Raw genomic sequence first — 55,666 nt, 5'->3', positions numbered from 1 at the left:
AAGTATCAGTCGACTTTTTGTTATGCTCGTGAAAAATACAAACCTGTTAAAGTTGTCCTTCATCTTGCCCCCGTTATTCCCTTACTTATGCTCAAAGAAAATCGTTCATTTAAGCAGTTCAAATAATGCTGATATTTTCAAAAGATAAATAGTAGGAAAAGATCGAAAGTATTGGCCCCCATGGTACCATTTAAGAATGATTTTTAAGACATCATATGGGTTTTGCTCATACTAGTAATGCCATAGGCACCCTTACGTGTACTTTTAGAAGGGGCTGAGAAACTTTTTTTCTTTCAAACTTTTACCTTTACGAAGAAAGAAAACTTTCTTCTGATTAATAATTGATAAAAGGTAAGTTAGATTCGTGAGGATTTTCAGTATTGAATTGGAATTCAGACAGACTTATCCCTTTTAACGGAATTCGTAGTTTTGTTTTCCTTAGGAGAGGCGGAAACTTATTATCAAAATACATTGTTACAATGGGGTCGTTTCCGAAATTTTAAAAGAATTTTTTTTCTGAAAGAGCATGCTTAGAAACATAGGATCTGACCACTTTTTAAATAATTTGACAAAGTTTAATATTTAAAAAAATATACTTTAATCGGTGAGCAGATTCAATTTCATTTTTTACGCTTCTGCACGTGACGTCACAAATGATGAAATGCCATTCACTGAAGCCATTAGTTCAGAGCGCAATATTTAATTCGCATCTTTACTCACATGTGTTGGCAACGATACGGTTGATAGCAAGCGTACAGCGCAATATTTAATTCGCTTCTGAATTATCACAACGTGGAAACGCGGTAGACAGCAAACGTGAGCATTCAGCGTGCCAGTGGAATACGTGCCAAAGTGCATCACTTGTGACGTCACAAAGACCACGCCAAATTTGAAAAATCGGACATTTAAAAAAATTAATTAAAAATTAAACGTTTTGAAAATAAAAGATTTTTTTCGGTCCATGTTATTTTTTTTATTCATACTATCAACTTCAGTCACTAAAGGTAGTACTTTTGACTGATGGAAACAACCCCACTCTGAAAGAAAATATTAGTACAAATTCGAGTTTAAAAAAATGGAGTAAAAAATGAGTTATTGGGTAATGGCTTATTCTTAAGTAATAAAGCTTTCTTCTGTTAGGATTATGTTGAAAAATTACAGAAAATCTTCTTTAGTCTTATGTATTATGTTGAAATGTTTTGATAATTGTGCTCAAAATGAATTTTAAAACAAGTACAGAATCAAAATCAAGAGGGGGCTCGAGCTGCCTCTGCCCCCCCCCCCCGTATGGATGTTCATGAGTTATGCTACTGAGCAACAAAAATAGGTTTGCGAATGTTTTTAATTCAAAAGTTAGCAATTTGAAGTAGGATTATCATTTGAAGCTCAAGATGACGAAAAGGTAAAGAACAAATCATTTTCCAAAAGTTTCGCCCAGGCAGACGCTTAAAAAGTTTTATTAAAAAGCTCAAAGTACACACAGTAGAGTACAAATAATCAATATGAAATATGGTAAAGTACAAGATCAAGAATCGCAATGAATTAGCATTTAGTTGTTTTTGTACTGTGAGGCAGTCTTTATTACCCTGTAGGTTCGAATGGAGAGCTTTTCGACTCGTTCGATCACACAACAAGCAATCCTGGTTCCTGCGTTGCCAGTCTTCAGACTCTCAGCGTCTCCGCCCTGACCAAGATCGTCTGTGTTTTCATGAATCTACATGAAGAGAAAGATCAGAGGAGGGTACTCTTATTACTTTGTAAACAGTATTTAGCAGTCAAGGGCATAAATGGAAAAAAATACTACGGGACATTAAGCACTTAGGACAAAGGATGTGCACTAATTGCAGTTTTAACAACTTCCATCAAAAATTACATCGTTTTATTAGTAATAATACCAATTTTTCAAAGTCGGGAGTGGGAGGGGTGGAAGAATTGACCCCCTGACCCCTTAAGTGACGGTCCTGCTAGAGTACCTTCCTTGAGCTTTAGAAGCAGCGTTATGATATGGATGCGTCACTTGACAAATCGATTAACTCCATAAAACAAAAAGTCGAGAAAAGTGATGAAGAAGATAGTGTTATCTAATAGGAATGAATGGATCCTCGTGTTACATTTTCTGCCATCGCAGGATCAGAAATGTACTGAACCAAAAATTTAATATAAAGTCACATCCTAAGCATTGATTAAGCACTATTAAAGCAGAAATGAGGATTTTTTTTAAGTGGAGTTAATCGATTTGGCAACTGAGGCATCCATATATTATATAAGACACTACAAGCACGCACAGAAAATAATTAAAGTGAAAGCTTCTCCTGTGCCAAATCAAAAGAAAAAAATCACTAGGAAAAACGAATTACTCTTAAATCAGTTTACGTACCACGAGTGATTTTCCGATAATTGAATACGGACCACGAAGTGAAGCAACTTCATCACTGAAGAGAATGTTCGTTACACCATGCTCGTCACATTCAATGTTTCCCAAGTCTCCAACATGCCTAAAAGAGAAGACTTTCGGTAAGACAACATCAGAACGAATTTTTATGCTTTGTATTATTATTATTATTATTATTATTATTATTTTAAATCATCAAATGATATCTCTATTACCTGGCATTTTCTGACTCAAAACCATTAAGACAAGAGACAGACAAAAACTAAATTCCTGAAAGCCAGGAAAAAGTTTTAGATGCTGGACAAATTATTTTTCAGAATTTATAGGCAAATTCAGTGCAACATGACTTCAGAAAAAATTTTGTTCTGAAAAAACTACTAACCAAGGTAATATTTTTCGTAGTCCAGTGATCTAGCGCCCAGGGGCTTTGTCGAACCCTGATTGTGACATGTTTTTTTTTTTTTTTTAATTTCAAAATTACTAATCTGACATGAAACAGCGTCAAGAGAAAAAAGAACTTTGACTTATATAAGGCTACATGACTTAACTGCGAAATTAAAACTGTCAAATAATTTTGTTCGATGCATCAAGGTTTTATACCCCCCCCCCCCCTCCAAATCGTCAAAAGAAATTGAGTAAACCTGTTTTCACATTTTTTTTTTTTTAAATTTCAGCGAATGTTTTCTTTTTGTTCACATTAACACTATATGCCCAAGCGAATAGGGGTAATGGTTCATGCTCCCCTCCCCCCTGAAACGAGTAATGTTGGATTAAGGTTGCACTTTAAGGACCCATAGATCGAAAAAAATGTTTCAGATCCCCTATTTTTCTCGAATACTACATTTATGACCCTCTCGAAAATCAGGAGCTGGATAAGGTTTCAACTCATATTTTATCAGAGGAGTCTACGAGGGGAGGGGAGATTCATGGCTCAGAATGCGCCAATAAAATTTTTAGGGGGGGGTGATAGTTTTTAGGTTTTTTGTGCTCACTTTGGGTGCTCCATAGAAGATGAGGGGTGCGCCATTGCTCTTGAGATGAGGGAGAGATATACCTGATTTTAGAACTTTTTTCTAAGAAATTCTTTCATCAAATATTAATTTTTTGTGCGCAGCAAAGAAGTCAGTACGAAATACGTTCCATAATTTAATTAAGAGTGGTTTTGCCCCACCTAATCCCTCCCAAATTTAATCTAATGAATACTTACAAAATTTATGCAGAAAGCTTAAGTTTTTCATGCATCTTTGATTATGTAAGCAATTTATGTATTTATGCTTTTTTACTTAAAAACTTAAAACGAAAAATCGGTGAGGACAAGAGAGAACGAGCATTTTGCTATTCAATTTCTTGAATTTTATAGATGTCATGCAAATAGTTCGACACTTATATTTTAGAAATGGCACACAAGACCGTATTGGAAAGAGTTTAAAAGGTTCAAAGCCCCTCCAAAACTTTCCAAAATTATTATAAAGAAATATTCTGAAAAAGTTATTATTATTATTATTTTCAATTTCATTTGAAAATGAAATTATTGTTGCTGAAAAATTGTACAAACTACTACTGTATCTGCTTCTTTTTGGGAAACGTCAGTTGCTCCAGAAGCCCCATGTCTGCAAAATATTCTGCAGCATTTACTTCCTTCAGTTTCTTCCTTATTGACATTTCCACAACTATAAACTGAATGATTTTGTAACTAATAGATCTCCTAAAGTTGACTTACGATGTTTTTTGATTACTAAATTGTCAGAGGAAATTCTGAATTTTAATAAAACACGAAATTATTCATTATTGACATTTTCGTAACTGTCACTCTCATTCATCATTTTCTCAAAAAAAGGAGTCGCGTTGAGTGCAATTTCTTGAATTCTGCAAATTAGATGTGTTTCAATGTGCAGTAAAAATACGTAGATCATCTGCTGAATTTGTGCATGAAGCAGAAACATCTCTCCCTCATTTACATAATCTATTAAAACAAAAAGCAATGAAATGTACGATTGAAACCAATTTTTATTGATGATATTGAATTCATGAAAAATTTCTTTGTTGAAACCCTCCCCGAAACAAAGTCTGGTTACAGCCATGGTGGGGCAGATTTAAAATCCTTGGCTAATGTTTCGAGGATGGAAAATTCAAATGTTTATTAAAATTTTTATCACGTGCAAAAAGTTATAAATGGATTTCCTCTCAGTAAGAAATGAGGGATGTAAAGAAATGACATACTCCTTTTTTTTTTTTCATAGGCGCTCTCATATAAGTTCTGAAGACAGGCAGTCAGATGAGAATGCAAAGAAAAATCTTCGCAAAACAGGTTCTAACGGGGAGAAAAATAGCTAACGCGTTCTGACTTATATAATGTGTGGATTATGAAAACTTTCACGTAGTAAGTGCAGAAAGTACTCATTCGGCAAATAGAAAGATGATGGATTTACGTTCTACGGATTGAAACAGAATCACAAAAACAAAACCCTTACATAAGCTGGTAGGAATACGCAAGACTGAATTTTCGGGTTTGTTATCTAACGATGTCCATTCCAATCTTTACCCTCTCCCCTGTTTTGTGTCAATTATATAAGTATAAGGTGTTCATCATACTTTAAATGAGCCTACAACACATTATGTAAGTTGTGTATGGGAGGAAAACAAAATAGAGTTTGAAAACGATAAGTTTATTAAGGTAAGCGGAACAAGATTCGGATCAAACGCAGGGATACCCCCCCCCCCACCCCGAAATAGAAAGAAATATCCCTTAAAAGACACACGCCGTATGAGTTTCAGAAGAGCAGTCTACTCCATGAGACCCGCTCCCCTTCCAGAAATTTCTGCTGGAATAGAACTTCATCAAAATTGCAACAAAAGTTTTAAATATTGTATTCACACTTCCTCATTCCATGTTCGTTCTTCAGGCAGTTGGACTCAAGACTTAAGAAACTATTATTCGTTTACTGCAGCAAAAAAAAAAGAAAATTACCGAACTTATTTCTCTTTCAATTGACCACGATCATTTTCTTTTTGAATATTTTTTTAAAAATTTCAATACTATTTAACTGTACCTTTATTATTATTATTATTATTATTATTATTTTGGCACTAAGCCTTTTACAGCAGTTAAAAAAGAAATTGAGATTTTTTCTTTCTTTTTGCTATTTTCGTTTTATTTTTATTTATTATTTGATTTATTTATTTAGTTTTCTCATCACATTTACGTAAATATTTTTACTTCTACACACACACACACAGTATATATATATATATATATATATATATATATATACTGTGACACCCACACACACTACACACACACACACAGTATATATATATATATATATATATATATATACTGTGTATTTGATGATAAAGAGTGCTGAAATCCTTTCGACAGGAAGGTGCTTTTTGGATGCCCTGCCCCAGCGACCTGTTCGATTGGCGTGGCATCGGATTTTCGTCTCTGGCAAATGGATACCTAGACATAGACATTGTTGTCGACGAAATGTTTGAAATCATGTGGTATGTAATTTTTTCTTTTCATTTTGCAGGTCAGAGCTGGGGGGTTGGTAATACATGACAGCATATTACTAATATGCATACTATTTACATATATATAATTTATTGCATATATCCAAAAAATAAACATATATAACGTTTGATAATTTTCCTGCCTTCTATATTAAGCCTTATAAGTAGCTACACATATTAGTTCGTTAATTCAAATACATATACTTTTACTTTCTAATCAATTTTGCTGCATGTATGATACTGACCCGCACAGAAACCTTGCAGAATATTTAATATGCCAGCTGCTCCAGCTCTTCGTAAACGTAGCAGCAGTTTAATACCCATGATTTCATCAATTCTTGTTTTCAATGTTCCTAGTTTATTTTTTTAACGTTCCATGTTCATTTTTGTTGTTGTTATTTTTGTTTATCTTTTTGTTACATACACTTTTTTCTGTGCTACCCGTGTATGTGAAACTACACACTTTACTATATATATATATATATATATATATATATATATATATATATATATATATATATATCAAAATTGAATGTTACCCATGTGGGTTGTTTGTAAATGTCCCTACGTCATCCCATAATTTGTTAAATTTAACAGTGTTGAATATGTACAAAGTGATGGCTTATTAAATAACAAAAAAAAAAAAGTTTTAAATGTTCATCATACTATTAAAACTAAACGCAAATCCATTTTTTCTTTCTTTCTTTCTTTGTTTTCTTTTTTTTTTTTTTTTTTTTGAAGAGGTTTTGATACTTTCCAAGTATTATAAATTATTTAATCTCTTCATAAAAGATTACTATCAATTGAACTGATGATGAATAAAATGCGATATCCACTTATGATAGAAGATAACGTGTGACGGAAATCTGTCACGTAGCTTGATGCATTAATTGCAACACTTTGGACCGCTTTGACGAAAAAAAGAAAAGAAACTGCTTTCAAAAATGCAGAAGAAACTGTTAAACCGTGTCTCCAAATATTTGCACGCGATCTTGGCTTATAAAGATATTGTAAGAAAAGCAGAAGAAATTATTGCATCCAGACAGTCAGTTTCAAGGGTACCAGGGATTTCTCACATAAGCTATTTCAACAACTGGAAGGCCTTGTCCATTCTAGATCTTTCTTTTTGAACTAGCACGGACTTTGAATATGTATTCCTATGAAGTATCTTTATAAGAAGAATTAATGATGTCTATAGAGAACTTGGCTGTCTGGAGTCTATTCATGGAAGAACAAAAGGACCAGACATATTTCAAAAAGTTAACTCACGTCTGCAAAATCTAAAACTAGATTACAGCAAGCTCATCAGTATGAGTACTAACGAATGACGACTATCAATGACAAGTTAAGTCAATGGCCAGATCTGTTCTTGAAAAGTGTTTTTAAGCAGTCCAGCATTAAAATAGCACTAAAAGACGAGACTTCGGAAAATATCATAAAAAGTTTTATATGGAATGCGGCAAACTTGTCCTCCTTCATCACAAGATGCGTTTGCTTTTTGAAACACAGGCTCTGAAGAGATTTTGGAAACTAAAAAAATGCTGTTTGTAAATTTTTTGAGCCTGAAAATGAAATGAAGATCCTCGTGAAATAATCAGAATTGTTTGAGAGTAATTGATTTTTGATTTAGCATTTTTACTTGTTATCTTATTAACACATTTAGGGGAGTTACGATATAAAATACTCAAATTCTAAATGATCTAAATGTCAATCCAATCTGAACTGGTATAATCAAGACTTATTTTCTTGCGGAACTCTCGACAATGTTTTGCTGAACTTTGGGTCTAATTCAGAATTAAAATTTTTCCTCAAGAATTAAAAAAACTTTTACAATGATAATTTTGATGTTTTTTTTTTTTTGCTCAATACGTCTCGGAGCTTTAACCCTTCTCACTAAACATACATGATTCATTTTCCTAAAGTCATGTCAGGGGCTTTTTTTTCTTTTTTTAATTAATAAAAATACCACCATAATCATCAGTTTCACTGGGTCTCAATTTATTTTCGTATGATCAAGCATGAATAGTTTTGCCTAACTAATTTGTGAAGGGCTTTAAATCATTGGAAAAAGAAGGAGAACATTAAGTGACTAATTAACTTCAAATTATTAGGAATAAAAATATGTTTCAAAATTGTGCTGAAATGCAACAACAGAAAATATCAGTTAAATTTTATAGTATTTCTCATAAAAATAATTACAGCAATACAATTTTCAAAATCCCCTAGACAAATTGTTGTTGTATTTTTGTGCCAATACTTTCTTTGAATCATATTGTTCACTCTGTTTCATGCCATTTAGATACAGAGGTTCCAAAACTGGGTACTGCAGGATGAGGGGAGGGGTGCCACGAAGTGTTCATGGTGTATGTATATGACAGATAAAGTAGGCTACATGGAGAAAATTCTATTTCTCCCAATAGTGTCGTGAATTGGAAAAGTTTGAGAATCCCTGATTTATAAAATAAAACGAACAATTACAACGAATCTGGGAATATTATTTTTAAAAGTCGAAGTAGTAGCAGTTCTGTGCTAATGAGGCCACTTCAGGTTCTGCAGTCAGCATACAAGCTTAGTCTTACCCTTTCTTCAGATCGTTAATGTAAATTTATTGAACTTCGACTCTGTCACATTTATATTGATGATTAAGAAAAAAAAATCTTGAAATTGCAGGCAGAAAAGCATTTTTTGAGTCATTATTTCCTTACTAGAAAACCGCTCGTCAAGGTATGACGGGTGAAAATTACTTCTACATTTGAATGAAGTCATTGCCAGCTCGATGATATTTTGATAGTTGAAATTTTAACCCAAACTCCAGTTTAATAACCCTAAACTCCAGTGGATAGCTTTCATCTTTGACTATTCTTTCTTCATTCCCCTAAAATGACACAGTCTTACCAGTAAAACAGTTAATTTACCGGATCCAGTTTAGCCTTGCCACAATAAAGCCTTTCCCTGCATGTGTAAAACATTACCAAAACTTACTATCAAATTATCATGCCATGGCGCGAGTTTCATTGTTGAAACTTGCGGGTTACTCGATCATTTGCTATTACATATATGAGGACATGCTTGTTCTGTATCATTGTAACTTTTTTCTCATGAACGGTTTTAGAAAATCTTATTCATCTACTCTTTTATGCGGAGTGTGAAAATATTTTTTAACTCATCATAAATTTAACTGTTAATTGCTTTAACACAAATAAGTGGAGCATTAATTTAAAAAATATACATTAGTTTGTACTATTTTCGTGCGAATGACCCCATACCTTTTTCATGTTTTCAGACGGGTATCTTTTTTTCTTTGGCATTTTTTCGGTTAACTCAAAACAAATGAAATGAAACAGAGAAATTTTTTGAAAGAAATACTTTGACATTATAATGTTTGAAGTGTTCAGGTCGACTAAACTTTAACGCATGGCACCCACCTAAAACCAATACAATATCCGCCTAACAAGAGAAGGATATTCCGTCTGAAGGAAGAGTAATGTTAACTGAACGACTCTAGCTCATTGCTGAACAAATTGAATTTTCAAAATTATCTTGTTCATAAATAAGTTCATCAACAACTCAAATTGCTCTCAAATCTGCTAATGAATGGGTAACAGGAAGTGGAAGTCCACAAATGATAGGGGGGCTTTGAGGGGGAAAGGGGTTTCGGGAAGTTGTGACAGTTTGTGACAAGGAAGATGGTGGATGTAAGAAGTGCGACATCACACGTTTTGTGTTAACAATATGCTTATGAAAAACAGTGTGGCATGTGATAAAGGGTGGGAGAGGTAAACTTGTATACCAATGCAACTTGATTGTACATTGACTTACAACAGCTTTGATCAGATTCTCTTTTGATTCAAGTGGTTAAAATATTGTTCTGATTTTGTTCTCAAAATTATTTCTTCAAAGTTTGCTTTCGAATATTACTGATTTTTCTTTCGTAAATAAAGCGGAATTTGCTAACCGATGTCTGTCCAACGCAACAAGAAATCTTATTTCATGTCTAATTATGAGAACAAAAGAATTGCAACAAGAAAAAAAGAATTGAATTTGTGCAATAAAAAGAAAGAAAAAAAAGTGAGAGGAAGTTGTTAGCAACAATCATAAAAAACTAATTTCATATATTTTTCCTTTTGTTGTTGCTGCCTGTTTTTCGTTCTTATTTTTAAAAATATACGTTTTGAATAGTCAAAATATTATTTTGTGCTTCAAAAAAAATAAATAAACAAATAAATAAATAAAATGAAATATAAATACATAAATGAAATAAAAATATTGAATCTAACTACCCACCCTGTATATCCTAGTCCGAAAAAATTTCATTGTTAAAAATCGGCATAACTTCAGATATCACATGTTCCAATCCAAGGTAATTGGAAATTCGCTATTTAGAAATGTTCGCACAATTGCACTTTTCATCAAAAAGAACCAAAAGTCTTGAACCCAGTATCAAATTATTCCTGTTAAACATGACAGCGTAAAAAAATATCATTCTTTGAGCATTAAAGAAGGTTAAATGAACCAAGCAGATTCAACACGCAAAGCTAGTTTTTTTTCCCATTCGTTTTCTCCGCAATTAATATTCCATAGAAGATGCAAGTTTTGCTTCAATCTTTGTGACCTTGACCACATTCTAACCTTCCTTTCCAATCGTGTCTTCGTTTTTTAACCAACCTTTTAAAGGGAATGGAAATAAAAAATATCAAGGTTATCAATCGCCATTTTGGAATTAGGATTATACAATTGGTTAAAGGAAATTTTGACTGGAAAATTCGAAGCAAGCCGTTCATCCCTATGGGTTGGACTTATTTATTGCAATTTGCGAGAGATTTTTTTTTTGTTTTATTTGTTCGCAACTTATACACAATAAATCATTTGTATTTTTCTATACTTTTTAGGTTTATTCATTTATATAATCACGACTCTTGTAAAAGTAACAAAACAATCGTATTTTGTGGGAGATAAGCCGAACAGACACTAGCAAAAACTGGAAAAAAATCGACAAAAAATAAGCATGCAAGTGATTTTTCCGGATAATTAGAAAATTTCCACGAATTTCAATCTTCGGGTTCATAAAATCTCGTTTTTTTTTCTTTCTTTTAAAAAACTAAAGTAGAAATATGCAGGAACTGAACACACACAATGTATCAAAATTTTTCTCAACAGAAGGGCGACAAACTAAGGGCACCCATATGCAAAATTTTAAGGGGGGGGGCAGATATTTTCTCCATAGAAACCGATTTCAGTACAGATTAGAGTTATTAAAATTTGACATTTTTAATAATTCATTCATGATAGTTGGAGAAAAAATATTTTTACATTTTTGCAAAGAAAAGAGTACTAAAAGCAAGAAAATTCAAATTCAAAGGGGGGATTGAGCCCCCACTCCCCCCCCCCCCTCATATAGGCGCCCTTGGAGAGAACCGCCTTAGGTGGCAGAAGTTGTAGCTACGCCGCTGGGTCTCTAATAACTTTAAGTTTCAATTTGTTAACCCTTTGATGGTATTGAACGTCTTATCACGCCCTAGTGAGCATATGTTTCAAAAGCATTTTACATTAATTTTTCTGCTACTAAATGTTCGTTGCCAAACGGTCAGAGGCGCAAAGCGGTCGCTAGGCATTGATATGAGGTACGGTACTTCATTTACATGGCAAGTTACTTCAAAAAAAAAAAAAAAAAAAAATTATGGGGAAGAATTTCACAAATCTTACTCATGATCCAGGACCGTCAAAGGGACGTGAAGTAAATTTTTACAGAATAGGTCAACTCTCTTCTCTGGGTCATCCTCTATGAGAAAAAGGGGCATTTTGACGTCCAGACGCTGTGTTCGGGGACAACGGAATTGCTTCTTAAAAAGGGGATTGTTTATTCCTTAGTCCCTTCAAAACGGGATGATCGTTATTATGCGCATGACTCACTCTGCTCAGCCAGAATTAATTATTCTGAATAAACAGTTTTTACATCAAACCCGTCATTTCAGCCTCCCCTCCCCCTCGGAGGGGGAAAGGGAGAGGGGCAAAGGAGAAATATATTTCATAAAAATGAAGAATTAAATGCAAAATACTCACAAAAATATACAATTGCTCTATGTTTCTAAAATTCAGCCCTAAGTCGGGGAGGCAAAAAGCCCCACCTGATCCCTTAAATAACGGATCTCTGATCTGCCTTACCTATTTTTCAGTGAAAGTAAACTCCCGATTATCCAAGCAATAGCAGGGGGGCACCCCCTTAACAGTAACCGCGGACCCCCTAAATATCGCAAAGATCCCCCCCCCCCCCAAAAAAAAGAAAGAGTCCCCTAAAAGTGAAAATACTCCACAAAACAAAACCCACCTAAACATTTGAATGACTCAGTCTGCGCCATACCTCCCCCCCCCCCAGGTGGACACCCATGGCTTTGGGATGACACCCGCGATAAGCAAATTCGTGGACAAATTAGGCAAAAGCGATGCTAGTGTCTGCAATAGCTTAAAAATATCAGTGGCACTTCCTTTAAAATAAACTATAGCTAAAATTATAACAATGTAAATAAAAGTGCATGTAAAAGCTAAAAAAGGATCGCTCATTATTACAAACGGATTACATACATACGCAAGTCAATTGTGCAAGCAGATTACCTGCAACAGATTAAGCTAGTTAGCACCAAAAACGTATACGGAAGGGGATAGGTATTTTTCAAGACTGATCTGGTCACTCGTTTACGTACGAAAGTAGTGGAGATCCAAAAATCAGTAATCTAAAGAAGTGAGTAGGGTAGATCTAAAACTCACTTTGGAGACCTCGAAAGGTTTGATGTCATTAAAAGTGATGGGGAAGAAATAAATAGGAATGTCTGGAAATGGATTTTACACTTGTTTAGTTAAATTGTGTGCATTTTATCTACATAATTTTTTCATCACCGATTTTTTTTTTTTTTTTTTTTTTTTTTTGAATGTGTGACAGGCCGTGGAAAATGGAAAATCAGGAGAACATATTACGACTTGCATTTTGAAAACCAAGGGTTCAGGAGGTGGTTATGATCAGAAAAGAAACTTGAAGAAAACCATCCATTTAGTGAAAGAAAACTCAGCGCTAGAATTAATCAGAATATTGGTGGAGATATAACTTTTAAAAGAAATATTATAAATTTTGGAGTCAGCAATCTTAATTCAGCCGCAAACATTGTGTACCAAGCTGTAAAACATCTCAAAGAAACCGAGCTTAGGAGCAGAAATAGATACCGAAGACCTTGAATCGAAAGTAATTTTCCCTTCCGGTTTTTCATTTAGTATCCTTATTGCATTTATATGAGCTTACTTCACCTTGAATAGACAAACATCTCGTTGAGCGCGCCATCTGTTGACATAACTTCAAACTAATAATATTTCATATATAGCATCTTGGCAGATTCGATATGTTTTATACAAAGTGTTTTAATATTTTACAAGCGCATGAATTCACAGGATTCAATTACAGGAGGAAACAGAGCTCATTTACCTCCTATCTAAAGATTGAATGGGTGGATATTGCACACTTAGTACAAATAAGAGTTTCGGTGCTGGCAAAGATTTTCCCGAACCCCGAACTTTATTTTTTGGGATTTTTTATTTCTAACTAGCTGCATTGCCCGGCTTTGCACGGTCTACCTCGAAAATAAAAGTTATGTCAAGCGACGCATGTTCAACAATCAAGCTTTAATTAGAGGAAAAAAAAAATATTACAAAATTTCCAGTCAAAATAATCATTCTCAAAGAAAGAAAACGGCAAATCAAAAGTTCCCGAAAAAATTAAACGCATCCCTCCATAAATACAACTGATAAATTGCCAAATAATAATCATAAGGGAAAATTTTTACCATTTTATTAAGTCACAAACGAGAGAACGCCCCCCTGAACGCTAATTTAAAATGAGATCGCGCAAACGATAATTTTCTGATTTAAAATTTCTGTTCCATTAGGCTTAGCAGTGCTTTTTAATTTTTTCCCGGTGATTTATTCGTATAAGCGGGGTATTCGTTTATACGTTACCCGATTCGGCAAGGCTGAATATTGTAAAAAAAAAAACTTATTGTTCTTTAATTTGAGGATATTGATAAATAGTTTAATTATGCTAATTGGGAATATTGTGCTTCATAATGGGGAGGGGGATCCTTATGCAGTGCTGGTATTATATTGCAGTGTACCGGCAGTGAAACAGCAGCGTACCGGCTAATGGAACACAGACTCTGGTCTAAATACCAGAGAAACGGGATATTTTTTACAGTAAATGCCGGAATATAAAAGTACCGGCCTAATCGAAAACCAGAGAAACCGGAAAAGTCGATATTTTTTATGGTAAATGCCGGAACTGGCAGTACTGGCTTATGGAACACCAACTATGGTTTTTGTACCATTTAAATTAGTTTTTGTTCATTATAGAAATTAGAAGGTATCAATTCCGCAATTGAAAAGTCAATTTTCAACCCTCGACGCTACAAAGAAGGAGTTATGTAAGTTTGAAATGTGTGTCTGTGTGCATCATATAGCTCCTAAACGAATGAACCGATTTTCATAGTGATATAGACTTGATCAAAAGAGTTTTTAGCCGAGTCTCGTTCTTAAGAAACTTATATTAACTTGAGATATAAATTAGAAACTGAATTTGCGTCTTTCGTGGTTTTATTGGTGAGAACGTACTTGTACAATTGAAGCATTGGCGCCTATCAAAACAACGAATTTTTCTACGTGTTTTGAAATTTGTTTGTTTCATTTAAGTTATATACAATAGGAGTTATAACCTTTTTAACCTTTTTTCGTAAATTTTAAATGCAATACGTCTTTATTCATGCGATTGATAACGGTTTCATTGATGAAATATATATCAGGGGTGCCCACCTGGGGGAGGGGGTCATGGCGCAGACTGCTATTGAAATTTTTAGGGGGGGGTTTTGAAGGGTATTCTTCTCTTCTTTAAGAGTTCTCTTGCTTTTTTTGGAGGGGGGGCTCCGCGAAATCTAGAGGGGTGTGCCTTTGCTCTTAGGGGGGGGGGGCACCCCTGTATACATGGAAAGAAAGGTCAATGATTAAAAATTTGAATTTGCTGTCTGTTTCGATTTGAAAACAAATAAAATATTTGTAATTGATTTTAGCAAGAAAAGGATTTTCAATTTTACCTCTTGATTCTAATTTTACTACGATCAGTAAAACTTGGTAGTTGTGATTATTTTCCCCTTTCTCGTGCTGCCCATGTTGTCCAGCAAAAGTGACCAGCGAAATTAATTTTAACATGAGGTTGGCCCTAAGAATGATTTTTTTTAAAATTATTAATTTAATATTGTTTCTTGTTTTCGATTTTGGGGTTTGTATTATTCTTTGTTTTGATTTTTCTAGGCATTCTTCATTACAAGTTCTAATTTCTCTGTTTACTGTTAGTAAAAGTGTTCCTGGATGTGTAATTTCGACGGAAAGAGAAATTCGGGGGAAATGGGACAGCCCTGCATTTATGCCGAAATAGAATAAGAAAAATTTTTTGTAGCTTTTGTAGTAGATGTAGTAGCTTTAGATTCTTGTTGCGACATAAACTGAACAAGCTACAAATAATTTTTCACCGTTTATTTTAGCAAAAATAGAGCGCTGCCCTATTCCTCCCGAAATTTGAGTAATCTTCTTAGTGGTAATTTCTTTTTTAAAAAAATCGTATTCTTGAAGATATTCTCACCATAGATGATTTTTAACGAAATTGTGCATTTACCCTTACACGAGGACCGCCCTTGAGTTGTGTAAAAAAGTATAAGTATCCGTATCCGTGAATCTAGACACTAATGATAATTATCCGTATCGGTGGTTCTACATTTTTAGCTATCCGGCACGCCACTAAAAGACTTGTTTGTGCCCTCTTTTTAGTGAATTACTTTTTATCGCTTAAATTTTTTCATGAAAGTGAGCTAAAAATGAAAGAAAGACATGTGACATATGCATCGGGCGTGCACAGAGGTTAAGAGTTTTATTCTCAATTTCTCTATTTTTAACTGTTTCCACTCATATTTTTGTGTTATTACATCAATTGGCATAAAACAGCAGAATGACTTCTAAACTAAGGTGTTGCATTATAATTACCCCGAATTAAAAAATAATTTAACAAAAAGCCAATTTTAAGATAAAAGTACTAAATTTCTAAATGTTAAAGAAAAAAAACCCTCCTTTTTTTATTTCAGAGTGTTGCAAAATTTGTATATTTGACAATTTTTCATAGATTATTAGTATGAAGAAGAATAGGTTTCAACTACTTCCAATCTGAGCACTAATTTCAAAACTATTGGATGATACAATTATTTGTGTAGAGAGATGCCAACCTATTATGTGAAATAAATAGTAAAAAACTGGTATAACCTCTCCAACTGCATTAGGCCATAGCCTTCTACAGCATTATTGGAAGTCAAATATACAATCATTTTTACTTATTTATTTATTTTATTTTTTCTGCAAAGTCCTATAGGTCACGAAACAAAAAGCACAGCGAAAATAAAAATTGTTTTACTTAGAATAGCGACATTAGTCAAAAGCATAGCACTAATTTTCTAAACCCTCATCCTAGAAGACAACCGTCCGGTCTTTCAGCAAATTTAATACCTACTCAGAGCCAAAACGTTGTCCAACGATCCATAAATTTATGTAAGCAAAAATACTGAAATCAGAAAAAGACGAGTCCGGACAGTGACGGTACTCCTAAGTTTCAACACTATTTCCTCACAGTTTTGCTACTGAAGAAAGTTTTATCGTGGAGTTTACTATTTATTTATTTTTTGAAAAGTAGCGAAGTAACGACTACATTTCAAAAGTAGTGTGTCGCTACATTTTATAAAATGTAGTTATGGTTGTAGTTAAATAAATTTGTAACAAAGTAGTTGTTGTTCGCTACGGAAACAAATGTAATTCTTCCAACCACTGGTTTGGACCTTGGAAGAAAATAGCCCTCGTACTAAAAAAATATGGGGAAAAGTTCCCCTTGGCTCTGAGCCCCATAATTTCAGGGGCACAAAAATAGGGTTAATTTCTTTCTTTCTGCTTTTTTTTTTTTTTTTGAAACTACTAACTACTTTGAAAATGTGCGGATTTTCTAGTGAGAATGCACCAAATTTTACCAGGAACTGGGACTCTTGCTCGGGCCATACAAAATACCTAAATAATTTTTCTTTTTATTCCTTGTTTCATGTTTTAGAAAAATGAATGTCATTGATACACATTACCTGTTCAAGTCCTGGGGTCCAGCGTGGTTAACTACTTTCGGGTTGTAGTGCGGACCCGTTGATTGGCACCCATTGCTCAAGTCTCCTGCAGAATGGACATGGAAGCCATGTCTGTGGCCAGCGGCTGGGGTTTCGTTATCTTCTTGTTGCTCTTGCTGCTGATGTTGGTCGTGCGATCCATGATGGTTACCCACTTCGAATCCTTGGAGACGGACATGAATATTGAGTGGGCCACCCGTTTTCTTGAAAGAGCAAAATAGAGATACAAAAATAAAGATAAATATATAAACTATGGGACATTGCACAATGCTCAATCCATTAGCGCGGGTACGACATTTTTGCGCATATATTTGCAATTGATTCTCGGAATCGTAGACTTTGACCTTAAATTGTGATATATTCGAATGTAAAGAACCATCACGTATCATAATATGAAGTATCAACTTTCTAAAAAAAAAAGCTTTCTTGAAAACAATGATTTGTCTAGTTGCGGGGAGACCGTACGGACACACCCGCAACACGAGCAAAAAATTACTTTTTAAGGGGATCCAGGACATAAAAATCGTCAAAGTTTGCAATTTTTTTTTTAACATTAAAAAAAAAAAAAAAAAAAAAAAAAAAAAATCCGCTTTCCGCATCCATTTTCCTCTTCTTAAAAGGACGTTTGAATCTTGTTTCTATCTTAATTAGAACGAAAGATATATTTAGTTTTGTTGTGTGCATGCATATAACTAAAATTGCATTTAACTTTAAAACTTTAAACGCGTTTTTCTTCATGATGCAATTTGTCCCGATTTCTTGTATTCAAACTCTTATAAGTCAGGACCGATAAAGTTATAAAATTTGGAGCATATCTTTTTCAAACAGTTTACTTTAATTTTTATTCGGCGAATTTAAGAAAAAACGTATACTGCAAAAAGTATGATTTTTACAAAAAAAAGTACCTTCGAACTTACTGAAATTTTTCTTCAAATATTTTTTATTTCTTATTGAATAAATATTTTTAAAATCGCCGAATAAAAATTAAAGCTTAGATATTTGTGCATAATGTTTTGAAAAAAAATTAAAAATTGACCAAGAATATTTTGAGTTATAGCACTTTAAAGCAACCACATTTTATAAAAAAAAAATTAAATAAAAAAATTTTGTTTAATATTTATGTTATGCAAAAAATCAGTAATCCAACGTCAGAAAGCACAAATATTGTTACTTATTGAATAGATAGTGAAACAGTGCAAAAAAAAATAAATTATTTAATAAAATTTTTTCCAAAATGTGTCCTGGATCCCCTTAAATACAAGAAATTTTATTAAAAAATTGATACTTCATATTATGACTCATAATGGCTCCGTAAATAAATAAACCACAATTAAAAGTCAAAGTCTAAAATTCCGAGAGTCAATTGCAAATATATGCGTAAAAATGTCACACCCGAGCAAATGGATTGAGCAATAATGTAATCAGTAAAAAAAGTGGTGTTAAGATACATAGATGCATATTATGGTATTTTTATTTATTTATTTATTTTCTTTTTTATTTGTTTATTTTTTATTTATTTACTTATTTATTTTTTATTTATTTTTTGATAGTGGAAGAAACTAAAATTGCATATAGAAATAGATGTCCAATGGTCAAGCTGTATAGATTTTTTTATGTGTTTTTTACTTGTAAGAAAAATAGTTTACTTCAAATAGAAAGTATACCTAAAAGAAAGCTGTAAAATGCGATAAAAATGTGCAGCAACGAATTTATTATTACTTCATCTCTTATCTAGAACCAAAGGGTTTCTTATTAGTTGATAAAGAATTGATAAAGCGGAAGTTTTTTGCAATTAGGATGATACCGTGTTGCCATGCTGCCCTTAATAAGGTCAATTAATCTAATCACCTCTAGAAAAATCTTTGAAAATTTTTCTTTTATATGATGAATGTTATTTTACAAAACTCTTTTCCAAAACAAGGTGCTGAATACTAAAAAAGTCCTCTCACAAGACCTAGTTCTTTTTTTTTTTTTTTTGTTTAACTTTTTTAAAGAATTGCAGTATTTTTTGCACTGTAACGTAACTCATCGAAGTTGATCACATTCTAAAAGTTCCATTTTTATAATTTTTATTACAGTTTTATACAGCTTTTATTTATGTTTAATACTTATTTATTCGCTTTGTTTTTCGTTTTATGAACGTTGTCTTCTCTAATTTTGCAAGCTTTTTTTATTAATTTTTTTTAAAAGAGCTAGCATGTGATTGATAATTATGCTTTCATTACATTCTTTTCTTGAATATGAGCATAAAAAGAACTTAAAACTTTCGTTATATTCAAAATTGCAGAACCCTTTTATAAATAAGGTAGTGAGAAGCAAAGGGATGCAAGTGGCAAATTTGGAGATAAACAGTACAAATGGTAAGTGAACCTCTCCTCTGTCTTGGGGCAAGAGATTGTACTAGTAGCCCTGGTAGGTGCTGCTGTACAGCATGATTTAGAAAAAAAATTAATGAAAGCCTACTCAGGACGTAATCTTTATACACGTTGTGCTCAAAACTGGAAAATGTCCACTTACATCCCTTGCTTCTCACTGCCTCAAATTTATTTATTTATTTATTTATTTATTTTTTTTTTTTTTGCAAATTTGTGCTGCTTTTATGTTACTGTTTATATTTTAACTTTTCAGCTCAAAAATAATGATTTATTTTTGATTGATAGGTTGCTTTTCGGACTGCTAAATATACGAATTTCAACCTATGTTCATTAACACAAAGAAAGAAAAAAAAGCAAAGTTTTTCTGTAATTTCTGTTTCCTTACTTAAAACTGTCTCTCTGCAGCAAAGTATCACTTAAGGAGTATTATTCTACTGTTTGATAAACTCTACATTTAAAGTAGCATGAAATTCATTCATCTTTACGTGTTTTCTGACGTGGTAGTTTAGGAAAGTTTCTCTGTAATTTCTGTTTCCTTACTAAAATGGTCTCTCTGCAGCAAAGTATCATTTAAGGAGTTTATTCTACTCTTTGGGAAATTCTACATTTAAAGCAGCATGAAATTCATTCGATTTATCTTAACGTGTTTTTCTGACGTCGTAGTTTAGAAAAGTTACTCTGTAATTTCTGTTTCCTTACGAAAGCGGTCTCTCTGCAGCAAAGTATCACTTAATTAGTTTATTCTACTTTTTGGGAAATTCTACATTTAAAGTAGCATGAAATTCATTCAATTTATCTTTACGTGTTTTCTGACGTGGTAGTTTAGGAAAGTTTTTCTGTAATTTCTGTTTCCTTACCAAAACGGTCTCTCTGCAGCAAAGTATCACTTAAGGAGTTTAGTCTACTTTTTGGGAAATTCTACATTTAAAGTAGCATAAGATTAATTCGATTTATCTTTACGTGTTTTCTGACTTCGTAGTTTGGACACGATGTATAGTTTAAAACTCTCGCTTCTTATATCACTAAGCACACTTTGTAATACAGTCAAATTCCGATACAAAAAAATTCAAGGGACATCATTTTTTTTTAATGGGAATTTTGTTTTGATGAATAACAAACAATGAACAGTATGAGACCTGAAATTCGGAATTCCGAAACCCGGAAGACCCAAAATCCGGATTTCACCGATTAAATACTTAAACTATTTTTTTTAACAAAATCCCTCCTTATATATTTTTTGTTTTAAAATTTCAAAATTGTTAACGTTCGGCAATTACTTGTTGAAAACACAGTACTTTCAGTTCAGCTTCTTCTTTTCAAAACGTGTTTTCGATGGCACGAGTTATGCGTAAATAAACGTTTTGCTGTAGTTGTGCAGCAATCTTTTAACATGTACTTTCGGGGTTGAAGATAATTCCTTTTTTCTTCTCATTAATATGCAATACAAAGCTTACTAAACAAAAAAAAATCTTTTTTAGTAAAAATGTGATCTATTTATTTTTTCGATTGCTTAATAGCAAAAAGCAACATCCGTGGCAACGCCGCTGCAAATTATCTCCGACTTTTCTTTTAGTATAATGAAGTACACTTTCATTCAGATTGATCAAAAAGTTAAAAAAAAAATAATAAAAAAAAATAGCGCAAACATTAGCGAAACCAGGAAAAACGTGACAAATACCGCACCACATGACAGGAGAATGTTCACTATTTTTGAGTCAGAATCCAAAATCTGGAAAATTCCGAAATCCGAAACGGTCTCAATCCCGAGCTTTCTGGATTTGCAATTGAAACGAGACTGAACATTTATTTCGTTGAAACGGATATTTCGCTGTATTGATAATCGCTGTAGAGAGGTTTTGCTGTAGTTTTCTTTTTTGCCCAAGTGTAAGAAACGTAAGCTAAGACTGATAAGAGTCTTGCAATCTTGCAAATTCAGAATTTCGTTTTTCTTCAAAGAAATTTAGAGTTGGTAAATGTTAGCCAGAAGCAACTCCTATTTGACAAAAGATTTTTTTATCTAGGCAGGCTCGTCATTTTGAATTTTTCAAGGAAAGAAAAAGGGGACTGGGCAAGGAGTTTTCTCAATGCAATTTTCTTTGGAACGACAAAAACGACGCCCACTTATATGTAAAAACATTAATTTTGAAAAACCAACCAGGGGATTGGGTAAGTGCAATTTAAAAACCTCCCAAAATGACGAACAGGTTTCAAAGCTTAAAAAACATTCGATTATCGGCATAAACAAATGGCTCTAAGTTTTTAACTCTTCACAGTTTCAAGATCAGTAGCAAAATATTTTTCAGCAGTATGACAGAGATTAAAAACAAAAAAATAGTCTGCAAGATAAACCGACATTTAATTATTCTTAAAACCAAATCGGCACCCAGAAATGCTTTAAAATAAGTTGCTAATACAAGTGCAAAATACATACAACTTATAGATTATATCGCAGAAAAAAATGGTACAAATCTGCGTTAGCTGAGATTCAAGATTATTTTTCTAGAAGAAGTTTAGGCCTTTTCTCACCCAACTAAGAATTAGTCTGCAGACTTTCCCAAGAATCTGCATCAACAAACTCGCTGCGTCGCGCTGTTTCTGCTAACAGGGTTTCAAGTTTTAAAAGCTCTACCTCAAGATATGGGCCCGGAGTTCTATTTTCGAGCAATCAGGAAGATAGCTTATTGATCTCACTTCGGGAAAGCCTGAAGCTTACATTTCAAAACCGTGTCGATTTTTGTTGTCTATGTGATTGGCCCCACCATTCACATGACGCTTTTGAATTTCGTTGAATATCAAACTCAAAAATTATCACACATACACAACCTTGATTCTAAGGTTCATCGGTAATTCAGTCATAAATAAAAAAATTTAAAATTCCAACAGGAATTCCAATGATTTTGAAAAATTAATCAACTAACTGAAAAAGAAAAAATCTACGACGCCATTATGTGAATTTTAGTCAGCAATACTCAAAAAAAGAAAAAAAAGTGCAAAATTTTGATCTACTATCAACGCATAGAAGTATTCATATAATAGCTGAATTTATTCTGCCGACATTTTTTTTTTGAAATCACAAATAAAAGAACCATCCTTTTTCAATATACCGACAGCTCGGTTATCACATCCAGATTACAGTTTCGTTCTTGTTGTGGGCTCATTAGTCTGGAAAAGTGAATAACCGAGCAGGAGGCAGTTGTCATCTTATTGAAACAGAGAATGCAACAAACTGGCAGATAAGGTAAATTTATCTTACCAGTGAGAGTCCGCAGCGATGGTATGGTTCAACTTGTAAATTAAAGCTACTTGGGTATTCAGCATAAGCCAGGGCTGAGGCAGAACTACGTGCAATACAGCAACAGCCCAGTTATGTAAAGAGACTGCATTTTGTCCTTTTTGGGGACTCATCACTCTGGAATAGTGAATAACTGAGCTCTGGCTTATTGGCGGTAACGTGTTGCTTAATACAAAAGTTTTTAGGGGTTGAATCGCACACCATAGCTGTGGACTCTCGCTGTTGAAATAAATTTACTTTATCTACCAGTTTGTTGGCACTCTGCTTCAATGAGGTGAAATCTGCCTCCAGCTCAGTTATTCACTATTCTGGACTGATGAGTCCACAACCACAACAAAAACGAAACTGAAGTATCTAGATGTAATAACCGAGCCGTCGGTGTAATACATGTAGTTCCACTTTATCACTGGCTTATGGGCTCTAGCTTACTGCTTAAGAACCATCCTTAACCAAACCTAATTAATTCCCATCTCTTTTGTGAAAAAGTACAACTCACTCGAGCCAAAAAGTCACGCCATATTAACGTAAAAAAACAGCTGAAAGAAGAAATATACAAATGCTTATGTCAATCCATAAACTGGTCAATGAGAATGATTTAATGATCGGAAAAGGTAAACTAAAATTTACGCAAAATTATTGCTTTTAGAAATATAGAGTAATCATTTGGAAGCAGTTCTTCTTTGCAAAAGCTTTAATTTGTCGAAAGAAAACTTAAGTACATATTTATATTTGCTTTTGTTTTGGCTTTAGTTTCTGTTTCGAAAGGAATACATGAGTTCCAAAGCGTTGCATATGATTGCAAGCATGATAGTGGCATCGCTATCGTCTTCATTGACAACAAAATATTTTGTTCATAATATTTTAAGGAAATAATGTATGATCTAAAAGCAAAAATTTATGCATTTCCTTACTTTTCTCCCCCCTCCCTTTTTTGGAAGATTAAAATGAAATATTTATATTTTGACTTTTTAATCTTAATTTACTCTATCTTGTATGCTAATTTGTTTGCTTACTTTTTGCCACAGGGATACTTGTCCCTGCACATTTTGTTGCTTATCTTCAGGAATGGCTCTGTTAGGTTGTACTTTGCATACAGCGATATTGTACAAACTGTATTCAGAATCTGAAAAAAATAAATAAATGAATAATTGTACACTGAAATGCTTATCAAGTTAAACAATATGTATTTGATAGTGATATTGCCGAAACAATGTTTAAGCGTTTGAGCATAGCTACATTTCGAGTTAATGAGTTCATGTATTTTTGGGAATAATATTCATAAAATTCTGGGGATAAGTATTCACAACATTTTGCAATTTTTTAACAAGAGCTGTGTTTAGTTTTAAACTTTGATAACCCTCCACACTCGCTCCCTGAGCAAAATATTTATATCGAGAAGAAAAAAAAATGCATCTGGTATTCTACGACGCCATAGGGCAGGGTTTCACAAACTTTTCCGATTCGCGGCATCCATTGAAGAATTAAAATGTTCTCGAGGCATCCTGCTTACTCTATTATGAATGAATATATTGAAACCGTAGGCACTTTGCGGCATCCCTCGCCTCTCCCCATGGTACCCCATGGTGCCACGGCACCCCTTTTAGGAACTCCTGCGATAGGGGGCTGGAGTAGCCGAAGTGTGAGTGTTTTTCTGATCAAGCTAATGCTCCCATGATTTCCCAAAACTCGCTTTTATTTTTTCATCCAATTTTGAGCAAGGTATATACTAGTGATGTGCCGAATCGTTATAAAGTAGATCCGCGGATCCGGATACGGATCCGGATCATTGGTGTCAAGATCCGCGGATACGGACCTCAAAAATTTTTTTTAAATCCAATTCAACTATCCATGTGTAAAATTTGTTGCGGAAGGTATTCCCCTCAGAATAATGGCAGTTTCTTCAAAAAATTTCTACTGCGGCAAAAATATAATCAAGACTATGATTTACTCCTTAAAGAAATCTTCGTTAAAATTGAGGGAGAGTTGGAAGGAATGGACCAGCGCTGCATTAATGCTTCGATGGAATGTGAAAATTATTTCTAGCTTGCTCGGTAGATGTAAAATACAGGAACAAGAGTGTAAAGCTGCTACTGGACAGGCTAGAAATAATTTTTCGCATTTTATTCCAGCATAAATGCAGCGCTGACTCATTCCACCGAACTTACTCCGATCGACGAAATACAGAGCCGGGAACACTTTTATAAACAGTAAATAAAGATTTTAGTCTCACTTTTTTGGAAGGATGCCGAGAAAAACAAAAATGAAGAATAACAGAAACCCCAAATCAAAAACAAAAACTAATATTAAATCAAAAATTAAAAAACCAAAACATGTCCCAGAAAGCCGACCTCATATTAAGATGAATTTCGCGGGTCAGATTACACATTTGTTAACAAATATGAACTGACAACAGGTAAAAATTTTAATCATTGAGCTTTTTCTACTTATCTTCCGATTTTGAAATCGCTACTAATCACGCGTATAAAGGCTTAGAATTGCATTTAAAATTTACTTAACAATATTATAGCTCCTACTGTATGTAAGTTGGAAGTTTCAAATAAGTATCAAATGCAGAAAACTTCGTTCTTTCAATTAGGGCCAACATTTTTAACGTACGGGTAAATTTTTACTACCTTAATCGTGAAAAGCGTTAAGTCGGTTTTTAATTAATATCTCCGGTAATTAAAGTTCTACAGAAACGAGGCCAAGCTAAGATCACTTTCGATTAAGTCACCTTTTGAACAAAAAATGAACTATCGAAATCGGTTTTTCTGTTTAGGAGCTACGATGCCACAAAAAGACACACTGATACACACTTTTAACACTTATTTCCCCTTCCTTTTTGTAACGGGGGGGGGGGGATAGAAATAGGCTTCTGAAATGATACCTTAAAATTTAAATAGGGGATAAAATCTAATTTAAACGGAATTTAAGAGTCCTTTATTCAAATATTTAAAAATTTTTAGAATAGAAATGATCCGTTTAAAATCCGTCAAAAAAGTAACGGATACGGATACGGATCTTTATTTTCCCTCGGATATCCGCGGATACGGATACGGATATCCGGAACATCACTAGTATATACCTAAATATGGACTAAAATAAATGAATAAATCAATCACATATTATAATTTCAGGGAAACAGGTGGCGTAAGAGAAATTCTTTGTAGGGTTAAGTAGATATCTGAGGTTTAATTTTAGAGATCGTTTTGCAGTGGTTTATTCAACTAAAGAAATGAAATTTGGGAAAAAATAACTGCGTAAAAAACAACTTGAATACAAAATAACACAGGCGTTTAAATGAAAAATAACTTGATGCACTGTGCAAACGGTAGGTGTGGGACCTCAGGGAGAAAATAAAAAATAATTCAATTCTACAATTCAAACTTCAAGTCGGTACTTATTCTCTAAAGGGGTGCCAGTCAACATTCTGCGAGAAATTATGTTACGAGATTTGAAAAAATCGCCGCCCTTTTAACGAAATGTCTATACTCTGAAGCAGGGGTTTCCAACCTTTTTACTTCCTTTATAAAAAAAAAAAAAAAAAAAGTATTGTATTCACGAAAAAAATTTCACTCGAAAATCGAACTTAATTTCCATTTTGCTCACCCCCCGAATGAATCTTGAATTTTTTTTTTCGACCTGAACACGTGCATATATTCCTAAGAACGTATAGACGCCCGAAATATCCATTTTAACGATTCCCGAGTTAATTACAACAAATTTTCTCGTGACGTCTGTATGTACGTACGTGTGTGCGTATGTGCGTATATGTGTATGTGTGTATGTCGGTATGTATGTCGCATAACTCAAGAATGGTATGACCTAGAAAGTTGAAATTTGGTACGTAGACCCCTAGTGGGGTCTAGTTGTGCACCTTCCCTTTTGGTTGCATTCGGGTGTTAATAAAGGGGTCTTTTGCACCTTTCTTGGGGGAAATCATTGTTAATTTCGACGCAAACTCAAGTGGTGTTATAATTTGGCGGACACTTGGCGATACATCGCCAGTCTTTTGGTCGCCAAGTTTGTCACCAACTTGGCAACGAATTTGGCGATTTTTATTTATTTATTTTATTTTTATTTATTTATTTATTTATATTTTTTTAATCTGGTTTCAATTTGGCCACTGTTGGTGATATTTACAGAGTTATCTATTGAATTTACATCAAAATTGCCAATTATGGGGAAATAATATTAAGTTGGTGTAAAAGGAAGTCATGTGATGCACACATCAGCTTGTTTAGTAAAAGATCACATTGTAAATTTTTGGATGCGAGGTGGGTCAACAATCCAGCAATACAGTCGGACCCCGATTTAACGAATTCATTGGGACATATAATTTTATACGTTAAATCGAGGTTATTCGTAATATTGGGGTGTGAAATTTTTTTTAAAAAATTACACTTGTCTTATCTAAAAGCTGCAATAAGCAACTGTGCAAAAATATCCATGATTAGAAAGTGTACACTTTTTATTCAGCATTCTGCGACTAATTACATACAAGTTAAAATTTTTAAAGTACTGAGTAATAGTAGATATTTGAAAATTTCTTTGATACTTGACTCGAAATAGTTGTTTTCGACTTTATAGAGGGAAGATACTGTGTCATTTACAGCCTCTGCACAAGATATTTTTTTAGATTCCAGGCCATGTAAAGCATTTGAAAAAGTAAGTTTTAATGCGAGTTTTATTATCGCTTTTCTTCATCAGAATCGCTATTCATTGATTGCTCCCTCGCCCGTCAAAATTGCAGATTCCAAGAAAAGCCTTTTTCTGTTTCGGGGATAATATGGATGTGTCATTTGGAAAACAATCCAATATTTCCTAACTCAAATTAACAAAAAAAAAAAAAAAATATTCCGCCGTTAAAATAATTTGTTAATTCGGGGTTTATTATTCCTTAAACAGGGGTTTTTGCCTTCATTTTAGTCGGGGAAAAAGAAAAATTCGGTAAATCGCGAAATGCGTTAAATAGAGGTTCGTTAAATCGGGGTCCGACTGTTTTTCAGTTCAGATGGGATAGTTAGCGCTAACCGGCTGTTCTTTTTTTTCTTTAAATTAAGAGCTCAGTGGTGGTTTTTGAAATTTTCTGGTCTTAGTTTCCTTGAAAAATGTTTAAAAAGAAGTATATTATCAACTTTTTTTTTTTCAGTTCAAAATCTGTTTGCGTCTGGTAGGTTGGAGACCTCTGCTCTATGGTACCAAAATCGTGCTGAATAGGGAAATTATGAGCAAGTATAAGTGGTGTCAATATTTGGGGTGATTTCGTGTTTGACTCGTGAGATCAAAAAATGGCAATTTGAGCGTGAGTTTCGCAAAGCAACCCCTTTAGTCTTTCATTAGTTCGAAAAAAACTCATTTTACTCTTTAAGAATGCTAATTAATTACAATACTGTCCTTCGGGTTAACTTTGAGCTGCGCCCAATAACTTTGAGTTACTTTAAATATTTTATTATATTTGACTTCAAAAGCAATAGAACCCCCGTTGATGTACTCTGCCGGCAAGGTTTAAAGTAAGTTTTCTATCAATTATTTCACAAAATATTTTTTTGTTTTAAAGTTGACAATATTACATAGATATTAATCACACAGTGTAAGTACACAGCTCATTACATCATTCATTCCTGCTGAAATGACTGTTTAGAAGCTATTTTTGAAGTTGTTGAAACTTATTATTCACTTTTTTTTCTCTCTCAAATATTAATTAATTCTTTCATTTATTTATTCATTTATTGTTTCATTATTTATTCATTTATTTGATAAAATTTAATTTAATGCTCAAATGGAAACTATTTTAATAGGAAAATATTTCACTTTTCACTTTCCCCCATGCATGGAGCAAAGTGCAAATTTTCAACCATTGTCAAAGGTACAAATTTAATGCCGAAAATGAAAAATAATATTTCAATGCAAGTTTTATTATAAAATTTATGCACATTTAGTTTTTGTTCATTTTGGCAAGTTTATACTTAACCATTTCTCTCTGCCCCACTTACATTTTGGCAAAGTCACTGTTACATTTCTGTTTCTTGACGAAGTTGAGACAGAATCAGAGAGCGAGTGACCATGACCTTGATGTCTGCTTTCCGGATGCATATCTACGAGGTTGAAGCGGTCAGCTGTGGAAGTTTCTACATGCGAATGAGAGTGGTGATGATGGTGATGATGGGAATTTACTGGCCGAGTTGTTGGCAAAACTACTGGCTCCAAAACGGGATCAACCGCTTGTTGAGTCTGCTGGGATAAGTCTTCTGTTTCATGGGAATCCCTAAAAGAAAAAAATCAATTCTATTACAGTTAAATCCTGTTGCAACGAACTTCAAGGAACTAAATTTTGTTCCTTGTACCTGCAGTTTTATTGTAATGGAATTCAACCACCGAATGGCCAATGACAATTAAAATGGGACAAAATATTTTTCCCAAATGAAAATGAAAGTTTTTTTTTTTTTAATGTGCCTATATAAATCTATGCAGGAGTCCTTAGTGACTGAGAGGTCAAAAGCACGTGTTCCGGCAGCTACCTGCGTCCTAGTTTTGAATTTTATTGTGAAGTTTGTTAGCATACGTTTAACTGAAATTTTTAATATCAGCATGAGGCGTGATGATGTATAATAGAGTTTCGACTAATCTGATGCTGGGTTTACCTTGAAGTCTATCAGTGGCGTACCTAGCATGGGTGACACCCGGGACGATGATTTGTGGTGTCACCCCCGCCCCCCCCCTTTCACACAAACGCAAAAGGAAAAAAATGTCAACATGAAATTCATACAATTTTCAGAAACAACGACATTTGTGTTTTAACGAAATTTTAAGTAGGCTAATGTACAAAAAAAAAAACAAAAAAAAAAAAAAACAAATAAAAGTGGGGGTCCGGGGCTTACCCTCCGAAATTTTTTTAATTTGTAGTCTTAAAATTGCTTTTCAGGTTTTATATTTTTCAAAACTTGCATTTCCACTTTAGATGTCACCCCCAGACGGGTGGCACCCGGGGCAGACCGCCCTTCCTCCGCAGCGACGCCACTGAGTCTATTTTCGGGTTTTTTGATCTGCGCCGCAGACTGTTAAAATAAATTCTTGTATACTAGATCCTCTTCCTTATATACGTACAGATTCGTGAAATCTGCTTCTGTTGCTGACATTCTTCATTGACCGCTGCAACATCTCAGCAAGGATGCTGTGAATTTCATTCTGATTACATTTTAACTCATCCAAAATTCTTAAAACATAAAACTCAGATTGAAATTCTCAGAATCCTAGCTGAGATGATGTAGCGGCAATAAGGAATCTCAGCAGCAGAAGAAGATTACAAGAACACAATCGTACAGGAGGATGTATTCTAAAAAACGTAATTTTTAAAATAATACGTAACTTTTTATAAGTTCCATTAATGATACTTAAAACTACTTTGCTGTAAGGTTTCAGTAACTATTAATAATAATAATAAAAATTCTTCTATCACTCTTGGTTTTATTGGATTGTTTAAACGTTCTCGGTTTTTTGTATCACCCTGTATATGTATATATATATTTTTAAAGTTTAACATAAACGGAGAACATAATCTTATTCTCTTCCGCCAGGAAAACGTTGAAACGAAAGTATTTTTTTTCTGAAAGAGCATGCTTAAAAACATAGGATCTGACCATTTTTTAAATAATTTATTTAAATTAAATATTTTTTAAAAAATACTTTAATCGATGCGTTTTTATTGTTTACGAATCTTGCCGATGACATAAAAAATGATGAAATGTCATTCAGTGTTGCCATTCACAGAGCAAAATATTTGATTCGCATCTTTACTCACGTGAATTGGCAACGATATGGTTGATAGCAAGCGTAGAGCGCAATATTTGATTCGCTTATTGATTATCATAACGTGGAAACGTGGCAGAAAGATGCGCCAAAATACATCATTTGTGACGTCATCAAGACCACGCCTTGTTTGAAAAATCGGACATTTTAAAAAATTAATTTAAAAATAACTGTTGGGAAAATGAAAATATTTTTTGGGTCTATGTTACTTTTTTTGCTCATTCTATCAATTTCAGTGACTAAAAGTAGTACTTTTGACTGAAGGAAACAACCCCATTCCGAAATGTATTGTATATTTATTACACGCAGCGCAATGAATTCATTTTTTTTTTAAACCTAAAGGCCTAAAACAGTTTTAATTTCATAGGATCTTGTTTTCTTTCTTTTTCCCTTTTGCAACAAAATAAACTCTTACTTATGATCCTGGTGTTGATCACCTCCATCGCTGTGAGAGTGATGCTCGCCACTATGATGGTGATCGCTGTAGTCATTGGTCGAGTGCGAGTGCGAAGAAGAGTGCGAACTGTGGTCATCGTCGTGACTATGTTCACTACTGTGATGATGATCGTCGCTGCCGTGCGAGTGATGGTCGTCGCTGCCATGTGAATGGTGATCGTCGCTGCGATGTGAAGGGTGATCGTAGCTGCCATGTGAGTGGTGATCGTCGCTACCATGCGAGTGATGATCGTCGCTGCCATGTGAATGGTGATCGTCACTACCATGAGAGTGCTGCTCACCACTGTGTGAATACTCACCAGAGTGATGATGGTCATCTGAGTGAGAGGTATGAGCCTCCCCTATAAAGAACGTAATGATACTGTTTTTATTCTGAATCATTCAGGTGAAAACAACATTATCAACAATAGTGGATTCACGCTGGTGGGAATGGTGATGAAATTAATATCCTTACTTTTATTCATATCCAATCCACTTTGCCGCCTTTGGGTTCGCTATAGAATTGTTTGCAGTTTAGCGTGCATTTATCTATTGCATACTACTTTACCAACAATACCCATTCCATATGCTTTATATAATCCACATTGCTCCAGGCCCGTCACTGAGGGGTGAAAAGGGGTCAGGAGGGGCATTTGCCTCCCCCCCCCCCAACTTTTTGAAATCAATGTATTTATAAATAAGTGAGCGTGGCTTTGCTAATTTCGATAGAATTCGCAAAAATTGTAAATGACGGGCCTGTATTGCTCAATCAACAATTCATGGCTCTTCGGGGCGGGGAAAAGTAATTTCTTATGATAGGGTAGATGAAAGCCATTGATCAATGAGTAAACAAGATGGCAGGGGCGGATACCGACTATCCCCCCCCTCCACCCCGCATAAACAAACTTATGGTTTTGGGTTCGAAAATTTTTTGAAACTGCTTGGGTGTCAGTAAAAAGCATCAAATTGGCCAGGAATAACTGGGCATCTAATAGGGCATAAACGTTACTAATTAATTTCATTAGCAAAGAAAAGATGTAGTATTTCAATTACTTTCAAATATTATTAATGAATTGAGAATACTACTGAAATAATTTACATTTCATTCATAAAGTGCTTGAACACAATGTGAACGGATACTATTGTCGACTGTGTAAGGAGGGGTCATTAACCTCCGGATCCTCCACTTTCACCGGCTGCAAGATTGCAGAAAAAGGTTCCATGCTGTCGTTGTCAGTGTGAAACTTGGAAAACAGTTTGATTAATTTGAAATATTTTACACTTCACCAGTATTTTGCGAGGCAATACTTTATCGATCTTAAGTAATGTATAGAACTTAACAAAGATTTTCTTTTCTTTCTTCGCAAACTTGGCAACATCTTTTCAAGTTTAAATGCATAATGACAGCAGGAAAAAAAAGTGGTAGTTTCTTTGTAACAATTTAGCTGTTTTTAAAGATGTAAAGCTAACAATTTTTATTAGGAATTTCTTCAGTTGTCGCAGAAGTAAAAGAAAAAAACATATAGGGTTAGTTGGGGTAAACGGAAACATGCTATATTACCCACATCACAATTGTGGTAATTTTTGAAACTAAACTGTTCGTGAGTGAAGACTACTGTGTTCTCGAACTCCGCGACTAGCAGCTACGAACGATTCCAATTGAAAAAGGGGTGATTGTTTAAAGAGGCGCACTTTCTCGATGCATTCAGTTTTTGCTTGCTCGTTACTTTCTTCTTGCTATCACCCCTGTTTTGATGAAATCAGAAGAGACCTGACGCATGCCCAAATTCGAGTAAGATTTCGCGTTAAAATATCGGACAGTATGTCATACATAGAAGACATTCGTCGAGCTCCACGTGTTTATAAACAACTGTGTAGACGTCATCATTTTTTGAAGGGAACACAGTGACAAAATTTGTTTCTCAAAGTATGGTTATCGTACATTTTCCTTTCTAGTGGGTCTACAAATGTGAAGTAGCTGGTTTCAGCTAGTTTTACATCATCACGTGCAAGGTTACTAAAATACTTTTTCTATTTCTATTTCTATTCAAGAGTCACAACTGACTACAACTGTATTTATGTCGAGGTCTGCATAATAGTGCCTTGCCTCCATTATTTTATATACCGATAGATGGCAGCACCATCACCGGATCGAACAGTTAATGAGAATTTAGAACTAGTCCAAGAGCTAATAGCTACCTGGTACTAGCACCCCCAGAGGTATCGTTTCACTTGGAGGACATTGAGACCACGAGCATATTTAACGTCGCCCAGTCCCCTTTAATGACGACGGTGGGCCTTCGACCAGCGGGGATCGAACCCGAGCCCCTCCGGCCCCGAGTCCAATGCCCTACCGATCAGGCTACCACGGCCCTAAAATACTTTTAATCATGAATTTTACCTTCCCTGTTATTCTTGATGTGAAGTTGAGGTGTTCATTCGTGTATGCATTCTTCTGGAAATTTTCTGCTTTATTAACATTGTCTTATCAATCTATTTTCAGCTCAAAAGTATAATTTTTATTTCTTTGTTAATGAGTTAGCTTTTGAATGGCGCCACTGAAATCACAGATGATCAATATTTCAGTGACGCCGTCCAAGAAATAACTGACCATGGTCTCATTTAATTGTTATAGGCCGGGACAATCGCTGAAACTCATGGCAACAAAGAGGGCGCTACAGGGAACCTCTGTTTCCATTACGTTGCCATTGATTGGTGGATGCAGCGGTTCCATTCAGCGCCTCTTGCAGTCGAAACGGGCGATATCCAATCAAAAATAAAAACTTTGAAAAGTTGACGTTGATTGGTAGCTGCATGAGCTGCATCGGTTTAACACAGAAAAGTCATAAATTGTCAAGACCCGTTAAGCGTCAGCGCCATCTAGTGGAACCATGAACTAACTAACCATTGCACAGGTAGATCCAATACTACACGAATATCCCACTTTCTCAATTCTCCGATCTAATCATCACCATTACCAATAAGGCTTAGAGTCAATTACGAAAGAATGTAATCGATTACAGGCTTGATAAATAGGAAATTACAATTACGATTACGATTATAATCCCCTACTAAAATGTAATTACGATTACAGCAATGATTAGATTATTTAAAAATTTAATCGATTACTATTATGATGTGCCGATTACGATTTTGATTACGATTACAGACTCGTGAAGAAAAATACATGCACATATATCTTATTCTCATTGCTCGTTTGCGATAACTACGTCATAGTTGAAAAATTATAATTTTTGATTGAGCATTTAAATACTACATAACTATTTTGACAATATATCCTGCATAGGTAATTAGATATCCCATACCTAAATGGCTCGCCCCATCATAATGCATATTGTACATAATTTAAATATTGATTGCTATTTTGCATACAACCAAAATTTCAGAGGTTACGGTTTCTGAAACTTACGTGCTATGTTTCTACATTCTATTCTCTTCAATTTAATATAATTCTGTTTAATTCAGCCCAATTATTGAGAAAAAATACTATTCATTTTTGTATGCAGGATTTGTAAAACATGCATAGTATTAAAATACATTCAGATAGTATAAATAAGATATAAAAGTAAATGTTCAAAAATAAACACTGCATTTAAAATAATCTTTTATTGCATTTCAGTAGCACCAAAATGCTTCTAAACTGTCAGGTTTATTCTCTGAGAAGTGTAAAACTTTTCAGCAATGAACAAACGCTCAACTGGAGTAGATGATGCGCAAAGGTGCAATTTTACTAAGAAATGGGTAGACTTGAATGTTTAATCTCCAGTAAGGGGATCAATAGCATGCCCATTTGGTGCGCTGGTTTCATAAGCTTTTAGTTCACTTTCAATTTTCTCTTTTATGAAAGAATTATCTCTTTTGGAAGTGTGGGCAAATTTTTCCAAAAATGCGAAGGTTTTTTTTTTTTTTTTTTTTTTGAAGGCAGTTATGGTGACACATCATCTGTGAATAAAAGTAAATACGCACCAAAAGGCATATAATTAACTGTTTTAAAACTTTCTCGAACCAAAAACATATGCTAGTACTGTCCATATTGTTCTCTTTCCGAGGCGGTAGCTTCGCTTGTTTGCCTGTAATTGAGTGATGAAAAGGAAAATTGATGACCAATCCTTAACCCCGGGAGACAGAGACATTCCAGCAGGTTCCCCATCAATGGCACCTACACAGGGCCCGACTAATTAAAAATGAGGCCCAAGGTCCACAATAATTTGGAGGCCCCCTGAAGGCTATTATTTTAAAAATGTGTGTATTTTTTGTATAGTTGTAATGCTATGCATAATTCTTTAAGTAATTTGGGGCCCCTTGGGCCAGGCCTAGTAGGCCTGTGCGGTTATCAGGCCCTGCACCTACAGGGTACAAACGCTGGACCGGGTACAAACGACTCACGATATGGCTCGTTTATGATCCTCATTTGACAACCGTCAGCAGTCCTAAAGGCCCTCCTTTTTACGCTTCTATTGAAGTCTTATCGTCTCCTTCATACCATTGTAGAATCTCAACTAACAAGTTTTGCAGCAAGTCAGGATTGCACAATTACAAGGCGAAATTACGATTATTGAAATTTAGATTACAGTTACGATTATGCAAGAAACAGTTGATTAAAATTACGATTACAAGATTACGAGCGTCTCATTGTCAGATTACGATTACACGTAAATGTAATCGATTGCGCAGATTACGATTACGTAATCGACGATTACTCCAAGGCTGTTACCAACCACCGAAGCGAAAAACTATCATTTATTCTATGACGGTTGCAGGGTGTATGCACAAGAGAGTTGAATATTCTCACCTCCTTCTCCATGGGAATGATGTTGAAGCTCGTGGACGTCAGTCTCCAATTGAACCTGGTGCTGCCTCAAATGCGTCAGATGTTGAGATAGGGCTGACCTCAGATCATTGAGGTAGCTCCAGAGGTCTGACACGTTGCGACGCAGTTCTGTCACCTGTGATTCAAGATCTTGTGTATTCGTGTCATCCTCGAAAGCCCCTGTCTCCTGCATTTGTACTAAAGGGGGGGAATACAGAATTAAAGAAAGATGAAAGACAAAGCGTACTACAGTACACTTTAAGTTATCTAAACGAATAAAGAATTGGATTTTTCGGGAAATACAAAGCCATTTTAACCATTATACGAGTATGTGCGTACGAAATTGAAAAATTTGGAAGGGAAAGGAGAGGGCATTTAATGAACTTGATATGATTTATTAAGATAACTGGAAGCAAAAAATAAGAAAAATTCTCAAGTGATAGCAGCATCAGTCCTACCTGTTTCAAAATTTTTCAATTTGTCATTTTATGTTTCCCGTAGTGACAACTTCTTTGTTATGACAGGTGTTACATATACATACTTTTATAAATGACGTTTTCACGTGAAAACACATTTTAAACCTACTGGTAAGCTAAACTTAACTAATTTCAAGCCATTAGTTCTTTATTTTTGCAATTTATGACAATGTCCAATTTTTTAAATGAATTAATAATTCTTTTATTTTTTCTAAATTGCTTATGGGGCACTTGAGAACACAACGTCTGGAATAGATGTGAACAGTTCACATGTCTTCTTCATAATATTAATATTAGTGTAGCAAGGGCGGATTCAGCTTTTTACTAATGAGAGGGTTAATATCGGAAAGGCATGGTTATAAGTGCAATATTCAAGCGCAAATAGGGAATCTGGGGCAGGTTGTTTTTAAAAACTTCCCCCAAAAATGTAACTTTAGGCTACCCTTGGTCTTCTTAAAGGGGGGAGAGGGGTCATGACCCCTACGACACCCTACCTGGATCCGCGCTCGAGTGTAGGTATTGCTGTATTTGGAGATAAAAAAATATCTGGGGAACATATACAGTCGGACCCCGACTTACGCGAGGGATGCGTTCCAAGACTCCTCGTGTAAGTTGAAATTTCGCGTTGTGGAAAAGTGTTTTGTATATGATTTTTTTTATTAACATACCCAATCATTTTAGACGTTTTTAAACACCTTTTAAACTGTTTTAAACAATTTTTTAACTATATATTACCGTTTTTTACATAAAGAACTGATTTTTTCCGTATTTTTGGAAACGCTGCATTAGAGAGAGAGATAAAAATAAAACAGTACGGTACGTACAGTATGTAGTATTAATAAAGCACTGTACTGTAAGAGAGTGAAACTGAAAAATTGAAAAAGATGATTTATGATGCGCAATCTAATCGTCATTCTAATATTTTTTTAAATACAGTAGCTTCGCATTTACTTTTATAACATTTACATCTATGATAACACCCCTCTTTCAGGGTCTCCATATATTCTACAATAGAAGAGTAGATTCTAATTTCATATTATTTGCATTTTGCTTAAACACTACTCTGCGCGCTTCATATTAACAATAAGGTCTGGACTTACACGGATCGCCTTCTCTTTACTTTTAATTATACGTATGAAAGATTCACTCAAACCTAATTATCGTGCTACCTTCGACCCACTTTCTAGTTGTACAAGCGTATCAAAACCTTTTCTTAAATTGTCGCAAATTTTCACTTTTTGTTTCCATCTTCAAACTTTAGATGAAAGACCGTGCCTCGGTGCCATAATATTTCATTACCTTTTATATTTAGAATAAATAAATAAAAAATGAGGAGTTGTGATAGATACACACTAATAGAACTATGTTTATAGTGCGGTGTGTTGGAACTTGCGCAGTCAGTGATGCTGAAAGAATGAAAGTACATTCACGAAGTCAAAAACAAAGCCAAAACTTATTCCTTTCCAAATATTTTCGTGTTGAGAGCGAGAAATTCGCTTTAGCGCTATAATTCGTTGCTCCTGAAAAACTCGCGTTATAGCCATTTCGCGTAAGTCGGATCGCGTTGTAGCGGGAGGCGACTGTACTTTGTTATAGGGCTGTCATCGTTGATAAAGTTTTGTTTGACCAAAAAAAGTGGTTTGAAACCAAAATACATTAAGTTTGCATTATTCACATATTTCAGTCAATGACATTTTTCTGCACCCCCCCCCCCACCTCCCAACTACGCACTAGGTGTAGGATACTATAAGTTTTTAAAAAAATGTGTAAGCATTCATACTTATTATTTTAGAACAATCATTTTATTTTTATTTATTTATTTATTTATTTATTTATTGGTTACTAAATAGTTTGTCAGCAATTAGAGCAGTTTTAGGAAACAAAAAGACAAAATATTTTAATTTAATTGTAATCTTAAGTTTAAATAATTTTTAAGGCGTTATCATACTCCGAATTAAACTTAAAAGGAGTATATACTAAGAATTAGCTTTGCATAACAAAATGTCCTTTCTACTGTGTCTTTTAAGTGCATATTTTTTGTCTACCTTGTGAGCAGAACATGCTACGCAACTTCAAAACTTGACTAAAACGGGTATTATATGTTACAAAAAAAAAGAACATTTTCTTATTGACCCACTATATAATCTAAGTTGATACAATATATATTACAAATTCTTCAATGTAATTGGTACACGTATGTATACCTTTTATATTCAAGAGCTTTTTCTTCGAAACATGACGGCTGTCCTGTTTTTTAAATCTTGTTCTTATGTTAAAAGAAATTATGTGCTCCACGAGGTTAGGTTGCGTAACGCTTGCAAATGATTTTATGATTTATAGTGGGGTTGTTTCCATAGTCAAAAGTACTACTTTTAGTAAATGAAGTTGATAAAGTGGGCAAAAATAAATAAATAAATAAATAAATAATAATAATAATAACATGGATCGATGAAACTTTTTTATTTGTAAAACTTTTAATATTTAATTAATTTTTTTTAATTTTCCGATTTTTCAAACAAGGCGTGGTCTTTGTGGCATCAACGCATTTTGGTGCGTACTCCATTGGCACGCTGAATGCTTATGCTTGCTGTCTACCACGTTTCCACGTTATGATAATTCAGAAGCGAATTAAATATTGCGCTCTACGCTTGCTTTCAACCAAATCGTTGCCAGTATATGTGAGTAAAGACTCGAATTAAATATTGTGCTCTGCGCTAATGGCATCAGTGAACGGCATTTCATCACTTGTGATATCATGTGCAGAAGCGTAAAAAATGAAATTGAAACTGCACACCGATTGAAGTATTTTTTAAAAAAAATTTTGAGCTTCGTCAAATTATTTAAATAATGGTCAGATCCTATGTTTTTAAGTCCTATGTTTTTAAGCATGCTCTTTCAGAAAAAAAATATACTTTTAAATTTTTGGAAACGACCCCATTGGGATTCCTATAGGCGCTCGGGTTTGAGAGCGCAAGAAAAAAAAACGAAGTCGAAAAGGCTTGACGGAGCAGAAAAAACAAAGGCGCTCAGGATCAAGGGCACAAAATAAATAAATAAACCGAGAGCGCATAGATTTGAAGGCGCAGAAAAAAAAAAAACGAAGGTGCACAGGTTCTAGGGCTAAAAAAAAGAAAGAACCGCTCAGGTTCAAAAAGAAAAACAAATAAAGAAAGAACAGAACAAAATCACACAGGTTTGAAAAAAAGGGGAAAAAAGCAAAAGCGTCAAAAAAAAAAAAAAAAAAAAAAAGCGCGCAGAGGGCGTTCGAGGGTGCACAGGCGAGAGGGCGCATCGGCCCGTAAGTCAACGGGAAGCGGGCCAGTCCCGACTTAGCTACTAATTTGTTGGCTCTCTCATCTTCAATTAGATGACATCTGCCTCCAGCGCTGTTATTGACTATTCTACACTGATTAATCCATACCAGAGACGAAACTGCTGTCTCTGGTTGTCATAACCGGGCTATTGTACAAGTATGTGATTAAGTGGAAACAGTGAACTACGCAGGCTTGTCAAGCATGTTACTCGACATGGTCAGATAATAATCTTCTTCAGTAGCAAAAATCGTCTCTTAATATTATGTATCATGGTGCAATGTTGTTTGGTTTATGTATAATGTTTTGTTGTAATATTCTATAATGTGATGTGATAAAAATTCCTTAGGATCCCATCTGCTTATGCTCGCCCAGGATTATAACCCATAAACCGTGCAAACGGTAGGTGCGGGGGACCTCAGGGTGTCAAATGTCATAACCGAGCTTCCGGCCTATTATATTGCATTCATGGCTCTACTAACTAAAAGTGAGGTCCAAGGCCCACAATGCTTTGGAGGTCCGCCTCTCTATTCTATATCTAAGTCAACGCAAAATAATGTTAACATAATGTTAAACATTTATTTAAAAGAGGATTTTTTTTATTATTTTCACAAAAACACATGATTTTCTAATGGTATGTATAAGTTTTTTGAAAATTCCAGCCCCCTAAGGAAGGTAGACTTAATAGGTCTGAGCCTTAATCAGGCCCTAATTGCATGCACTTAAAAATTGTTTTCCTCCCTTTATATATTACTTTGCCGTTTTCTTTTGTCTCCTTTATACTCATGAGAAGTATTTTGTCACGAACACAATAGCGTAACTAGGGGTTGGCGGGAGAGGCTCTCGCCAGAGGCGGCATTTCGACTGATTAAAACAAAATTGAAAGTTTTTTTTTTTTTTTTTTTTTTGATTATGGAATTTGAATAATGCTTTAAAATTTAAAAAAAAAACTCGCAAGAATTAGAGCCAGAGAGGGCATAAAATATATGTAAGACAATTCAATGAAACTAAATTTGACTTCAGGAGGAGTTTTAAATAGTTTTTATTACATGATATTCATGCTTCGTTGCGTGTTTTATAAATTTAAAAGTTTCTTATGCATTTGCATTGTAACGGAGGACCGTCAGTATGAAACTTAATTATATTTTTCTTGCTTAGAGTGATTTTGGGTACATTTTAATGGTTAAGAAATGTTTTCATTACTTTTTTTTTTCTTGTATTTTCCAATAAAATTTTCTGTTTTTAATAACATTGCAGTACTGTCAGACAGGGGACTTTTGACAAACATTTTTATGGGGACGATACAATGAACCAGGAGTGTTTTTAAAACTCATATTATCCCGCCCGTGGGCGCATACATAGATTTATATCAGGAGGGGCAGGCAAGCCAAACATGAAGGTAACTTTACAAATTGATATTGTAAAATTACTCAGAGTTGGTAATTTTGAATTTATTTCTTGGGGAGGGGGGGGGGGGGCTGCCTGTTTCAGTCCTTCAATGCGCCCTCGGCCCCATCCGAACTCTTAAAGTGCTCCGCTCCTTAAATACGCACTTGCTCCCCCCCCCCCCAAACTTCCAAAGCGCCCCCCCCCCCCCACCGGGACAAAAGGTCTGAAAGAAACTGCTCGCGTCATCATGAGTTATACAGGCTGTTTTCTTTGCTGTGGTTTTTGCTAAAGGTCAAGCATATGTACTAGCTTTACGCCGAGTTAGGTCCCTACAGGGACTAATAATAATCAGTAGTTTAGACCACCGCAAGTTACTTAATAATCCTCACGATATAAATTCTCTCAATAAAATGACAAGATTGTACCGTCTTATAATCATAATAACTAAGTCAATGAAAATTAACTAAAAGTGTGAAATAAAAAATAATTATTAATTAAAAACAAAAACCCCGACTGCGTAAAAACCAAAAAAACTAAAAAGAAAGAAATTTAAGCCCAGTAGTTTAGAATATTATTAAGTACTACTGAAGAACTACACCATAGAAATAGTTTTAACACATATAAGAAGACTAATCATAAGTTGACTCAAGTTTGTGCTTGAAAGTTTACGGAATGGGGCCAGATTTGAACATATAAAATTTTGGCATAAAAAGTCAACTCTTAATCACTACGTCACCCTGCTGGCGGGAAAGTAATGCATGTTTTTTGTGTTAATAAGAAATGATGTAACTCTCACTAGTTTTTGCATTTGGTAAGATAATTTGCTATGGCTCAAAGCCAGAGCATATTACATTTCGTCACACGAATTATCTTTCAGAATTTTTTCGGACAAAACACCTTGAAAAACATGTTACCTTTGTAAAAGACTTGAAAGGTAGGCCCGTCATTTAGGGGGGGGGGTTCAGGTGGGAGCTTTATTAGAAATCCTTCAATCAGTGATGTTAGGTAATTATCCAATAATACAGCCCAAAAATTACAAAAAAAAATCAGCTTTAAGGACGTCGAGTCCTAGCCCCACACTTCTTTTGACCCCCCCCCCCCCACACTTTTTTAGTGCATCAACCGTCTATGTAACAATACACAAATTCAGAAACAGTGAGATTATCAGACAATAAGATTATAAAGACAAAAAAAAGTATTATTTCATACCTTGAACACATTCATAGCTTTGTAGCACCGCGAGGGTGAAAACGAAAAACAGTATCGTTCGCTGCATGATAGCTTCTTCCAAGTGTCCAGAATGGTCACCCTGAGATTCTTTTTTGACAATCTCAAGTTCATATTCCAACGTCAGGTCAAGAATTTGGATAAACAGATAACCCAGGGGTCAAGTGCGCTACTTAAGTTTCACTACCGACTACGCAATCGCTAGTTTATGAATTGGAAATTTGCTGCTAAATTTATTGTAAGCGTCTGGCAATGATTAGGTAAAAGAAAATTTGTTGTTCAATCTCTTATGATGTACTGATGTACAAGGTCGTTGATAGTTTTCTTGGAAAGAGAAAGTAGTATTTTTATCTGTTTGGAGAATTTATCATCAAAACTATTCAGATTGAGGAATGAAGAAGCTATTCTGATTGTTCAAGGAGAACGTTCATTTTCTAATGTAGTTCAAAAGTCTAACAGGAATGAAGGAACCGGGGTAGGTGTGGCTCCCACTGGAACATTTCAGCCAAACTCAGCTCCCCCAGGAAGAAACTTTCTCACTATATCTGCTTTTGGTACATTATTTGCCTCAAACCTGCATCAAAAAAATATAGTCACTTTTTCAAAGAAATTCACACTGTAAACAACAAAGAGAGGAGAAAGAGGGGGTAGAGAGTACACTAGGTTGCGCCTTCACGCTTTTTTTTTTCCGTTGTTTGAAGTTATGTTCTAAATTTTTTAAAACTTAGTCAACATAAGGCGTTCTGAAATTGTTGAGACCCGCCAAGGTCTGCTTGACAATTGGATCGCCATTTGTCAACAATGCCCCTCAGATCCCCGAAACCTGCCTATTGCTTCCTAAACAAGTTCCTATGTCACGAACCTCTAACAGCCTGAAAGGTCCCTCCTTGGAATTCATGTGTTAAAGTGTTAAAATCTATAATTGGGGCAAACCTAACCTGGCAGCATTGTGAAGGCTACGCAGATCCTAATTGCAGCAATACGGCGCTGCTAGGTTGTTTGCTCTCACTACAGAAAAAATAAGTAGTAGTCCTCACAAAGTAAAGCATTTTATATAAAATCTAGCTTATTACCCGGCGTTGCCCGGGTGCTTCTCAATGCAACATATCATTTAGATAATTAAATGGATAAATTCTATCTAAATGACAGTAAAAAACTGCATTCACACCATTCTAAGCTCAAATTTTCAAAAGAATGTAAGTAGCACAGAAAGTTGAGCATTTGCAGGAAAAATCGCATCAAGTAACAACGAAAAAGCATGAGGCATGTTATCGGGGTTCTGTCAACGATATTCCTTGGTTCTGTCGTGTCCACTGGCACGTTGTCTGCGGTTGAATCAGACGGGCGGTACATATAATGTCTTAATGCAGAGACAAATGATTGTCTTGCATATCTTGTGGGATAACCTTTTGCGTGGTACTTCGAATACGAAAACCGTTGTGCTGCCTTTGACGGTTTTGTATACCTCAAGACATTAAAGCATGTTGTAACACTCTTCACATACATTTTATTCTGGAAAAAAAAATCTTGGAGTTTTTTCCTAGAAAGAGTCGTGAATAAATTCAATGGCTTTTATCAGTTACAAATATATGCAAAATATGCCACCGTTACAATATTTTCAGATATGAAAATCATCTTCAATGACCCAAAAGCTAAACAGAAACAGTCCACTGCACAGAAAATAAGGAATTCGGTCATTGTTATTAATAGCCGTTAACATTCCGTTTTACGGATAATTGGCGGCGTTTTTACTTTCAAGGTTTCACGTGTTAGGTAGACTCATTTTATAATTTTTTGTAAGTGTTCAGGAATGTAAGCACATTCCGTAGAAAACGTTCACTTAGCACAAATAACTTCACAAAATGTGTCTGTTTGCCCTTTCCGTGACGATTTAGTAGCATGCCGTGGAGTAATATTAGATAAGTGTAAATTGCATAAAAAGACGTACGTCAACTACATTTTTTTTTTCCTATATTTATGTCAAATTTCTATTTTCGTAGGTAAAAATGACAGTTAGATATTAATATTGGTGCCTTGCAATGATTCAAAATTTGTCTAGATTAAAATTTTATTTCAAATTTTTAAAACCTCACACTTGCCGTAAATGTTGTACATGATAACTCAAACTGATGCAGGTAGTAAGAGCACTTATTTAAGTTTGCTGCTCTGGAGTATTCCTTTGAGAAAATCGAAATTTTAATTTGCAGAGGCACAGTTCGTCATTAGGGGTTGGAATGGTTCCACAGAATAATAGTTGCCATAGAAACAGTTACAGTTATTATTTTAAGATACATAAAGCATTAAAAATGGAGTACGTGGACGCGAAATTATGGAACGAACTATATAAAACCCGTCAATTAAACTGCCTTGTAGAAAAAGAAATAGACGTGCACATTTCGGTCACTATTGGCGTCATTTTTTTAAAATTATTTGCAGGCTATGAAATTAAAAGAAAGGAAAAAAAGTCTTGTTTCTACTTTCAACTGTATAATAGACAATTCTTTTCTTTATGTTTTACAAAAGCTTGTTGAACATTCTGTTCCCCATATCCACAGCTTCAAAAACGAAGAAATGTTATTTCTACGTTTAGAAACATAATCCAAATACTAAAAAGTTAAATTATTCAAAATTTTCTAAATTTAACTCAAATCTTGCTCCTAAATACAATTTTTAGTCCCCCTTCCAGCAGCAAAATGAAATTCATTTTTGAATGAACCCAACCTTAAGCATGCAACATAAAATTATCTATATGGGAAATAGGTAAATTTCACATGCATTTAAAGTACTTAATCGCCTGCCCTTCTGACTTATTGATCGTGATACAGAACTTAAGTCTCACTGGAGATTTTAATTTCTTGAAGTTTAAAGAATGATGTATTGCGAGTAGTGGATATACGTGAGATACCACTGGGAACAGAGTTGCTTCTATAACACGTATGCGTATCCATTTTTATCTTACAGCATTTTTTCAATGACGGTTGAATTACTTAGTGGTAGTTACAAACAGTAATATTTTTCGATTGTTTACAACAAAAGTCATCGACCTGAGAGTCTTGTAACTGGAAATGGAGCTTTGCTCAACTAATTTCACAATGAAGACTAAAACGAAAGAACTTTATAATGTGGCGTAATATTTCATCATGCCCATTTCAGTAACAATCTCTTCGTGTCAAAAGTTGCCTCATACCCGCTAACTGGTTTAAAATTATTGCTAGTCAGCGAAGATGCTCCTTCAGGTGTACTATTGCTTCGAGCGTTAAAGTAATATAAAATTTTTAACGATTAAGAAATTTGTTTACGTAAAAAATGGAGACATTTTATGCATTTTTAAAGTTTAAGTTCAAATTAATATTTCTTTACATTTTTCAAACTTTAAACTTTTACCCTTCTAAAACTATGAATTCTGTCGTATTAAATTTTCGTGTGGTTTCGAGTCTAAAGGTGCACAGCCTTTTATTCTACCACACATTAGCAATCCTTGTATGATAGTTTATGTACATGTAATGAACCCCATGACTATCCCCCCCCCCCTTGAAAGATAAATTCAATCTACGCTACTATGCACAAAAATGATTATTTTACAATTCATTAGCCATATTAGTATTTTTACCCCTGATCTTTGATAACCTGGAGCGGTTTCTGTGAAACTTAGGTGAACTGAATTAGGTAAATCATGGAATAGTATAAATAACATATACATATCGATTTGTTTAAGGATAAATTGTATTTCCGATGCAATGATGTCGTTTTAATATAAATTTAGTACTCTAATTGTAAAACTGTTGAAGGTTGTACTTCGATAATACCTATCTCATTTTGGTATTTTCTGTATAGAAAATAGTGATCAAAATTTCGTTTACTGTTACGGTATTATTAATTGAAAACTTATTAGCAAAATGCGCAAGCAAATTGAAGAAGAACCACCGATGGTAATTTCAATGCATCCATGTGTCTTAGCAGGGTGCAATTTAAGAACTACTGAAAGACAGCATTTCTTTTTCGTTCGGCTTTCTTGCCAAACATGCTATTATACGCTTGTCGCTGATCGACATTAACAGCCATTGTTGAGGATACTTTTTGTGTTGATTGCATTTAAAATATCTCCTGGTGGTTATATGTTGTTAACCGTTTTGATTTGCTTTGAACCAAGGTTCACAAATACCGATATAGTTGAATCGAATTACTTAAAGATTCGAAGTAAATCAAGGAATAGTATAAAGAAAATTTACAAATTGCAAATTGGTTTGATAAGGATCATAGAACATTAAATAAAATTTCTGTTGCAAGGATGAAATATTTGTGGTTTTAATAAAAGTAGTCTAATGCTGAAACAGTCGAAGATTGTACGTCAATATTGAATGCAATATTATTACCTTACTCATGTTTGAATTTTCATGCTATTAACGGGATAAACACTGATCAAAAATTACACGAAGCCTTACTGTTGTGGATTTTATAATTAAACAATATTTAAAAATTATAATCAAACGGTAGCATTCAAATTAAGTAGCACCATGAGTAGCATCAATGGACCCCTGAGGCTTCGTAGGTCGCCATTTAAGAAACGATGTACAGCATCATTTATTATATATACGGCTTTCTCGTCAAACATGCTTTAACGCTCATCACTAAACGGCATTGACGGATATCGTTTAGGATACGTTTTGTGTTGATTGCATTTAAAATTGCTCCTGGTGGTTATATGTTAATAACCGTTTGCATTTGCTTTGAACCAAGGTTCACAAATTTAATGATTAAAGACAATCTTTGAAGAAACTTCATCTAGGGCAGTTTTTTACGGGCTTTTCATTTAGACTAAATTCATAACTATACAAAAATTAGTTCGTTCAGAAAAGAGCAATTTTATTACTCAAAAAATGAAATTAGACCTCTTTGAGTGTTTTTAAAATTCCAAAAAACCCGCCTATATGAATTCCTGAGCAACAATTTACCTTTGTGCCAAATTTGGAAGAAATCCGACGAAAACTGTGGATTTGTATAAGGAACATACACACATACCACAAACATACATCCATTTATATATATATATAGATTTGCAGTCCCCCCCCCCCCCCCCCCACCGGCCCTCAATCACGTCTAATTGCGAAGGGCCCCGAGGAGGAATCTAAAATCGCTCATGAAATTTTTTTTACACATTCTGTTCTTCTCCAAGGGACCCCAAACTTATGAATCCGCCACTGGCTCCAAATTTCAGCTTTCTAAAGTTGGGACAGACCTAACCTGGCAGCATTGTGAAGGCCACAGATTTTAATCCTGACATTACGACGTAGCCAGATTAGGTTTGCCTAAATTATATAGACTTAGTGACTGTGCGTTAATCAATCTGTCCGGACAAGATATTTTATGCATATCGATTACGCTCGAGAAGTTATTGTGATACTACAGACCTTTTCCCATGGGTAATGTGTGACATAACGTTGAGTTACAAATCAAATGACCATGATTTTTAAAGGTTTTTCTGAGTAAAAATGTATTAATTATTTTCTGTTTTCCTTAATTATGTGACAATATTTTTATTTGGTTGTCTTTAAGTTATTTTTTCACGAAAACACATCAATACCAAAATAAGCAGCACTCAAAACAACAACTTCAATCTGAATATTTGATTCAACTCAAAAACAGCGTGTGCACGCCTTGTCGATTTTTGGATCGTAATTCGAAACATAAAATAATAACCATCAAATCCTACTAAGACCTTCACTGTGTCCATACTGTAGGTAAATTATGAAGTTATCATCTCGAAAAATTTGGACAAAGTAGAAAGGGGTGCCCCCACAAACAAACTTTGTCACCAAAAATATCGCCAAGGCGTCGTTTGTCCTCCATTTTTGAAGCAAAAGATTTCCCAATTCCTAGAATACCTTTATCAGAAACAGAAAAATTAAACTTCCTTCCTTCCGGTCAACGAACTGCAAAGGTGGAAATGAATGGAATAGCACACACATGCTGCTGTAAACAAGTGCAACGTGAATAAATCTCCAAGGCGCAGAGTTGAAATCAGTAGAAAGATCTATTTAGTCGATAGGTCAAAGATAATTCAAACTGAAAAATATTGTTGTAAATAAGTGATATTTCAATCTTCTAACAGGTTGCGCGTTTTCTGTTGTAGATGTAGACAAAATTAATGTTGGTATTCATTTGACGGAAACGGAACATACTTCTCACAGAGAGAATTAAGAATGTTTTATCATGATAAAGCTATTGTCATTTCTGTGGTTTAAATTCATTCTATAATTCCCCTCCTCTTCGATACCATTTTCCACTGTATTCTTAGTTATGGTTCTTATTTTCAACTTCTAACATTTCATCCATGATGATTCATTTTACTAATATTAAAAAAAAAAAGACTGACTCTGATAGGGGAACTCAAAAAAAGATGACTTTCGCGAATCAGAACACATAAGAATTTATAGATGAAATAAAGGCCCGATTGTCTGAAGTTAAGGAAGCTCAGTCTCATTTCAACCCAACCCTCCTCCCATAGGCGACTCGTACGGGAACTGGGGGGCATTGCTCCCACACTTTCAAAAGTAAAAACTCCCACCTCCACTCCACTTTTCAGAGATAAAATTAATGGTTGATTAAAAAATTATTTTTTATAGGATGGATTGATAAATTTTACGAAAGTAAAAACTAAAAATTCCAAATAGAAAACTTTTATCGTCTTGTTTCATAAGAATAGAACTTTCAAAAGGAAGGGAAAAATCTGTGGTGGTCGTCCGTCCCGATTTTTTATGCCATATTCCACATTTTTAGAAATTATTAAATCAGTTTTTTTTAAAAGCCATTATAATATAGCCAAATTTCACAAAAAAAAAAAAAAAAAGTTTCAGGGGCCACGCCTCCTAACCCCTACTTTTCTTTTGACCCCTAAACTTTTTTAGTACACCAGCCGCCTATACATCCACTCACATTTTTATCCTAAATTTCTATGTACATTGAAACAAAACTCACTAATGCTACAGGTATTATTTCTAAAAGCAGCCCAGCAGAATTTAAATTAAAGCTTCACAAAATTGTTAAAGAAGGTTGCAACACAGTAGGTTTAAATTGAACCATTTTTAGAATTTTTAAACAACTTTTCAGTAAATTTTTGGCCCCCTGAAAATTTTTAGGGGAAGCTCAAGCATGCCGAGTCTCTCGGTAGTCAGGCGCAAGATGACATGGGAAACCCGGAAATGAAAAGATAATCACATCACAACTAGTAAAATTTTCTAGTAGCAAAAGCAGAATCCCTAAGAAGAAAAATTGAAAAACCTTTCTTCCTAGTAGTGGAAATAAGCCCAAAGTGGGTTGTAAACTTTGATGGTAAGGAAAAATAGTTTATGTTTATATTTGACACTTGTTTTTAGCATTCATAACTTTGTGTAGCAATCATTAGCTAGAGGCTTAGAATTGCATTTAAAATCAAGGGAAAGGGTTTAATTCGAGTTCTATGTAGCTTGGAAGTTCCAAACAAATTCCATCCGACGCCGAAAAATTCGTTTTTCTAAGTGGTACTAATATTTTGATTATACTAATATGTTTTCACAACCAAAATTGCAAAAAAAAAAAAGTCTTTTTTTTTTTTTTAGCGATTTTTCAGTAATATCTTCGGTAATTAAGTTTGTTAAAAAAAAAAAAAATCGATCAAGTCGCTTTTCGAAAAAAAAAATCAAAATCCATTCGTTCGTTTAGAAGCTATAGTACCACAGACAGATACATACACAGACTCGTCAAATGAAAATCCTCTCCCTTTTTAGGTCAGGATTAAAAACAAAAACTAGGAATTGCAGTGCAAATAAAAGTAGATCATTTATTTCATTTTTTGAGTGTAAATGAATAAACTATGAATTCTCATTCAATTTCTGTGAAAGAGTAAAAAAAAAAAAAGTAAGAAGACAAGACATTTGCAGCAAAAGAGAAACTTTAACCCTCAATTCAATATGTGTTTGGTTCGCATAATAATAATCATTCCGAAATTGAGTTCCGATTATTTTCAAATATTTCATAAAAAATAATTTAAAAAATTGCTGATCCATGTAAAGGTTCATTCCTTTTATTTTGTTTTTAACCAGAAGATGTACAACGATTTGCAACGTGCTGTACGAGAACAAGCATAATCATTTTATATCCTTTGAAGCTTCATTAAAAACACTTCTACAAAAACGTTGTTAAAAAAAAACATTTACATTTTTTTTTCATACAGTAAACTCCCGACTTTACGCGGTCTTTCACACTTTCAAAAAAAAAAAAAAAAAAAATCGCCGATGATTAACTAAATGTAGTTTAATCCTCACATTTCGACCGCACAAGTTCCAAATCTATTTATAGATCTTATTTCTTTCTTCTCTCTCCCTTCCAGTGATATCAAACCTACCAAGCTCGCCGAAACCTGATTTTTAGATCTATGCACCACTTAATCATTCATAGATATACCGATTTTTAGATCGACACTGCTTACGCAAATAAACGAGTTACCGGGCCAGTCTTGAAAAAAAATCCCTTTTCTATGCGTTTTTGGTTGCGACCTAGCTAGTTAATCTGTTTGCACGATTTGTCCATGTACGGGTGTAATCGTTAAAGGCAATACCGGTTACCATTTGCAATAATGAGCGATCCTTTTTAGCCTACTTTCCCAGTAAAAGTCAGAGGAAGAAGAAAAAAGCATGAAAGAAGGCTTGGTACATCTTAAAAATATCGCGAAAAATAAAGAAAAAGTCACAAATCTTTACTAATAATAAAGCTGAAAATCTCTCTGGATATCTGTGACGCGCATAGCGCCTAGACCGATCGGCAGATTTTCATGAAATTTGGCACAAAGTTAGTTTGTAGCATGGGGGTGTGCACCTCGAAGCGATTTTTCGAAAATTCGATTTTTTTCTTTTTCTATTCCAATTTTAAGAACATTTTCCTCGCAAAATTATCATAAGATGGACGAGTAAATTACCAAGTTATCATAAAGTGAAACCGTAACATGGGCAAGCCAATTGGCGAGAAATTCACCACACATTTTTTGTAAATATACAGGCGAACCAAAAGACTTTTTAATTTTTTACTACAGGCAAAGCCGTGCAGGTACCACCAGTAGATAATATAATGAAATAAATATGTGAAAATAAAATATTGGAAAGTAAGGTATTGAGATGGGGGGAAATGTCTGTTCCCTCCTAATAACTTTGGAGTGAATAGCCCCATTCGAACAATTTTTTTATGTTCGAAAGATCTTTGCGAGGACACCTCATTCCCATACTTTATTTTTTAATTTTAACAATTTTTCGTTCAATTTTGAACAGTTCAAAAAAAACTTAACCTGAATTTTTTTTTCTGATATGATGCATTTATTTTAATGAAATTACTAATTTTAATTACTTTTTTTTTCTTTTTGAAAGCGCTTAAATATTTTTTTTTTTACTGGGAAAAAAATGCATGAGCTGCTTTGTTTAAAAGGTGCTGCACCTTTATTTGTTCATTTATTTATTTTTTATGCATCTAATTCTTTAAATGAGCAAAGCATATTTTATTCCTGGAAATCAGTTTAAAATATTAAATATTTTTATGTTAAAAGTGGTTAAGTGGTAATTAATGTTCGAAATAATTTGCGGTTTTAACTAATTTTGAGAACATTGATCAGATATTAAAAAGCCGATATGTGGGAAAGTAGGGTCGTTTAGCTTTGAACGGAACTTCTTGTTCAGCTTTAACATGCATTTCTTACACACAGTTATTGTTTTAGTTGGAGTTAAAGTGTATGCAAGAGTTGTTGATATTTTTAAGATACTACGCATACTATAATTGTTTGTAACCAATTTGTGGATTATTTGCGAATTTGCCTTCTCCGCAGTTAATGTGCCACACTATTCCGTGCCTTTTAATCAGGAATTTACTGTAACTGTAATACCTTCAATAGTGCCTTAAAACAAAGTTACGTTCTGAATCTACAATGCATATAGAAGATTATGTGAAGAATAAAAATTAAAAGTTGAAAATCATTGTTATGAAAGTGAAAATTACATTGGTAGTAATCCATAAAAGTTTTTATTGAAATTACATGCTCTTTAAATAATACCTTTAATACAGAACCGTCAGCATTTATTCTTCTAAAATTATGATTCAACCATAAATAACATGGAAAATTTATTCAATTTAAAATTTTGCGCAAAATATCTACCTTTCTGAGAGTAAATATTTAGCAATAGATCTGGTTGTCTAGTTGCAGAACTTATGGGGGGGGGGGGGGGGAGTTAACCATACATAATTTTAAATAAGCTTTAAAATGGAGAACATTTATATTTAAAAAGGACTAAAAACAAATTGGAATGCTTTTATCATTTTTCTCAAAACTTTTCTCTTTTGAGCAAAATTTTGTTTAAATGTACAAAAGAAACCAGAATTTCACAGTATTCAAACAATAAATAAGCAAAGACATGCAGTTTCATAGATATACTCTTTATTTAGAGAATTTTTTCACATATGTACAAAATATTAAACAAATAACTTTTACACTATATACAAATAAAATATTCAAATTTTTGTATTAATATGCTATATCGATATGTTTTGCCCATTGTGATTAAAGCCATTTAAAAATCTTACTAGCTACGTCGGCGGCTTTGCACGGTCTACCTCGAAAATAAAAGTTATGTCAAGTGAAGCATGTTCAACAATCAGGCTTGAACAAAAAAAAAAAAAAAAAAAAGCAGTAAAATTTTGCGGCAGATTTCGGAAAAATAACTGAAAAGTAAACATTTTAATTCCCCCAATTACAGGAGAAGCCTTTAAAACAAAACCCAGAATTTTATTTGCTCATAATCGAGACAAAAATGGCAACAGATCTTTCGTCTCAATGATTTTCATCACTGCTATAAATTTCAATAAAAGCATTGTTGCAGAAAGTTCAGATGAAGCACTGAATAATAATTTGAATAGAGGAAACCCTTCAAAAAACAGGGATTTTATGTTGAAATCTAATTGTCATAATTACTAGTTTTTAATTGATATCTCCGCTAATTATTGTCGGAGGATTGTGTTAAATAGCGAAATATAAAGACCAGGGGATTATGAATCCATCGATACCTGGGTCAGTTCATTTTCATTCAGGAGAAGAAACTTGGACATAGATAAATAGGTACATACATAGATACATACACTCAGTTTTTAATTATATAATATTTTCTAATTTAGGGGGGAGGTAGGAGAATAAATATAAAGCATGTAATTTATAGCATTGAAACATCATTGCAGAAGGGTTAGAAGTTAAAAAAGGGGGCCTTTAATGAAAGAATAAAATAATCATAAAATTGACTCTGACAAAAATTGTACAACTAAATTATCATGAGCCCTACTTCAGATTTTATAACAGAATAAAATATCTGAAAAAAACTTAAAAAATGGTTCATGAGAAGTCAAAAAATGTTTAACATGAAATGCGTTTTAACAGTTCAATACAACAATTTAACTTTATTAAAACAAAAGAAAGTTGTCTTAGTTTGAGGTACATTTTGACTTATAAGCTCCTTATTTTGTTTATATAAGCAAAACAAAAATCAAAGCAATCAAAATCATGTTAGCAAAAATGGATTTAAAAATAAGTAGACAATCAGTCTTAATAGAATCACGTGTTAGTTTCTAATCAAAACACATTTAAAGAAGTGACAGTTTTTCCAAAGTTAATTTTAACAACAAAGAGTAAATAAATTAGATATTTACAAGACATGTCACCGGGAGAAAACAAATTAGCATAGAAATTCACTTTAGAAAATAATTCTGTTTATAATAATCTCTTTTCATTCATTTTCTTTTTATAATATTCTATTGGTATGTGGTACAAAAAATATTTCACATATGACAAATTATTTTTACATACTGTTGTGTTTGCACACTGATGCATAAATATTTATCTATTCAGTATGGATATATCATTTTAACACATTATCATGTTGGTACATGCTAATATTGCACGTTCTCATTCAAGTACATGAGAAATAAGAAATCACAACACACTTTGGTAACAAACTTTACTTCTGAAAAATAACAAATTTTACTGTGGTTTTTAAAATGTTATTTATTACGGGTAATTTATGTTTAAAAAAATATGAAAATTACAAAAGAAGAATCAAATTCTATTGTTTGTTGATGTTCTTCAAATATTCTTGTGTATTCTATTATTTCAGTTTTTTAATCTCTCATGCATGCAAATTACTGAAACCAGGGCCATATTCAAGGGGTGGGTTTTGTGGTTCATACCCCCTCCAAAATGTTTCAAAATAGTTTTTTTAAAAAAATTTCATTATAAATTTTTTTTACTGAAAATAATATTAATACTGTTTATTTTTTCCTTTATTTATTTTTCATTTTCGTTTGAGAAATAAGATGATTGCTATTTAAGAATGGTACAAACTCTGCTTTATCTGCAAATCTTATTTTTATTGTATTTATAGCAAACATAAAGTCTCACGAAACAATAAAGTCATTTCCTTCAGAAATTTAAATACCTAAAACTAACAAAATCAAAATTTGTTGAATTTAAACAAGTCTATATTTAGTACCTTTTATAAGTATTTTTAAAAAATGAATTGAAGAACTACTTTGAATGCCCCTATGTGAGTACAAGCATCTATTCTTTTGAGCTATTAAAAATACCTCAAATATTTAACTGTTCAATATGTAAGAAAAGAATGGAAAGTTACGATTTTGTTTTTTCATTTAATAGATGCAACATCTTTTGCTTTTGCTCATGTTCATGCCTTCAAACAGCCCCCCCCCTCCATTTAAATAAACATATTGAGACAAAAAATAAATAGAATATGTGAATCAATTAAAATTTTAGTGAAAATATACATGTCTAGAAAAACCTTTCCCGAAACAAAAGTCTGGTTATGGCCTTGATAGACACTTTTTTCTCGTCAGAGTAAGATTTTAAAATTACAGTATGAATTTGATTATCTAGATTTCACCTAACCAAAGTTTATCTATTTATTTTCAAAAATTAGACACAGCAGATGAAAATAAAATCCATCAACATTTTTTTCGCAGAGATTATAAAACAAATATATAACTTGATTGATATTAATCACAGCGATATTTCCAAATTTGCTTCAAAAATTCAAATACTATCTTCCATGAAAGCACAGTTGAGTTTGAAAATGGTATGGAGCATTGTCTTTCACGACTTTTAGTGGTGTTTTAATGGATTTTAATATGAAAAATAATGTATGAAATTAAGCATATATTGTCAACATCATGATAAACTAACGAATGTGGAAAATCGCGAATCGACTTTTTCGAATTCGATGGTTTGCCATAGTGCTCGAAAAGGGCTACCTACTCATCATAACTACTTTAAACGATAGCCTTACGCTTAAAGTTATTTATAGAAATTA

At 33.9% G+C, this 55,666-nt stretch overlaps 1 protein-coding gene across 1 annotated transcript; it reads right to left on the bottom strand.

Moving 5' to 3' along the window:
- Positions 1-1,417: 1,417 nt before the first annotated feature.
- On the bottom strand, positions 1,418-42,376 carry LOC129225801 (LIM domain-containing protein A-like). The gene is made up of 8 exons (XM_054860311.1): positions 42,267-42,376; positions 35,864-36,079; positions 31,031-31,412; positions 28,803-29,074; positions 23,820-23,929; positions 17,101-17,342; positions 2,378-2,495; positions 1,418-1,714 (listed from the first exon to the last, which is right to left on the bottom strand). The coding sequence occupies exons 1-8, from the start codon at positions 42,331-42,333 to the stop codon at positions 1,550-1,552; spliced, it is 1,572 nt and encodes a 523-aa protein (XP_054716286.1). The 5' UTR covers positions 42,334-42,376; the 3' UTR covers positions 1,418-1,549.
- Between the last annotated feature and the right edge of the window lie 13,290 nt (positions 42,377-55,666).

Source organism: Uloborus diversus, chromosome 7 (assembly GCF_026930045.1).
Source record: "Uloborus diversus isolate 005 chromosome 7, Udiv.v.3.1, whole genome shotgun sequence".
Classification (NCBI taxonomy): Eukaryota; Metazoa; Arthropoda; class Arachnida; order Araneae; family Uloboridae; genus Uloborus; species Uloborus diversus.
Note: the sequence above shows the minus strand (reverse complement) of the source record. Positions and strands in the feature narration are given on the sequence as shown.

Coding starts and splice junctions, on each gene's coding strand:
- LOC129225801 (XM_054860311.1), bottom strand. CDS start 42,333: ATGCAGCGAACGATACTGTTTTTCGTTTTCACCCTCGCGGTGCTACAA. Junction 31,413..35,863: donor TCATTCCCATGGAGAAGGAG/GTGAGAATATTC, acceptor CGTTCTTTATAG/GGGAGGCTCATACCTCTCAC. Junction 23,930..28,802: donor AACAGTGACTTTGCCAAAAT/GTAAGTGGGGCA, acceptor TATTTTTTTCAG/ATTCTGAATACAGTTTGTAC.